This window comes from Lichenostomus cassidix, chromosome 1Aa (genome assembly GCF_008360975.1).
Source record: "Lichenostomus cassidix isolate B80296 chromosome 1Aa, HeHo_3.0, whole genome shotgun sequence".
NCBI lineage: Eukaryota > Metazoa > Chordata > Aves > Passeriformes > Meliphagidae > Lichenostomus > Lichenostomus cassidix.
In genome coordinates this window covers 36,100,062-36,170,491 of record NC_139480.1, presented here as the reverse complement: position 1 = coordinate 36,170,491, position 70,430 = coordinate 36,100,062, and the positions used below count along the sequence as shown (strand labels likewise).

General features: G+C 39.1%; 5 protein-coding genes across 6 annotated transcripts in view; 3 read left to right on the top strand and 2 right to left on the bottom strand.

The window, feature by feature from the left end:
• The window catches only part of KRR1 (KRR1 small subunit processome component), a 5,834-nt gene extending 3,819 nt beyond the window's left edge, over positions 1 to 2,015 (top strand). Inside the window, exon 10 of the mRNA XM_085045214.1 lies at positions 1,361 to 2,015. Within this exon, the coding sequence (XP_084901340.1) occupies positions 1,361 to 1,503 (143 nt within the window). The 3' untranslated portion in view covers positions 1,504 to 2,015. The remainder of the gene's footprint in view (positions 1 to 1,360) is intronic.
• LOC146443472 (glioma pathogenesis-related protein 1-like) lies at positions 1,611 to 15,382 on the bottom strand. The gene is made up of 7 exons (XM_085045225.1): positions 14,949 to 15,382; positions 10,651 to 10,896; positions 8,496 to 8,605; positions 6,639 to 6,721; positions 5,462 to 5,488; positions 3,710 to 5,377; positions 1,611 to 3,676 (listed from the first exon to the last, which is right to left on the bottom strand). The coding sequence occupies exons 1-6, from the start codon at positions 15,126 to 15,128 to the stop codon at positions 5,226 to 5,228; spliced, it is 798 nt and encodes a 265-aa protein (XP_084901351.1). The 5' UTR covers positions 15,129 to 15,382; the 3' UTR covers positions 1,611 to 3,676; positions 3,710 to 5,225.
• Positions 15,383 to 16,566: 1,184 nt separating this feature from the next.
• LOC146443471 (glioma pathogenesis-related protein 1-like) lies at positions 16,567 to 23,746 on the bottom strand. 2 transcript variants are annotated; one of them, XM_085045202.1, is made up of 6 exons: positions 23,440 to 23,561; positions 21,062 to 21,228; positions 20,485 to 20,597; positions 19,696 to 19,778; positions 17,936 to 17,962; positions 16,567 to 17,848 (listed from the first exon to the last, which is right to left on the bottom strand). In XM_085045202.1, the coding sequence occupies exons 2-6, from the start codon at positions 21,215 to 21,217 to the stop codon at positions 17,616 to 17,618; spliced, it is 612 nt and encodes a 203-aa protein (XP_084901328.1). In that variant the 5' UTR covers positions 21,218 to 21,228; positions 23,440 to 23,561; the 3' UTR covers positions 16,567 to 17,615. The 2 variants fall into 2 exon arrangements, with proteins under 2 accessions (XP_084901328.1, XP_084901322.1); XM_085045196.1 differs by having other exon boundaries at positions 16,571 to 17,848; positions 21,062 to 21,307; positions 23,440 to 23,746.
• A 5,622-nt stretch (positions 23,747 to 29,368) lies between these two features.
• Positions 29,369 to 37,702, top strand: LOC146443470 (uncharacterized). The gene is made up of 6 exons (XM_085045186.1): positions 29,369 to 29,582; positions 32,386 to 32,588; positions 33,752 to 33,818; positions 35,103 to 35,193; positions 36,317 to 36,426; positions 37,006 to 37,702. Exons 1-6 carry the CDS (start codon positions 29,414 to 29,416, stop codon positions 37,308 to 37,310), a joined length of 945 nt encoding a protein of 314 aa, XP_084901312.1. The 5' UTR covers positions 29,369 to 29,413; the 3' UTR covers positions 37,311 to 37,702.
• A 1,773-nt stretch (positions 37,703 to 39,475) lies between these two features.
• Positions 39,476 to 69,664, top strand: CAPS2 (calcyphosine 2). Its single transcript, XM_085049217.1, is given in 23 exon segments — positions 39,476 to 40,551; positions 40,844 to 40,854; positions 42,758 to 42,831; positions 44,396 to 44,441; positions 44,567 to 44,677; positions 45,490 to 45,522; positions 47,450 to 47,602; positions 49,987 to 50,064; positions 50,066 to 50,110; positions 54,525 to 54,592; positions 56,959 to 56,998; positions 57,000 to 57,076; positions 58,176 to 58,253; positions 59,790 to 59,885; positions 59,993 to 60,086; positions 61,343 to 61,458; positions 64,362 to 64,400; positions 64,402 to 64,436; positions 66,004 to 66,158; positions 66,702 to 66,708; positions 66,711 to 66,820; positions 67,861 to 67,957; positions 69,233 to 69,664. Coding segments are annotated over 23 exon segments (1,890 nt in total). The 5' UTR covers positions 39,476 to 40,400; the 3' UTR covers positions 69,409 to 69,664.
• The last annotated feature ends 766 nt before the right edge of the window (positions 69,665 to 70,430 follow it).

Below are 70,430 nucleotides of genomic sequence, written 5' to 3'. Positions count from 1 at the left end.
GAGTTGCCAGGGACAGTAGAAAGATCATCTGGCCAATACTTCTATACCTATAAAATGGCAATTCTCTGTTGAAGAGTCAATCTCAATTGGTTGTTCTGGATTCATTAAATTTTGCCTTTCAGTTTTACTGTGAAGTTGCCATAACTTCTACGTTCAAGTGGCTTTTGTAACAGAAACCAATGCTTACTTGAAAAACTTACATAACAACTTTGATACAAGATAAATAGCTTTTCTAAAAGTTAAACTACACTATGTGCAGAGTAAGAGCTTACATTCTCAGATGATCTATTGTTTTAATGCACTAGAGAAACAAATCTTCAGTTTTCACTAATTATCGTTCATATTCATTGTATTAGATAGAGTATTAGCTATACTACTATATTATTGCACTATATATTACACAATTTCTCATGAATGGAAGGTTTCTGTTTCTTAAAAAGCATGTGTTTTGCAGCATTGATTCAGTACTTTTTTTTTGTTGTGATAGCAGTAAATTGCCAATGATCCTGTTGTCTGCACTGTCTCTCAAATATGATGCTTTTCTAGCTGCTGTGTGTTTTGAGCTGAAATACTTCAATCTTGCAAGAATAGATGACAGGAGTAGTTTGTATGTAGAGAAGACCTGAAATCCAAAGAAGACAGCTGGTACCCACCATTAGATTTAGGAATTAACTATGTGAGATAGGAAAGTTAAATCCAAACTCATGATTTGAGCTCAAAAGAGAAAATGCCATCACCTCTGTGTACTTAAGAGTAGGTTATTCATGTTGCTTAGCACTAAGTATTTAGCTTCAGTATTCTGGCACTGCCTGTAGAAGTTTTTAATAAAGGTTTTCATGCAGGGGTAGAAGATCTGCATCATATTCCCCCAACCCACCCTTTTTCTGACAGCGGCCCATTAGGATGGCCACAGAGAAAGTATAAGGATGGGACAGGCATGTTTGGGATCTTACCACTTTAGTTACTTGCAGAAAGAGAAAATGCCATAAAAGTTTATCTGGATATAAGCATGCAACAGTTACTTTCTTTTCTTACGAGAGATTATTCAAGCCAATAGGCTTTTGTCATCTGTGTTCTGAGGAATGGGTGGTAATAGTTTGTATGTCTGTAAGGTATGGCATCTGTGTTCAAATGTTGTTTTATGGGACTTTTTTATGTAACTGTTCTTCAAATTCTGCTGGATAAGGTTTGTAGATAATACTAGTTTCAACAAAAATGATTATTACAATCTATAAAATCATTAGTGAACATGAGTCCTAACCAGTGCCACAGGATTCAGTATACTTCGTTTATATATAAAATCTTCTTGTATTAAGAAGTAAAACTCATGTCTATTACCTTTGTATTTCTTACTATCTAGCCTCCACTGAGAAAAAGATTGATATTGAAGCCATCAAAGAGAAGGTAAAGAATGCAAAGAAGAAGAAATTAGGAGCACTTCCTGAGGAAGAAGTAAAATTAAAAATGGCAGCAGATGAAAAGAAGAAAAAGAAGAAGAAGTAATTCACCACCCAAGATGTTTACTTGTCTCCTCCGATAATGAACATTTTTACACTCAAAAGATGGAAGATTTTTTTGCTGTCAGTATAATCTGGACAAGAAAAGACTAAGTAGAAAGATCATTCTCTTTTCCTAAGTGCAGTTTAATTAGTGGACTTACAATAGCTGTACAGACTTGGCAAGGTTGGTGAAGAAAATCTGTGCTGCTGTGTTGTTGGAGAAAGTAAGATAATGTATTCGTATAATACCCATCTGCCTAAAGGAATAATAGAATGTTTCATAATAGAAACATTTAGGAGTTTGATGTGGAGTGTTAAACATTAGGGTCAGAGAGCTCTGGGAGGTGAAAGTTCCAGGTAATCCAGTGAAAGACTACCAGACAATATGCAGCCTCTGTTGTGATGATAACTTTTGCTAAATGGGCAAGATTTATTACTATATTATGCTTTTATTTCTTTAAAAGCTGATTATTTTTATGTGTCTTGTCTTGATGTCAATAAACTATTTTAATACAATGTTCTTAAATCCTCAGTTAATTTACTCTACAACCTCCATTTTTTTGGCCAGGAAACAAACTCACAGCTTCATTTGAAAATCATACAAACCATAATCTTCATTGCATACCATTAATAAACTGTCATTTATTAGCATTATCCTGATGGGATATGGTGCAAAGTAAGTGTCTTTGCATATGGATTGTGCTGCAAGGAAAGCATAAAGTTGTGTTACTTACCTTTAAATATATTCTTAGTTTATTTCGTTCTTGCAAGAGTGTCTTAAAAAAGTGTTCCTCTTTTTTTTCTTTTGAGGCCCTTCCCCTACTTTAAAGGAAGTTTAGAGGTTTTTCAGTTTCCTGAAACTGTAAAATGTGATGAAATAAAGTGCACCACAAAGCAGCTGTTTCTTATTTCATACATCTGAGATCAAAGAAACAAATGTGTTGATTAGGAGGTAGAGCCACACTTAACTTCATGACTGTTGGAGTGCTTTTGCTAGGTTTTGGAATTCTGATGACCTTCACATGCAGTGGAAATGATTCTGCTAGAAGCATGCAGCTCAATGCCTTTTAGGTTAGTGATCTTTTATTTGAAACTAGTAGGTGAAAACACTGCCTTTTTTTTTTAATGTATATAAATAGAAATATAGAATATATATGGTTAGAGAGCCAGTACATGAACATGTGACATAGCTACAGTGCTTGCTCTCTAGGGTAGGGCAAAACATGAGCATAAGTGGGCCTTTCAATTATGTGAGCAGTTCTTGGCACTTAATTGTTAAGGAAAAAATAATCTTCTTAGAGACTGCATTGTTTGTAAGTGGCAGTTTCTTTTGGAATCAAAATCATTGTTGGTAGGACATTATTTACTCAGACTGGAAAATCAAGAAAGGTTACTCATATTCCTGTAGGCAAGTTAAGCCAAAGGATTTGTCTGCCCAAGAGTCTATATCTGAACAGAAAAGGCTGCATGGTCTCACTGCTGGTGCTTTGAGCGCCTGTTTTCTGAGAGTATTGCAGTACAGTTATAACACCTGTATAAAAAGTAAATAATAGAAAATAAAGTGGGCTTGGAAAAGTGAAGGGTTTTTTGGTATTTTCAGAACAGCTTTAACTGTTGCAAATTATGTTCTTAAAGGGATTTTAGAGTTTACAGACTTGAAAAAACGTACCTGAGGTCTGTATTTACATATCAGTGTTCTGCATTTATCATATGGAATTCATGGGCAGAGGCTGTGTGGACAATTCAAAGTGGTTTGATCATCCAGAGCTAAATACCTGGATTTTTTAATATCCTTAAAATTACAAAGCTACTTTTTTCCTCTTGACTTCCTGATTTTCAAGCTTTTTTTTTTTTTTGATTGAAAAATGCCACATGGTAAAGTTTGGGGTTTAGTTCCCCTAAGCCCCCAGTTTTTTAAAGGAAGGTTTTTGTATGGTACTTCCAAAGAGCTTCTTTAGTTAAATGAAAGTGTTAACATTTTGATATGGTCTCGGAGTTCCTTCTGTTTCTTTTCCTGGAGACAAAGAATCAATTAAACTAAGCAGGGGAGAATTCCTGCTGAGCTCATTTTAAGCTCCCTGGACACAGCAGTGTATGTGGTTCCTTTCCCTGCTTTCCTCTGCCCAGTAGCAGGATCTTATCCCACATGGCTTCTGTGGGGCAGACATGGTGCTGGGCTGAGCCCTGTGCAGGGAAAGTGCACACATGACATGTCTGCTGAGGAGCCCTGTGCAGGGAAAGTGCACACAGTAAGTCCTGCTACCCATGTGCCACTTGCCAGCCCATTTTTAGATGGGACATTGCAGTACATGGAGTTGCATTTTGAAAAAATTATTCATTCGGGGAATGCTGTGATGCTGAAATGATTCTAGCACAACCAGTACTAGCAGATAACTATCTGGAAGTGTAATGTGAGAAATGTTGGGTCCCAGTTCCAGTGTTTTCAGTTAAAATCCATGCCAGTAGGAAGAGCAGGAGTCAGGGTCAGGAGTGGGTTGCAGAAACACAGGTACTGTGGTGACAGCACTGCAGAAATAAAGGGGTGAGGGGAACTTCCCAGCTTCCTTTACAGCAGTGTGTGCAGAGGGACACGGTGCAGACACCGTGCAGAAGCTTCTAAAGGTGTAGACAGGGATTGCTGTGTTCCAGCTGTGAGTTTGTGCAGCTCTGCTGCTTCCAGACTCTGCTTGAGCTGAGTGACTGTGGTTGTTATAGGACATGCCCAGCTGAACACAGCAGCTGTCACTGCAGCTTTCTGCCTGGTCCAGATGTGCAGGTTCCAGGAGACTTGTTCTTTGGCAGCTGTTGAACCAAAGTCGAAACCATGGGCACAGTGTGATTTCATTTGGAGCTCTTTCTTTCCCAGCATTGTTTCTCATGTTGTGCAAGCTGGAGCTGAATGTGAGGTTATTTTGTGCACCAGTAGTTAAGCTTTAGCTCATGTTGCAAATTATGATTGACATACACAGGAAGCAGGAAATAACAATTTATTGTTTGAAACAGAAAGGGCTCAGGAAAAAAAAAAACCACAACAGGAAAGATTGCAGTGATACATAACCATGTCAACACAGGTGAAACTGTTTAGCCACAGATGCCACAAGTTTAAAAACAAATTCTAAACAAAGAAGTACCAATGACACAAATGCTCTGTGAGACTGGGAAATGCACTGCCTGCCATAAGATGCAAGTGCCAGAGCTCACAGGGATCCAAAAATTCCTTAAAAAATTTAAATGATACAGGCCACTCCACATCTTGCTGTAGTAGCACCCAAGGTAAGAGTGCAATAGGAGTGAGAGATGTGCATGCTCTGCCTGTGCCTTGGCTGTGGGCTGGGGCCTGGCTCCTGGCTGGACATTCTCCAACCCTTCCTAAATAAAGTGTGTTGGGCAGCTGCCTGCACCTTAGTGTGCTGCCTGGACAATGCGCTCCCCTACCCACCAGATCACATGCACACTGCTCCACTTTAAAAATACTTTAACTATTTAACCTTTAAAGCAATTTTAACATCTAAAGCCATTTTAACTTTTAACTTCTTAACTGCTTTTGAGCAATGAGAAAGATGCTTATCAGCACTCGTAACTATGACCTGCAATGAAGATCTTATTTCTGTACTTCTAAACCACCTACGGATGAAAACAATGTCTCTACCAATGTTTGTGCTGCCAGTAACTTATGTGAATGGAAGAGACGAGTTGAACCAAGTGCTCTGGTGGTCACCCACTGTGTCACCCACTGGTGGGTATTACAGACCAGTATTTTGGTAGGAGCCAGGTGGCCAGAATTGTCAGTACAAGGAGTAATGACCTTAAGGTAATAATGGAGACGCAGAACCCATCACATGGAGGTCTGTCCCACTCTGGATACCACCTGTAATCCTCTGTAAATAAAACAATTCACTTGTTTTCAAGTATAACTGCAACCAAGGGCAAAAAAAGGAAGCAGTAATTCTGGTGGTACTCACCAATGACTTTATCACGCTCTTTATTTCCTAGAGAGAGAAAAGAAGTAAACATAAGCACACTGATAAGCTAGAAACAATTTGACTCAAACCAAAATAGAATGAAATGTGAGCATCATAATGGGTTTATAAATACAGCTAAGGTGTTTCTTCTCAGGAAGAAGCAAAGACTCAATGACTCTGGGAATGCTCCGCAGTGACTCTCAGGACTCTGCTGAGGAGTGCTTGATTACACTTTTTTGACTTCTCACCCCATTGGTGGCTGGTGTAGAGAAGACTCACCCCCCCAGGTGTTCTTCCCAAATTCACCTTGGCTTTTGCCCTGTGCCTTGTGTTTTGAGATCCTCAGCCTGTAACTAACATTAAACAGCCCAGTGAATCCAGGACTCCCTCACATACCTGCAGTACTGGTGCTTTAATGCTATTTTCCCATTCCTTTTGTTCACTAATGGTTGAGTGCTGGGGAAAGGTGTGACCATACCCTCAGCTGCCCTCAGGCCAATGTCCACAGCACAGTGCCTTGTCTTTATGGAAATTTCACATCTCCTTCCCTCCTGACTCCAAGCAGCCATTACAAAGCCAAGTGCAGGCATATCAGGAAGGCTGCCAGACTTGGGTTGAAAACTGTATTCCCATGAAGGCTCTTGCATGTCAGCCTTGTTCTCTCCCAGTGCTTACGGGAAAGCAGATGGCCTGGCTGATGCTCACTAGAGCGAACAGCTTTGGCAGTGCCATGGTTGCTCTCCCCACCTGCAGTGGCATGGCAGGGGCAAAGCTTGCTTGGACCTGCACCAGCTCAAGCCACAGCTCACTCATCAGGTAATAACCTCGAGCCCCCATGATGGGACAGGTATCCCATTCTCTGCTTTCAATTTCTGCAAGCAGCAACTTCTGGCAGGGGTAGTAACACCTTAAACTGCAGCCACCATATCTGCTGTATCACACCCTCCAGAACCTGAAGAGCAGATCCCATCCCATCACTCCCCAGGGTAGAAAACAGGCTCTTTCCGCCCTCCTCCCCTCTCTTTGTGCATCACTACCCACTTGGCTTCTGACTGCAGTTTTTCGGCCTATATTTAGGAACAGGACAGTGCTGTGCCTGTCTCCTGTCAGTATCTTTTGTGTGCTCTTTCCCTTTCTGTATGTGCTTGGGGAGGATGTCTGGTTGTCTTCTACTTACGACACAGCTTGTTGTCACACTGCTCACCGCCGCACTCGCTGCACTCTGCTCCCGTCTTGTATGGGCGAATTGGCAAATTCCCACTGCGAAGGAAAATAACACTGCTCTCAAACAGCCCTTGGCAGAACATTTATACCTACTGCTAATTAGGTTTTAACCTGAGTTTTGCTTTACTTGTGTTGTTAAGAGTGATGTTTTTTTCAACAGTCCTGTCTCAGTGCCCTGTGCCCAGGACATGCAGTGAAGCAGAAGAGGTTAAGTGCAGTAAGAAACCCTATTGTTTAGGAACCTGAACACAGCAGTACTGCAAACCTGGAAATTAAAGCAGCCTCCAAGTTGGGTAATTTGTGTGTGTGGTGACTCTGGACTCTCATAGCTGGCTCTAGCCATGGAAACAAGAGCAGGTCCAGTTACTGTGTAGGTATGTGTATTCAGCCTTGAAGAGGAATGCTCTGGTATTGGAGAATCTCTCATAGGTGGTGATTTCATCCATTTGTTGGTTAATATTGTAAGAGTGATGTGGGTCTCTCTCCTGCTCCCTCCCTTTGCCAGTGGTGTGAGTGGGACCAACCACATCTGCCCAGGCTGATAGTGCACCAAACACAGCTCAGAGCTTCACTTTGCTCAAAGCATGGCCAAAGCAAGACTTACAGCATGCCTCAAGCTGCCCATGAACACTGAGAGGTATTTTGTAAGCATGCAATCTCAGAAAATGAGATGAAACTTCATGGTAAAACCTTATTACTTTCAGCAAGGTGAGGCTTTCATTGCTTGGTCTAAGCTGAAGAGTACATTCAATTTAGGAAATTGTGTATGCATCTTGCCTGGGCCCTTGGCAGAGTTGAAATAAAGGAATGAAGCTGCTGCTTCTCAAAATCAACAGCTAGATGTGACATTACTCCACTTGTTAGCATGCAACAGCCCATCTGCAGTGTCCTCACCCAGCAGGGAAGGACTCAGCTTTAAAGCCCTCTCTAGAGCCCCTTGCCTGTCCGAGAGAGCACCCTTCCTGCTTCGCTGGGTGCAGATAAGGGCACTACTCCTCTTCTCCATGCCAACACAGGGCAAGAAATCCAGTGTGATTTGGCCCTCTGCACAACACATTTGGGAGTGGGGCTTCTGGAGACAGCAGCAGCTGTGTAGTTTCAAGGTATCTAGTCAGGGGTACATATTCTTCCAAGGATAAGGCATGGGCAAAAGGAATGCCAAATTTGCTTGAGTTCAAGGGCTGGCCTGGTCTGGGCCCAACATGGTATGCATGTAATGCTTTTAAGGCTGAATTTATGCCATGGTGGCAATAATTAGCTGGAGAACAGAAAAATACATCCATCCTAGATGGATATCCTACTGACTATGCATATGAAGGACCAGGGGATCAAATTTTGCCTTGAGCAGCCCAGCCTCATATGCAGCCCTCAGCTGCTCAGTTTGCAGCCTGTCAGCATTGCACACTTCAATCAATGTTTATCCAAGCCACTGATTTAGGGACTTAATTCTGCAGGCACGTGTGGGAATATCTTCAGACTTTGGGTTTGCACCTTGGCAACCATCTGTGGCCGTCTTGGCACTCAGGAGCAAGGGATTAACTTTCAGATGATCACTTCAGTATTTTCATGTCAACACTTTATATTTAATCCTTTCTTCCAGTCCCACTGCTTTTTGGCTCCAATACATAGCCCTCATTAGCAAATAAAAAGAAAACTGGTTGGACAAAGGTGTACCTCTTTCTCTCTTTTGGGGATCATTTTCTCCCACAAAAAACATGACCAAATGGACTGATCTAATTAAATTTGCATGTTGTGGGAGGGAAAGGGTAGGACCCAAACCCTGTGAAATATTCATAATAAAAAACCTTACGGTGGCCCATAGTTGCAGAGGAAGTGTGCTGCGTTGCGTATGGAGGTGTACTGCACCTTGGGACAGTAGTGGACAGCACAGCCAACCTTGTAGCTTGTAGCCCAAACTACCTGCAAAGACAGACAGATGGATACACTGGTGACATAGGCTTTGTTTCAGCACTTGAAGAGTTAGAAGACCTGCCCTCCTCTGTTTTGTGACATACATGTGGGATGAGGAGGACTCCTTGAGCAGGCTTCACAGGGAAAATCAGCAGTGATCTGAAAATCACAGTTTGTTCTGAAAAAAGACTGATTGTTTTACCCAATTCACCATGTATTTGTTAGAACTATGCTGAAAGAAGAAATATCTGGCTGTAATAGATTCTTTTCCTTTCATGTAAAGGAGAAAGGCGAAGTTCATCTCCATAGTTTCAAGCTAATCCATTGGCTTTCTGACTTTCCTGCTGTGGAAGCTGAGTTCAAATCTGTGCAGAAAAGGCTGCATGATCTGCTACAGCTCCTATGAGGGCTGACTGCCCCTTTACTAAAACCTGTGGGAACATAAAGGCAAATTGCCAGAAGGCACTGGTGTTATGGGAGGAGCAGGGAGGAAGATTGTGTCTGGGCTGCAGTCCTGCACTTTTAACATCATGGCCGGGACTAAGATGAACTAGAGGCAAGGCCATTACTTCACTTACTGATCCTCTCTCTACCAGAGGCTTTTCTGTGGGACCCAGCATCCTATCAAAGAATAGAGTGCAGCCAAATGCTGCAGCCCTGGAAAAATAAGTCCCATGGCAGTGGCACAGGGAAGACAAAGGCACAGCAGTACTTGAGGGTGATACAACAGCAGCAATGACTGACTACATGAGCAATATGAAAGGATCCTGGCAGCCTAGGACATAAACACATTTGTGCCTCCACTGACTTAAAGGGGAGGTCTGGCCCTTTCTGTTTGTGCCTGTTTGGTGCCAGCTCTGGGAAGAGGGGATAATCCCCAGGCTCCTGAGGATGTTCTCAGTGTAGTGGCAGAGCAGAGTGGCAGAGCTCCTGGCACCAGCTATAAACAACTTCATTCCTCAGGACTGTGAGGGACTGAATCAAAGGACCTTCTCCATCCCAGGAGGCCACTGACTGAGGCATATGCTGGGAATGTGATTGGTGTTAACTGCAGCAATTGTGCCCAGGGAAAATTCTCTTTTCCACAGTTGGGAAGAAGAAGAGGAATTCCCCAACAGTAAAGACCCATGGATACCTCCAAGGCTGGCAGACACATCTCCTAGCTACAGTCACTATCACTGCTAACTCCAAGTAAGAAAATCTTATTTTTTCATTCTACCCCCATGAAACTGCATGGGCTGCTCCTCTACAAACAACATGGTCAACAGCACTGTGCCTTTGTGCCAAGTAAGGTGTGCTTCAGTGCAGTTTCCAGATGCTGACTCTTGTAATGCCTTTGTGAGCAAGCTCAAAAAGCAACACAGTCACCCCTCACAACCCCTGCATCCAAATATCTTCTCTTCACTCAAGTTCAGAAAGCCCTCCAGCTTCACTTCATCTACTTCAGTCCTAAATGCACATGTGTATCTCTGCAAAAAATATTACACAGCCTCAGGTCAAAATTTAACCCTAGAGCTGCTACTGCAAGCTGTCCTGTACTGCAAGCTTTTGTATAGCTGTGGGTAGTGATTACAGGGTTGCATGGCAGTGGCACTCCTTTTCCTCACTTTGCCCACTTTCTTCGGGAACAGCAGTTGGACAAAGTGTGCATATGATGTTTGCAGAACTGCAGATATCTCTTTTCATGATGGTATGTCTCGAGCCCTTGGCATTCGAAGTCTGCCTGACAGAGCTGGGACCTCATTCCACTCATGCACTGCAGCCTACAGCCATTGCCATTGCCTGTTGTTTGGCCACTGCTTGACTAACCCGAGTGCTTGACAGCTGCACTGTTTTCTTCCTAGAAAAAAACCCCAAACTGCCATATTTAAAGTAATCACACAGTGACTCTTTTCCTCCCATAAATGGGAACATAAGAACATCTTGTGCACACAGACATATAGGAAGACTACAGAACCTGGAAAAGTTCATTAAATCTTCAATAGAAATGCTGAGGTTTTGTACCAAAATGGCAAAGCTGTTTAATGGTCTAGACAGAGAAATGCAATGCCTACCTGTGTATAGTGGCCACATACTTTAGTGCACCTACGGGTGTCATAAGTGTAGAATTGGACCTCGTTGTACCAAGAGGTGATGGCTCCTGTCGCGGTAAAGGCAGAAATTGAGCCAGTCCAGAGGTTTTCTCCAGCAGAACGAAATCTGGGGTGAGTCTTCCCTGGCTCTTTGAGGTATATATTATGTTTAAACAGACATCTCTTTGCCCAAGCTTTTGCAGTCTTTGCCAAATCTGGATCCCAGCTCTGCAAAATGAAGACAATTAAAAATCACTCTGTTCTATAAGCAATGCAGTAATTCAGAGCAGCTTTCAAGAAAAGCTGGAGTTTAAGAGTGTAGATGCTTTTGATTAATTTGTTTATTGCTTCTGTTGAGGCTTACAGAGCTACTGGTAGATTGGCTTGCAGGTTCATTTCTGATTTGAACTTAAATTGCTGATTAAGCTTGATGAAATTTTTGGGGTGGTGTATGATCTTGGATGACTGGTTTTTTGGAACCAAGAGCTGTACATCAGTCATACAGTGTTTGTGGCACAATGTGCATTTGAAGGCTGTACTGGCCATGACAGACCATTAATGTAAATTAAACTGAATTTACATGAGATCTGTTATGAATGAGGGTTATGCTCATCATACCAATGATGCAAGAGTCTTCTGTAGCCTCATGTGTGCTTAAGGCCACAGTTTGCAGGTCAGTTCACAAGCGCACTGGGATTCGGGGACAGTTTAAACTCAACCCTTTGGTGAGCAAGCATCATTGTGTTTGGTGGCTTGAAACAGTAGTGCTGAATTCATATTTGTAGAATGACTCACTCACTTGCTATTCTATTTTACAGAAGTGGTTATTTAAGCAACTGACTTATATAAATGCCTTTTGTTTGCACTGGAGGTGGTGTCTGCTCTTGCTGGGTTTTCTCGTGCACACACCTTGATTAAGCGATTACAGCACTGTATCACCTATAGATACAGTACCACAAGTGTATGCTTGTAGTTCTAGTTACACTTTGTGTTAGGTAAATAAAGCTGTCCAGCACTGAACTATTTTGTATTGAAATTCTTTTTTAAAATAAACTTTTTATTTTTCCTCTTCTGAATTAATTAAAATATCTCACTTGCTTCTGCAAATGATGGAATCCCTAGAGAAACTGTTTCGTGTGCATCAGAAATGATGAAGGAAATGGTGCATTTTACAATCTACCTTTCTGTAGATTTTTTTGATAGAATCTAAAAAAGGTAGGTTGTTAGATTTTATGTCTATGTTTTACCTAAGTAACCTTTTCTTGTACCATAGCTAAGTCTGAGACAATGTGTATTGTTTACACTACCAATTAGTAATTAAAAATCACAAGATCACACCGAAATGCATCTACAGAGATTTGAAAATATTTTGTAACCTATATCTTCCATTTCTTCCTTCAGCTAATATTTGTGGAGGGTGTGTTTTCCCACTGTGGCTGGGTGGACGCTGGCCAGGCACCCACCCAAGCCACTCTATCACTGTTATCTCTGCCCTCCTCAGCTGGGCAGGAGAGAGCAAATGCAATCAAAGGCTCCTGGATTGAGATAAGGACAGGGAAAGATCATTCACCAGTTACTGTCATAGGCAAAACAGATTTAGCTTGGGGAAATTAACTGTATTTGTTACAATTTGAAATACCTTCCCCCTACCTCTCCCTTATTCCAGGACTTCCCTTCCTTGATTTTCCACTACCTCCTCCCCCCCAGCAGCACAAGAGGACACAAATTGGGGGTTATGCTCTGTTCATCAGACACTGTGTCGCCTACTCCCTCCTCCTCAGGGGGAGGTTTCCACACACTCTTCTCCTGCTCCACTATGGGGTCCCTTCCATAGGAGACAGTCCTTCAAAAACTTCTCAAATTTGAGTCCCTCTCATGGGGTATAGCTCATCACAAACTGCTCCAGCATGCTCTCTTCCACAGGATCCAGTCCTTCAGGAACACAGTGCTCCTGCATAAGTCCTCCATGGGGTCACAGGTCCTGCCAGCAAACCTGCTCAATGCAGGCTCCTCTCTCCACAGGGCCACAGGTCCTGCCAGGACCCTGCTCCAGCCTGGGCTTCCCACAGGGTCACAGCCTCCTTTAGGCCTCCACCTGCTCCAGAACGATGTACGACAGTGGGGGATACACCTTAGTGCTTCCTGGGCCTTTTGTTTTTCATATTCTGTTTTTTATGAGTCCATACATATTTTTTCCTTCATCCTACAGTAGCATTAAGTTTAAAGTTCCATAAAGGTATGCATAATACTAAGTTTAAGATTGCATCAGTAAGTTTAAATATACTTTCCATTTTGTGTGAATGCTTAAACTGGCTGACAGATGAAAAACCATGCACGGAAATGTTCACAATGATCTTTAGTTTAACTGCAGTTACAACTCCTTATTTGCTTACAATAGTGCACTTAGAAAGATTGGACTAAATAGAATGGGAAGAAAATCTACAGGACAGGGAGATTTGCATACAGATATCGCTGCTGTTTAAAGAAAAAAAATTACAGTTTTTTTCCCCTCATGAACTACTTCTCAGTTTTCATTTTATAACAAGTTGCTTGCTGATTTAAGGAGGAAAAATTGAATGTATAATATGTGAAAAGTGATGGAAGGCAGCACAAATTCAAAGGAGACTGTTGTGAAGCCCTGATGAAACTGGTGAGACTGTGCTATTTTTGAGGACTTTTAGAACAGAACTAAGCAGTGCTTTGAGTGGATGAGAAAGGGCTCACATTTGTCAGGTAAAAATATTTTAGATCAACATTCTCATTTTATAATACATGTATTACAAATATCTATGGTAGACTTATGTTACTTGCAATTAAAGGAGTTTCCATTTTGCATTTCCTTTTAAAAACAACTTTTCCGAAAGATGGGAATGCCCTGAATTCAGTCTCAATTTTTACATATCTAGGTGAACAGTTATTGCCAGCAAAAAAAAAATAAAAAAAATTCCCTATGAAATAAAGGTGCCATATTCTTTTCTGCCTTTTTGAAGTGCCAAAGGCCACTCAAAATACTGTTTTCAATTCCAATGCTTTTACTTTTGTAATAGATTTTATAATGTATTGTACTGCTTTCTCCACATTAAATAGTTCCTGGGCGAGGTCATATGTAAGACTGGGGGGGTTTGCAGTGCTTTGAAAGAAAGTTACTACTATTTAGTTTCTGTTTCAGATGTATCTTATGTGTCTCTTTCTTATGCTGCCTTTTTTTTTTTCAGATTTCAGTTCTTTACTTTTTCAAAAGGAGAAATTTGGCACAACTCAAAAATATGAACACTGCACTTTTAACACATACAAACAAGATTTTGTTCGTTTAGGGCCAGTAAAGAAATGTAGAAAATAAAGAGTCCAAAGCAACACGTACTGAAGGTCAGAATGTGCAGCTGAGGAGTGCTGAAGCAAAAGATTCATCTAGAAGAGAAACTAAATTGTTTCCTGTCATGTTTGCAACTCAAGTTTGATTAGTGCTCAGTTACCCCTCCTAAATGGGACATTTATCTTTTAGTGTTTGACAACCGGAAATGGAATATTAACTTTTTTTCCCTCTAACTTCAGCTGCGGTGTTGCTAATTACAGCTGTGGCTATGTCCTCTTCTGGTGGTGACCATGCAAGATAGTAAGAAAGCAAGGCAAAAAGAAAGAGCTCCAAATTAAGACAATGGTTGTGGTCTACTCGAAAGACAGACTGTGTTTTGCATGGTAGGTGCAGATATTGCTCCTGCTGTGTGTGGGAGGCAGAGCAGCGGCGGCCACGATGTCCCCAGCACTCGATCCCCCTGCACTTGTTGCTTTTTGGCCTTCCCTGCAGGCCCAGCCCCTCGGACTGCTGCTCTGCAAGCTCAGTCCGTGAGAGCCTTGCAGGGAATGCTCAGAGAGAGCTCAGAGAAAGCTGCATGGCGTTGTTTCGCAACAGGCTGTGCCCTCGCCAGCTCGAGCATGAAAGCTGTGCTGGGATGTGCACACAAAAGCACACCTCCGGCAGCCCGGTGCCTCGCAACAGCAGCCTTCTGAGCAACACAACTACAGCGCTCGGCTGAGGGCTCAAATCATGGGCTTCCGATGAGGAATTCAAGTCGGGGCAAAATTATAACCATACCCAATTGTATCAAGCCACTTTATAATTGCAGCCTGCTTTAAAAAGCAGTCAGGCTTATGACCCTGGGAAGTTGGCTTGCTTTCTTTTTTCCTGATTTTTTGGATTTGATCAGAAAAGCAGTCTTTGAGGATCTTAAACACCACCACAATGCTACACATTTGCATATATGCCATGGAGATTCCCTTACCATATAGAGCATGTTGCTGGCTGGTGGATCCACTTGGGAGCGGAATCTGTTATGTGCCTGCACACATTCCTCGATGAACTTTGGATCCCGAGGATCAGGCAATGTCGATGGTTCATAGGAGTCAGAGCAATGACAGAAGAGCAGTAAAGCCAGCACACAAGCACAAAATCTTCTTGTCATTGGGAAAGGGAGTAGAAGAAAGACGGTGCAAGCAGAAAGTCACCCCCGCGGATCCGGTGGCATCCCGCTGGGCACTCACTGTCCCGAGGCGGTGGTGCTGAAATCGCTGAGGCTGGCTCGCTGGGCTCCCTTTATAGCCGCTCCTCAGCACAGGGCGGGCTGGGCGCGGCCTGCCCTCACCAGGCGGCGCTGCTCTGGGGCAGGGCGCGGTGCCGGCACTGCGCACGCCCGGCGCTGAGGGGCGGCCGGGGCTCTGTGGGGGTGTGCAGGGCGAGCACCCCCAAACGGAGTGCCCTGTTAGAGACCCCGCTGGGGCCGCATGGGGCGAGCACCCCCAAACGGAGTGCCCTGTTAGAGACGCCCCTGGGGCCGCACGGGGCGAGCACCCCCAAATGGAGTGCCCTGTTAGAGATGCCCCTGGGGCCGCGCGGGGCGAGCACCCCCAAAACGGAGTGCCCTGTTAGAGACGCCGCTGGGGCCGCATGGGGCGAGCACCCCCAAAACGGAGTGCCCTGTTAGAGACGCCCCTGGGGCCGCACGGGGCGAGCACCCCAAACGGAGTGCCCTGTTAGAGACCCCGCTGCCTGTGCTGGTGCTCTTACTCCCTCGCTGTGTAACAAACCGCAGTGGAACGTCGCAGGGAAAAGTATCAGTGTAGCTCGTGCCCCCGCAGGGCCAGCGCTGACAGTGATCATTTCTGCGGTTTGTGCACAGGCACCAGGGAAGTTTTCTGCGACGAGTTCCGTCACCGAGCACTTGCTTAACGCATGCACTGCAAATGTCATTAGCCTTTTCCTTACAGCCATGTTTCTTAACATCTGGTCTTCCAGCTTTAAAATCTAAGTGCTTCAGCTGTACGAAGTGGTTTTAGCTCCACTAGCAGCGTTTTGCTTGGAAGACTCGTGGTGTGGACTCAACCTTAGCCATGGTAATTTAATACAACGTTAGTCACAGGAAACGAGTCATATTCCAAGAACACTGCTGTGAGAATAAGGAAGTTAAACTACAAGTTCACATTAGAGCTGTGGCAGCCTTGTCTCTGTTTTTTTCTTAGTTTTTTGGTTGTGGTGGGCAAGCTTCTCTCCTGTCCTTTAGGCATCTTCATTTTGGCCCCTGTAATCCTTTTCATAGCAATCACTACATGTTGCAGAAAAGTTTTGGGTAAATTTTCTTCTTTTGATGAAAATAGATGCTGTTAAGGCTATTGCTTTTTCTTTCTTTTCCTTATATGTTTCCTTCCTTTCTCAGACTGTGTCTGAGAAAAGGACTTTTTAATCAGGTTGAATAACTGCCTTTCACCTTGTTTTTTCCCCTTCCCCTGTGCCTTTGTTGAATTACAACCAAATTGTTCTAAAATAAAGCTGCCTTATTTATTTAATTATATACCAGTCATTCAGTATCCTTTCACTCTAAATCCACCCCAAGGGATCTATTAACATGAACCTCAGTTGAGGTTCATTTTTAGTGTGTTGGATGACATGTTGCAATGTGGCTCAGAATTTCAATCACCGTGTTCTTAAAATATTAGAACAAAGATAAAGGAGGAAAAATACCTTTAAATATTGATAGCACAGTTATGCATTGCTAACATCAGCCAGAATCTCCTGGCTTGAAAGATGGGTTTATTCCCCTTACTAATAAACATATATTGGAACAATGGGGGTCAGGTTGAGGGATAAATGTCTCCTAAAACAAACTGAATCCATCAGAGGTTTGGGCTTTTTAAATGAGGCTGAGATCTTTCATTTCTAAACCAGAATCTGTTCTGGGCTCATTTAATCTTCCGTTTCCTGCCACCTGAAAGCTCAGGATGGCTGTCATCTACTCTGCATTTTAGATATTTTCACTATCTCACATCCTAAAATGAAGATTTCCCCACTGACACCCCACCTTAATCCTTACTCTATCAACTTTCCCTGGTAGTCTTCTATTTACGGAGAACATGGATTAATTCTGAGAGAAGAACTGAATAGTATAACTGACAGTAGAATAACAGACACTGACACACATAGGCTAAATATAACAAAGGACAAGCTTTACTCCTGTTCATAAAAATATATACAGTTAAATCTTCATTATCTCAGGAAAATTGTGTCTGCAATAACTGAAGGTTAATGAAGATGAATTACTGCTTTTCTTGGATACAGTGTGCCACTTCAAGACATGTCTTTGTGATGCCCCACGTTTCCAGGAGGATTGTTAAGCACATGGAGTAATATCTAGTCTCTGTGGTCCCTCTAGCAATCTACCCCTAGAGCTAAGAGGCTCGTACAGACATGGGAGCATGTTGCACCTACTGCCAATAAATTATACTAACTATAAGCACAGCCTGTATCTTGCCTTGAATGAAGAAGCAGCCTTTCCTATGCTGGATAAACATCACAGGGATAGAAATTACCAAGTGGGTTTTTTTTTTTTTTTTTTAATGAGTGCAAATGTGTGAGAGTAATACAGCAGGAGGATCACTACCAGTATATTAACTGACCATTACCCATAAAAAAAAGTGTGTGGAAATTGCTGTTGTATTATAAGTACAGCACCAGCACTCAGTATGAGAAAAAGTGGCCTTAAAATTAAAACACTAAGGCAGTATTGGTCACAAGAGGGACGTGGATGCTCAGCAGGTGGGACATGTGGTGGCACAGGAGGCCTGGGGGGACCGGGCTGCGGTGGCTGGGGCTGGGGCTGGGTATCCCAATCTGGATACCAGTTGGCATAACCTGAAAGTCAGGGAAGAAACAGGTGTTAAGACTCATCAGACTTAGCCATACTTATAGGAATGCCACAAGGAACAATTTCATACGTACTTATCAGCTTCTCACGTTCTGGATTTTCTGCAAAGAGATCAGAAGAGGAAAGAAATGTGATTATGATTCAGTGGTGGTTCTTAATGTAAAGAGATAAGCCTTTGCTGGTGTCTGGCTCATTGCACTCTTGATGCCAGTTAATGCCTAAAAAATCCTGACAGGGGGAAGCAGGCCAGCAAGAGCAGGCTCCCAACTTGTGTGGAGCTCATATTTTTTACTGAATTGAAACAAGCAGAAAAAACCAGCAGGATCAGGAAAAATTTGTATCATGGGGATGAGGAAATAAAAAATACCAACAAACATGAAATTTATTTAAAATTGTTACACATACCAAATTTAAGTAGTCACAGACAGACAAATATAACTACTATTTTATCACAGAAGTACATCTTTACTAAAAGTTTTGATGCATTTGCAGGATTGCGTATGTGCATCCTGTTGAAATTCCTCATTTGCCCTACAGGAGAAAATGGTAAATGCGGGTGATAGGATTTAGCACTTAACTTTTAAATACTCTGTTTCTCCTGTCCCTCCCCCTAGTCTTTGAGATATTTCTAGTTTTCCTGTGATGCATCAGTCTGAGACTTTAAGATGAGTCAGCCAGGATATTACAGAAGGAAATGCTGTATCAAATGCTCAATAACTTCTGTAGCTGAAGCAGTCTAAAGACCATCCCCACTAAACCTCTGTATAAAATTTGTACTTGATTTCAGACATTGCTGCATGTCCTTTAATCTCTGTTTATTTAAAACATTGCCCCATTTGGGACTAGGTGTACTGACATAAAGGTCCACCCCTGCAAAATGCTGTTTGGAACAGACTCAGAGTTGCAGGGGATAGGCTGTGTGTTTCCCTGCTGTGCCCACACTGACACCAAACAGACAGACACAGCAAAGACTCACTCTGGCTCATTATAGGGGGGAGGGAGGAGCAGAGACCAGGCTGAGCCCCTCGCTATTGCCTGCTTCTCTCCCAGACCTGGCAGCACATTTGCAGGGAACACCACCCCAGAGAAGCTTTTACTCCTTTCACTGTTGGATCTTTGCAGGGCTTGGGAGTGATCTGTGCCAGCTCAGTCCCACACTGGGTCCCAGTACCAGGCAGGCATCCCAAGGCTGCCGCAAGCCTGCTCCAAAGGACTTACCAGTCCTTTATTAATTGCTTTTCAGGATTTGATTAAAATGTCCTCATCCCCCGAGTCTTTTGAGCTCTGTTACAACTGTTCATTTAATTATTTTACAGCAGCACTCTATAACACCGAGCATATAGGGAAGAGAGTTACAAGCAAGCTCTCACTGCTCTTTTTCAGAAAATTGTGGAAGTTAGAAATAACTGTGGTTTTCAGTGGAGTCTTATTATTGGTTTGGAAATATAGTTGTCTGGAAAATGTGTTAGGACATGCTAAACAAGCAAGAAAGCAGAAGATAAATCTCCTTTTCTAGTGGGAGAGAAGAACCAGACAGTGAGTATTTGCTGGGGCTAAAATTTTGGATTTGACTTCCTGACCAGATAAAAGGGAGAAAGTAGTCTGATACTTCCCTGCATCAGAAACTCTGGCTTCTACTTCTGAAAGCCTTCAACAGCAAAGTATTTCAATTATTTCCTTCTTATACTATGCCTCCCAGGGTTTGGTGCAGTTGCTGTGTGGTATGGTACAGACCCATGATGCACTTACTGCAAAATGACTTGTTGTATTTCCACTGCTGATTATGACACTTAAATTTCTATGCAATTTTCTTAGTTTATCACTTTGGTCTTACCACAGAGCTTGTCTACACACTTCTCATTATTGCATCTACTGCATGGCTGTCCTTCTTTATATGGTTTTCTTGGGTAATTCCCCCTGCAAAACAAGAACAGTATTTTGCTAGCTGTAACTGAAAAGCTATCGAGGGGAGGGAATCCCCTTACCAAAAAACTGGTCATTGCAATTGTTGGAAATTCCTTTTAGACCAGATTAAAGCTCTCACTGGCGCGGGGAGCAGTTGACTCTCACCAGTGGAAATTAATGAGACTTCTCAGGCAATACTGTATTATTGTAAGCATACAAGAATTGGCCTTTAGTCCCTCATTACCCACCTGGATTATAAAAAGCAAACCTGTAAAAAGTCAGTCAAAATATTGCAAGATACCAGATAAACTAGAGTACTCTTTTCCTTTTATTTGTTAAATTACAATGTCTTGTTTGAAATTTGAGTAGGGCCATAGAAAGGTGTAATCTTTGTGAAGGGGGAAGACTGCACCTTTTCCACTTTTCCTGCAGAGACTGAAGTCAAAACAGATTTTCTTCTACCATCTGTATTACAGTGAGTGCTCTCAGCTATGATCTGCTCTCCTGCATTTTTTAGACTGAGATTTTCTGCAGTTCCAGCTGTGTCCAGTGGGTTCTGCACCCAGTGGCCAGGGGAAGTTTCCCTTGGACAAGTGACACGAGGATGTAGTTTATTCTGAAATTTGTTACAACTCCACCCATCATTGTTGTCATCTGATACCAGATCAGTTAGGATATTTAGAAAAGAAAAAAACCCCAAATGCCATAATTAACTTACGCTGGCCCATAGTCACAAACAAAGTGTGCTGCATTGAACAGTCCAGGAAAATTTTCAACTCTATTGCAGAAGTGAACTGCACAGCCAACTTTGTAACTCTCTGCCCAAACGACCTGCAGGACATGAAAATATATAACGCACTGTTCAAATACTGCCAAAGCAACAGCATTAAGGGAGGAAGGAGAAGGGAAGTGTCTCAGGGAAGTTTAAATCAGCTGACACAGGAGCAACTTAAAGAACCCAAAGGGCATCTGGGACAAATGACTGATAGATAGCCATTTTTGCATTTATTATCTGGCTCCCCCGTAAATGTGAAATTGCCAGGGGATAATACCTTTCCACCATTACTGGAAGTAGAACTTCCACCATTACTTGGAGTAGAACTCAGTAGAATATTCCTGAGGCTTGTAATATTTATTTCCAATCTCATGTAACAATAAATTGGAGGGTGCAAAGCCCTGCTGTAATTCCTATTCCAAAGTAATCTGTTCCAAGCCTGTACTCATATTTTAATTGAAATTAGAATATATATATATATATATATTAGACTATAAAGAACTGGGCATGTAAGACTCACCTGAGTGTAGTGACCACACATGTCAGTACATGTATTGCTGCTGAAATCATAACTGCTGACTTCATTAAACCAGGCACTGAGAGCTGCATCCACAGAGAAGATGTGGGCTGTGCCAGTCCAGATGTTTTCTCCAACACGTGGGAAGGTGGGGTGCATTTTCCCTGGCACTTTAAGGTAGATATTGTGGTCAAACTTGCACTTTTTTGCCCATGCTTTGGCAGTCTTAGCTAAAGCAGCATCCCAGGACTGTAGGAAAGGAAGAAAACCTACTATAACCTGCACTGCAGTGACTTAGCTGAATTCAAATATTTTTAAACAGGAACTTGTAAGAGTTCTTTTCCCCTTTTCTGCTTCTCAGCCCTGCATTCAGTTTCTTCCTCTCACTTGACATTTCTACTCCCATAGCAAATTTTTGTCTGTCTCCCTTAGCTATTGCAGGACACGCAGTATCTACCCACTGTCCTGTTGTATCTGACTTGTAAATATGTTTAGAGCTGGAGTGCAATCTTTAAGCTGCTACACCTGAGAGAGGGTAACTGTGTGAGACTCCCAGCTGTACAGGGGCTTGGGGGACTTTGTGCCTAGGAGATACTGGCTGTCCAGGGATTTGCACTTTGCAGTTATTAGCAGACCACATAGGAATTGTGTTCTGCTGGCCAGGACAGAGGGGAGAGTCACAGCTGCTCCCTTCCTCAGCTCCTTCTGCCTCTTTCCTCCCTCCTCAGCAGATGGACCAAGCAAATAAAAGACTCACTCATCTCTGCTGGGCTGAGAAGGAAACACTCCCATCCAATGAGGCACAAGAGATAATTTGACAAACCAGTCTAGGAAACTTGCAGAAAATTTTTATGCTGACAGGTAAAGTTCAGTACAGGGAAATGCACGTTAAGGGATATGAGAACAAATTGAGTTTGTGTTCATAACAGGTTTGGAGATGGCTATTACCACTTGAAAGCAGTAGACTAAAAAGCAAATGAAGTATTAGAAATACTTTACAAATGAATGGAGAATAAAACAAAGTATATAATCATGCTTCTGCAGAAGTCTTGCTAAATGCAGCACAGCACCCCACCTCAAGAAAGGTACACTAGAACTAGAAAGGCCAGAGAGAATATGGAGTAGGATGATCATCCACAACTTCAGAGGGCTTTCATATAGCAACAGTGTGCTCTGCACCTTTGATCAAAGAGATCTGGAGATCTTGTGTGAAGTAGGTAAATAAGCAGCAATAACTTGCTTCTTCCATTACAAAGACCAGACACCATTAAATGAAGCATTAACAGGCCCAAATAAAACACAAGGAAATAGCTTCACACAACTGTGGTTGGACTATGCAGCTCTTTGCCACAAGATGCTAGGAATGATAAAAACTTGTATAACTTCAAGGCTGAAAAAACTATAAAAAATTCATTAAGAGTTTGTAAGTACCATGTAACACCTTTGATTCCAGAAGTTTAAATATATTTGTCCTGCTGTTATTCTATAATTGCTGGGTCTTTGGTCTGAGCAGGTAAGTTTGCTATTGTGCACTAGCTTTTTTAATTAAATATTGTTTTTAAGATGGCAAGAAATTAAAGTCACTGGTACTCTGAATCTCACCCCTTTACTGTGAGCTTCCACTTGAAATGATTCATACTCTGCATGTGGTTATGCATTAAACTTCCTTTCCAGCTATGCAGCACTGCTGGAGGACTTAGAGAAGTGACATGCACTGACTGGGGTTACCTCTCTCAGTTAGCTATACAGATTTTTCCTTATGTATTCCACTGAAAAATGTGTGACCCACTCATAGCCTGTTCTCATGTCCATTGTATTTGTAGGAAACTCTGCTTTTCAGCCTAGATATCACTATCTTTACATTTCAAACCCTGCTACAGCAAACGAAGATCAGGTATCTAAATGGATGTCCAGGTAAATCCCTTTATTCAACACATGTTTAAGATTATAAGAAACAACAGGAGATGATAGTTTTTCAACACACCCTGTTGTGCACATTGCCTACTCAGGAACTTTTAAAACCAAACAGCTTCCTTGTATGAAACCTGGCCTGATATAAAACAGATTACTATCTCTCTTAGAAAGAGGTAGATGGCATACTGAGAACTGAACACTATTCTTTGCAATACAGCTCTTTGCCCTGGCTGAAGTTGAGAGTAGCTAAATCTTATGCTAAAAAAGAAATTACCTTCAAATTATTAAAACTGAGCAATACTGTGAAAATAAATGTCTTTTTTATTTCTTACAAAGAACCAAGATAGATGTTACAGAAATCATTAACTGAAATGGAAAGAACAGCCCAATGCAAATGAAGAATAAGATGGGTTAAATCAGCACCCCAATCTATAATAATTTCAAACAGATCACAAACACCACCTTACCATGCGAAACATATTGCTGGCTGGTGGATTCACTTGGGATCGAAATGTGTTGTGAGCTCTCACACAATCTTCAATGAACTTTGCATCTTCTATGTTAGGCAAGGGATGTTGCAGATGAGCATGACAGCAAGTGAAAAAATCCAGTAAGAACAATGCTGCAAAGAAAAATGTGATTTTCATAATTCTTCAGAGTTTTTTTAGAGGTTTTAAAATGAAAAATCTCTTAGGTGGAGATGATACCAGCAAACGGTTTTTCAGAGATTGTCCTCTGGGTGTGGAAGCCCTTTGAAGTGTCAAACAGGAAGTGAAGTGCAATTCCTTAATGAGGTAACATTTATTTACATATTTGACATCATAGCTGGCAGTCAAAGGGTAAAGCATGAAACTGACATGCATATCAGCAAGGAGCAGCACTGGAAATATACCTGTCTTTTCTTTGAGTGTGCTCCACCTTGATTGACTGCCAAACCATTCTGTAATTGTAGGTCTTATCTGAAGAGATGTTGCAGAACAGCTTACTTAAAACCTGCATCAATCGTAAAAACTGTGGCTTTGACAAAATAGAAATGTGCTGTTCAGCTGATTTTCCAATAGTATTGCTTAGTCATACCAGCTTAGTTACAATTATGTTGTAGGACAGTGCTTCCATTTCAGAATTACTCAAGAAATAAGCAGAATTAGGAAATCTGCGCTTCAGCAGGAGGAAAAAAAAGGGGTTCCTGAGCAGCACCTTGCTGCAGAACAGACATTCTGGCCTGGCCTGGTTTGGTGTGTAACAAAAATAAAATCTGGAAATCCCAAGCTTGAGTACGTGTTGATTCTCTCCTTCCTTAGCTATTTGTTATTACCTGCTAGCCTGAAATCACTGGAGGAGTTTCCTGTGCTTCTGGAAAGCAGCTGCAGCATTAGCACTCCTGGTGCAACAGTCCAAGTCTGATCACTTCTTGGGACAGTAGGATGGCATGTGTTGGCATTTGTATTGTCTCCCCAACTGTTCTACAAGCTGGTTGCATTTGCTTTTTTTCAAATCAAAACCAAATCGTACAAATACGCAAGAGCCATCTCTTGCATAAGAAGAACCATATGTTTTAAGAGCTAAGGGCTTATAACCCAGTTTTAGGTAGGTTTACAGGGAAAATTTGTTGCAAATAGATTGTGAAATATGTTAATGGGTCTCATTCCCTGCTCAGTTTTGCAGGTCGGACTTAATGTAAAACCATGATTATCTCACAACTCCATGCAGTTTGCACAAAAAATACCATCACACTAAAATGGCACCATTAATTTAACAGTACAGTGATCTTGCACTTATATATGCATGGAGCTGAAATTCTGTGTTTGGAAAATGACTAAGATTTTATGCAGTACAAATTTTGATGGGACCAGGATAGTCCAGGTTATAAAATGTTTTTCTGCATTTCTGGCTCCATCTAGTGACTCTATCTCTACTTAAAGCAGAAGTCCATCTGCCCTCGAGCAGAGTGTTTTCCCAAGAGAAAGTTTTGGACTTTTACCAGCATTAAGCAGTGGATCTTGACAATTAAGTCTTGGGATTTGGATATCGCATTATATTTGTCTGGACAATACAAGCATTGCCTATCCTTGCACAGATCTCAAGCGAAATTTAGCACCATGAGCTGGGAGCTGGGTATGTGCCGGAAGCTTTACAGCCCCATGATTTTGAAAAATTCCCCATGTTTACAGCCCACTTTCTCACTTCTCACCTGCTTTCAGTTTAAAATGCCTGTAAAAACAAAACCTCAGACTCTTAGTTTCCCACTTATGTTCTGTTCAGTCAGAGCACTGAAAACTGGTGGATTACAGCCTATTAACAGATATCCACAATGCCAGGGAGGTCTGTAAAATTACATTAAATTTTGTCCTCAAATCATCAACTTCCCCACAGAGCATTGTTCCTTGTGTTGAGGACAGAAAGTCTGACCTTGACTTACCAGGTTCAGATGAACAAATGGGTGGATTTGCTGGGTTTTCTTATTCTGTCCACAGGATTAGGCAGCTGCAAGATCACTTGGCCTTCCAGACGTGTGAATAAACTAATATTCTGACATGCACTGCTGCTGCTATTACCAGTGTCACCTCAGGGCAGAAAACAGATTACATGAAACGACAGCAGTGGTATTAAATTTCCACAAGAATTATTCTGTAAGAAACTATTTTGTATGTATTAAGAGCTAAAGAGTCTGAAAATTATTTTGTAATACTTAGGCTGTAAACAGTTTCACAGCTAACAGAGGAGACCATTAGTATGTGACTGGACTGCAGAAAGTTTTACTGTAATTTTGAAGTGGTCTGGCTGATTCCCTCTGTGAACTTAAGTGTAAAAAGCTTTGGCACTCCATATATTTAGACTGATGATTACACAGTAAAAATACATAGGAAAGCACTGGGTCAGTGTTCATTGGTCTAAAGTTGAGCAAACTTCCAGTATTCAGTTTCTCATTGGATCTGAATCTCCTCGCCTCTGATGCTAATTAGATTCTTCATTCTTCAGTTTTTCTTATCAGTCCTTTTTCCGGGCCAGGATGTCTTCAGCCCTGCTGGAGGTGGTCTGGGGTAGCCGTTTGTGATAGCCATCATGTCTTGTTGATAACCACAATGTCCCGGAGGATGTTCTGTTAATAGTCTTTATCTTTCTGGTTATCTTCGGGGTCACTCCCAATCTGTTGATATGCTGAGTCCACCAGACTTCATCTGGAAGAACAATGCTGTGAAAGAAACCTAAAATTCCTTTTCCCAAGGTAAAGACAAACAAAGCTTTTGACTAAAGTTATATAAAATTTTTAACCTGATATATTTTCCAACAGTGTTACCTGAATACTGGGTTAAGGACCAAGCATTTCAGTGGCCTTTATGTAACAGCTTAACACAGGCTTTTAAGATTTCCACCATGTTGACATTCCAGTGTTGTGGCTCTCTTAGCAACTCTACATAGCCTATCCATTTATAGTCCATACATTTTACCCATTTTCAATTCCGTGTCCAAGCCTTCAAGAACGTGATTGCTCCTGGATCATGCATGATCTTCAAGTATCAATTCTGATGACATGGGTATTTTTACATGTTCATGGTGTTTAACCCACGTACCCTGCTTGTTTTTTCCAGTCATTAGATTCCTTTCAGACACCCTGAAAAGGGTGTCTGAAATGCATGAACATCTTGATATGACTTAACTATGATGTATGACAGGAAAGGAGCAAATAACCAAGGGAAAGAAAGTTTAGACATGAACATCACTCCAAGAGAAATGTGCAAAACCCTCCAGAATTCTACACAGACAAGGCTGAATTGCAATTATTAAAATATAAAAACTACCTTGCTAGGTAACTTTTCATAATTTATTGTGCCACAGAAAAAAAGAAAAATAATTTGCTAAGATGCTGTCTAGCTCTAGCCTTCTGAATATCTACTGCCAAATAAACAGCAAAACTTAAATCCTCCAGCCTCACTTTTAGTTTTGTCACAGGCAGAACCAGGGGCAGGAAAAAAGAATTAGCACTTGTGGAGAAACAGGTGAGAAAGGACATAAAAAAGCTGCAAGGAAAATGCTCCGTAAATTATTCTGATAACTTTTAGTATTTTTATTTCACAATCCAAAGTCTACTGGAAAAGAATCTCACAGCTACCGTTGTGTCTGGAAACAGTTTCTCCGTAAGTAAACTGCACAGTATTTTCATCTGTAATGTACACAGAGAGCAAACTAAGCATCTTTGAACACTGAGATAAGAAATTTAAGAGCTGCTTTTACTAGATAAGATCTACTTGACATTAAAATTATCATCTGTTTTACATCAGTGAAATATTATGTGTTTGCTCATAGATGAAATCAGTTCAACGGCAAAGCTTATTTCTTAAATGTGGGAATGAATAAATCAACTTAAAATATTAAATGTTCAAAAGAAACCTTTACTTTCTCAACAGCATTAAGTTTCTCAGAATTACCACTGAGAAATCAGAAATACATAATAAATTTTGTTGGTTTTTTTTCTTTTCTTTTTTATGAGATTTGTAAAGCATACCATTTACTTTGGCTGGATTTTCTCCTTTTGTCAACATTTTTACTAAGGAATACCCACAGACATTCTGCAATTACTGTGATTACTTCCAATAGCATCTCCAGACTTCTAAACTGCATGGCTTGGCAACTAGAGAACCGGAAATTATTATGTTATAAAGTTCATGTAGTACTGATGCAGAGAAATGAGAAGTGAGGCTTTCAGTGAGGTCAATATTGTGGACAACAAGAGCAAATTATTGTACAAGATACTGAGGTAAGCCAGTGCAGGCACAGTCATTGCTTGATATTACAAAAGACAGTGAGCTGCCAGTTGCTACCATCTGTGCAACCTCTGTATTATTTACAGCTGCTACTGATTTATCTGTAGGCACTAACCAGGACATTTCACCAAACATAACTCTTACTTGAATGTAATAACCACAAACCTTAATACAATTCTGCACTATGAAAATTAAGAATCTGATCTCACCATACCAGTTTAATGGCATAAGCAACATAAAATACTTCATTACTTCCATTCCAAATATTCTCTCCAATAGATGTGAAATTAGGATGGCACAAATGTTTCTTACTTAAGTATTTATTATGTTCAAAAATGCATTAATTTTTCTATGCCCTTGCAGTTTGTGCCAAAGCTGCTGCCAAAGCCTGAAGAACATGAAAGGTGAAATAGTTGTGCAATGTTAAGTTACATCAAAATCTTAAACAATCAGATAAAACCAGTCAGCAATAAAGCAGATAGATATCAAACACCAGAGTTTCATAAAGAAATACTTTTCCTTATTAAGGGAAGTACCTGTGTTTTATTTTAACTGACTTTTCCTATTGGAGCACAGAAATACAAACTAATTTTATTGGACAAGTTTTTCCTCCCTTCACTGTTGAAAATTAACTTTGTAAGAGCACTTGCTAGCAACTGAAAAGATGTTTGAAATGCAGTTTTGTCTTCAGGCATATTAAATTAAACATGAAACTTCTTGGGATTTTGTTGTTGAACAGGTCATTAAGGATTTCAATTTGATACATAAAAATTAATTCAAAGTAAAAATGCACAGATACCGTAGATTCAATGGTACAGATTTTTAAGTGTTTTTTAAGAGAGCGTCTGGAAACAAATATTCACTCCTTCTATGGTAAAGCTTTAAATGCACATCAGGGCATTTTACAAAGACAGCTTCATGAGGTCAACGTGCTAGTTCTTGGCCAGCAACTCATTCTACTACTTCTTACTCCTTTCCACCTGATTCCTGAACATGAACAATCTTCTGTAATTTGTCCTCCAGTCGTGACTGTTTTTCAGCAAGTTTACCATTGAAATACCTAATTTTATATTTCAATAGAAGATGGTTTATTGCCTAGGTTTACTGGTGTTCACAAGTTTCAGTTCACTCTTAGTTTCTGTGTGGACTTTAACGTCACTGGCTGCTGATACTCTTTCCTCCCTAATGCCTTTAGGTTTTTTCTAGCCATACTTTCAGTCATAACTTTTCCTGGTTTTCCTATTAGTATTTAAAACTGAGTGTGGTGTCTTTTGCAAACTTCAAAATCACACCCAGCCCCTTATCTGCCAATCCAGTTTAAAACCCACTCAAGCAAAGGACATTCTTTGCCGAAAACATGCACATTCCCAAGCGTGTTCAGATGCTCATCCTTTAGCTGCCCATTGCTAACATGTTCCCCTTGCGGCACAAAGCGGACTGAACACCAAACATCTGCTTTTTCTGCCTCTCCTTCATTTCTGTTTAGCCCTTTCCAGCAAAGCCTTTCATCGCCACAGCAAGGCGCTTCAGGCCTACAGGCGCAGCGCACCCGCTCGCTGTCCATGGCGGCCATGCTGCCGCTGCCGTGGGCGGGCCGGGCCGGGCCGTGCAGTGCCGCGGGGCGCCGCCGGGGGTCGCTGTGGCGGCTGCGCGGCGCGGCCGCGGGAAGGCAGCGGCCATGGCGCTGTCGGCCGCGCAGCAGGTGCTGGTCTCGGCCGTGCTGGTGCTCTGCGTCTTCGTCGTCATGCCCAGGATGTTCGGGGCTGGAGGCGGCGGGCGGGCCGGCCGGTCTCCGCGGGGCGGCAAGGCCGGGCCCGGCCATTACGATCCCCGTCCGCACGGCAGAGGTAGGAGTCGTGGGGATGCAGCGCCCGGCGTTCCGTGCGGGAGGCGCCCCGGGCTCGGGCGGGCTCGATGGGAACCGAGAGCCGGGAGCGATGTGCCCTCGTCCGGCGGAGGCGCCGGGTGCTGTACGGGGGCTGTGCAGGGGGAGGCCTGCTCACACCGCTCCGAGCTGGCCTGTGTGCCCTGAGCAGCCCCGACACCCCCCACCCCGGCGGGGTTCCGCTGCTCTGGCTCGCTAATGCTTTGGGTTTTGTTGTGTTGTCTTACCGAAGCGACTCTGTAAGTGCAGGAAACACGCGGTAATTGGCAGTGTGTGGCGTGGGGGCAGTGTGCCGAGCCGTGCCCGGAGGGGCACAGTCCAACAGATGAGGAGCTGGGAGGTGCCACAGGTTAAAACTCAAGTGCTTTACGGAAGGCAGGTGTTACTGTTAGTAAATATACACACAGCCTTACCAAATCTGTCCGCAAGTGTACTAAAAAGGAGTCCAAGATGTTTTTTAGAAAGGGTGTCAATGAATGGGCTACAGAGTTTACCACCTGGAGGAGCTCAAGTGGAATGTTAAGCCATGTCAGTGCCTGTCACGGTTTATCTCAAGGTCCAAAGGCCCACCTTTGTTTTGACAATCACAAAAAGCCTGCTTTTGTGAGGAAGTTCTGTGATTCATTAATGATGCCCTTCCAAGGCGTTTCAAACCAAAAGATAGCTAGTTGCTGTAGTCCTCCAGATGTGTCTGTGCTTTTTCCTGGCAGGCAGAAAAACTGAGGCTTGAGCTGCTACCATGTTCTTCCCAGGTGATGTCAAATTTACTGTGCTTCATAAATTCTTGCCTAGCCTGTTTTGCTTGATTATTTTTAATTTATACTGTAGGTATGTATTCCCTATAGATCAAATTGTTTTAAAACTAAATCCTAAACAAAAGGCATCACAAGGCTGTGATTCTACTGAAGTATTAGCCCAGCACTGAGTAAAATAAATTTCAGATCGATCTCCTATTCTCACCTCTCTGGGAGGTTCTTTTTGCCTGGTTGGCTAGTAGCTACCTTTGCTGTTTCTTGTGTAGGATAAACTTGGTGCCAGACACTGGACTCCACCAGGATTCAGTATTCCTCCTTTCTACCTAGAAGGTATTTCCCTTGCCACATTCTCATTTTTATGATTTGTATTTTAGTAAAACTTCTCATTTACATTAAAAACAAACGGACCTTAAAATAGGGGGAAAAGTGAGTGTAAATGTAAAACTAGGAATCAGTATGAAACATTCTGAAAGGAGGAAAAATACGTGTCAAATAAAATGTGATTTCCAGATTAGTTAGTAGTTTTAGTAAATCTAAACCCACTTGTTCTGAAAGGAGAATGCCTGCCTGAATTTGCACAGAATGGTGAAGGTAGCTTGAGTTCTGTTTGTATCAGCTGGGACATTAAGTTTTTGTGTAACTGTCCAGTTCTGTTTTGGGTTCCAGTGAGCAAACACAGAGGTTAAACATGCATGTTGCAAACTGATCAATTACATGTGGAAGAACTTTCAGTCATGCTGGCATGACTTCTCTTTAGATGTGATCGTAAAGGCTGCTACACTTAAGGTCATCCCTTGATGACCTTTTCGTCAGAAAAACTTTTCTGGCTAACTCCTCTTAGGCAATACTAAAACACTGTTTGAGATCTCTTATCACAAATTACCAGTTCAGATTGTCAGAATTAGAGTAATTTTTTTCTCTTGTAGTTGGCAGAAGCTGTAGCCAAATAGTTGTTTCCCAGGGAGGTGTAACTTACATCGGTTTTTTCTCTATCTGATTGTGGTTGTACTTTGCACACTTGAGTTATGGTACTGTGTGTTCCTGCAATGCCAGTGTTACAGTATTAATGGACAAGAAGTGATTTGCATAATGGTCTTTTGTTTGGGAGTTTTTATGGAATGTGAACCTTGTCAGACCCATACTCAGTTCTGATATTTTAAGTTTGAAATTGTAAATCTACACTGATGGTTGAGACATCAGTGTAAAACTTCACAATCCCCCAGGCACCTGCTGTCTGTCCCTGCAAGCATCCGCATTCTTTAGTTGATAGAACTGTTTCATATGTGCATGTCCCACAAACCCTTGATTTAACTACCAAATAACCTGTTTCCTAAGTTGAATAACAATGACAGTGGCTATTTTTTCATCTGCTTCCTTTTCTGGCAGACAAATTACATGCAAAACTATTTCTGACTTCCAGGGTTGCATCTTTTGGCTGTTGTGTAATTTTTTCTTGCTAAATATTTGATTTGCAGAGGTACAGTACTTCTAAGACTGTGAATGTCCACGTAAAATTGCATTTACTGTCAAAATCATGAAAGCAGCAACACAGCATGTGTATTTGAACAGAACCTTTTTTTCTGGGACCAGACAATTCAATCTGTAATTAACTCAGTTCTTTTGGTACAAAGGAAAAAATAGTAATTACTGTTTTCCACATTATCCATAGTTTCTCTGAGTCTGCTTTAATTTCAAGGTTTAAATTATTTCTTGTTATATCTATCTTTCTGTGGTTTGCTGAGGGTTTGCTAATGTTGCTGTGAAGGAAGAAGCTTAAAACTTTTACATTAAACAAACCAAGGTTGGTTTGAGAGATTTTGCTGCCTAGATTTAATAGTGCATCCTGTTAATATAAGAATAATTTTAAATGCTTTTATTGGATGCAGAGTTGCCCACACTGTCTTAGAAGAGTGATGAACAAAGATGATTATGCAAGAGAAAACAATTCCATTTGTGGACTCCTAATTTCATTTCTTAATCTGTTGTCTTTCCCTCAATTTAATTTTTAAGGTAGTCCTCAGACAATTCATCAATCCAGGAATCCAGGAAATTCTGACAGTAATACTTACCAGAGTATTCAACAGATGAGAAATGCAATGGAGAAAGAGATGAAAAGTGAGAGAACAAGAGGAAATGGTAGGGAGTTAGCATTCACCCTCATGCCATTGTATGCTCTTGGAGTGGGAATGTTTGCAGCATACAAACTTCTTAAGGTAAGCCATAGGAAAAGCATTAAATTATTGTAGTTAGGAGGAAATGTAACTGCTTGGTTTCTTTGTTTGATTTTCCAATTCTGAGCCCATGTATGTGGTTGTCCAAAGCCATTTATTGTTCTGTTTGCATGTGAAAATTTTAGCGTATCTAATTCTTCCTTATGATGGCATTCCTTCTGGATTATGTATTTTTAGACACTTGAAGAAGTGAGATTCTTACCCACCCTGCAGCCTCAAATGAGAATCTGAGAACCTAAACAGTGCTGCTACCTGAGTCTGTAACCTAAGTCTCATCAGCATTTCACTCCCTTTTCATTCTTCAGAATGAGATTGAGTATGGGAAGGAGGTGGACAATTCCTGCAGAGCAGTGGTCTTAGATTAGCAGTTAGAATAGTGAGTAGACTTGACATTTTATTTGGACTTCTCATTTTATCATGAAGCTGCAACATACAGGTGTGTTCATGTAATGGATACCTCTTCCACCATTTGTAAATTAAAAAAGGAGAACACATGATCAGTTGTTTTTTAAAAGGAATCAGTCTTGATATGAATTATTTATAGTAAGAGATACTGCAGGACTTGCAGTGCTGAGAGTGCACCTGGAATATTGTTGCTTGCTTTCAGGAGAAATAAAACTGAAAAGGAATAGAGGACTGGAGACAACATCCTCATTTTTCTGGTCAGTTCATGTTAATCTCATGTATGAGAAAAATACCACAGCTTAGCAAAATGAGCATAAAGGCTGCCTGGTTTAGTATAAGATTTAAAAATAATGAAAACCATATTTTGGGTGTTACAACTCTTTACACTTGGGCTTGTGGGATTGAAATGTAAATATTTTTATAACAATATCTTTATTACTTTAAGAAATAAATTCTGTCTCCTAATAAATGATAGGAGACTGGATCCAGTAACCTGGAAGGTTTCTTCTGTTCCTTTCTGAAATAGTAACTGCTTTCTTTTACAGCTTTTGCCAGTCATGTTGTCATTGCTTAAAATCAGAAGTGTTAGTTTAAGACAGGAAGGAGACATCAGAGAAGAAAAGTTTCATTAATGTAGCACATTTTCATGGTTGCTGTTTACTTCCACTAAAGTTCTAAATGCAGTTTTGATTTTAGTACACAAATAGTGATGAAGTTTAACTCAATTGTGTCTTTTAAAGATGAAGTCACATGAAGAAAGTCACTCCAAAAAGGATAAAAGTACAGAAGACAAGGCAAAGGAAACAGGTAAGATACCCATCCAGAATGCATATGTTCAACAAAAGCATATATCCTACTGGAACAAAGCTACATATTTTCATTAATACAATCTAGCTAAGTGAAAACAATCTTTTAAGTTATTAAGGGCAGTTAGGAATCTACAAAAACCCACTTTGTTATTCTGTATATTTGAAACACTTGTTTGAGGTTTGTTAAAAATTCTCCAGAGGTAATGCTCTTTAAAACAGCTGTAGTAAATGTAGTATGATTCTCTGACTTTTAAATGTCTGACGTTTTTCTGACTTAAAATCTGTTCAGCTTTCTTCAGTTTAAAATGGGGCATAATATCTTTACATAAAGTAGGGTATTTAAAGAGAATATAATGATCTGGTTTAGAATTGAACTGTATTGATTGTGGAACAGTATGGCTAAACAATTATAGAGACTGCTTATGGTTTCTAGGCCAAATGAGAAACCTGTCAAAAACATTAAATGTTTCTAAGAAGCGACAATAAATTTTACCATCTTTTTTTCATCATACAGAGTACTCTTGACTGACTGATTCAGTCTATTCTGCACGTGCAGAGAAAAAAACGTTATTTGGAGAAAAAGTTATCAGCATCTATATGAGCTATATGAGCTATATGAGCTATTTTCATACATTTTCCTCCCTTGTATAGACACATTTTTAGTGAATTAAACAACTAGCAGCATCTTTTGGTGTCTTTATACACCAGGTCTGTAATCAGGTTCAGCAGTGATTTACTACACAGCCTGCTCATCATCCTTGTGTGTTATATTCTTCTTTCTTCAAAGATTAATCATATTTTAGGAGTTACTACTCTTGATTCTAGTATATTCAGAATTAAATATGTTTGTATGCTGTGAGTAGACAAACACATAAAAGCATTTTAAGTATAAATATAGGACTTACATCTCAGGAAGTCCTGGAACTGCACAGTTTTTGAGACTGGGAAGGAGAGCTTCCCATTCTTGCTCAGTTTCTACAAAGATGTCCTCTGTTTTGGGCACTATTGGAGATAGGTTATTGGGTGGTAAGGACTGCTGTTCACACATAATAAGGCTTCTGTTCTTAGCCCCAGCACTCCCTTTTCATATTCATATAGAAGTTTATGGATGAAAGAAAGTTCCTGGTTTTGAATCTGCCCAACCAAAAATATAAATTAATATCCTAATTCCATTTGTAAAGACATTTCTTACAATGTTCTTTCTCTCCTGCTCCCCCTCTCCGCCCTACCTCCCTCTTGTTTTTTGTTTTGTTTTGGTTTTGTTTGTGTTTGATTTTGTTAGAACATCAACTTTTAGAACTGGAGCAACATCTAGCACATACAGAGAAAATGCTAAATTCTTTATTGACTCAGTTGGATCCACTTTCAAACTGGTGAGTGTTTTTAAAAATCTGAGTGTTGTTTCCTGTAAATTGAAATTCGCCAAAATGTTAACCAAGAGTTCTTAGAATGATCCTTATATACAGGTAAGTAACAGTTTCAGGAACTTTCTTTAATTACTATTGTTTCTGTAGCCTTTTGCAGGTAGTACCAGTTCTGCCCTTTGTGAACTTTTCCACAGACACCTCCCATCTCCTGTTCATCACACATAAATGGAAAAGGCTTATGGTCATGTTACTGTGGCTTAACGAGATGAACTTGAATATAGACCATGGAAACTAATACTGAAAATATGTTTAATATCAGTAGCATTTGAGAGCTCTTGTGGGAATTAGATTTTAGTAGCAGAGTGGGTTTCTTCCTTTACATGTAATTGGAAGAAAAAAATAGTTGTCAAGGTATAGCTGCTTTTGTGTTTTGAAATGAATCTGTGAAGTGTGTGTATTTCAGTGAAATAGAACTTTGGTATTTTAGTGTGACAAGGGAATCAGTAATGTAAAAAATCCTTGTACTTTTAGAGAAGTTCTGTTCTTAATAAGCTAGAACCTTAGTCATCTACTAGAAATAAAAATATCCATGCAGTTAATTTTGTAGACTGACATCCTTCATGAAACACAAGTTAAAACATGCAGAATTTCCTGATTGTTTATGTAGTGTACTTCTGAACTTGATATCTGCTGAAACTATTAAGCCGCAAATTCACTGGCCAGTTTGTCTAACAAATTTCTAGTAGTGATGGGGAGGAAGGTAAAAAAACCCTGAATTATATGAGAAAAGCCTTTAAACTCTAAAGTTCTGTATTAGGCATTGTTGTACTATTAATAACAGTACTTTGGATAATTGTAACTTTCAGTAGTTATTACTCTACCTTGGCAATTGGGACCCCAGTGTTATAGTTCAGTGACATGAATGTCACTATTTGTGTCACTATTGAAATAGTTGTGTGATGTGATGGGCTCCCCATTTCTCAAGAAACAGTTCTCAAAGGAAAGCTTGACCTAAACATTTCACAAACTTAACTATGGTATGCACAGTAAGAAATATTGCAGTAAGTGTATTACTATCAAGCACTCCCAATAATCTTTCAGCTGTTAACGTTTGTCTTTTTTTTTCTAGTGTCAATGCTTTAGCTTGTGAACAGAAAGATGAAATAATGACACAACTCCAATCAATTAGGCGACTGATGAAAGAAAGTGGATTGGATAAATCAGAAAACAAGACGAAAGGTATTTTGATTTTCGGACAGATAGATAACTAAGTAGTTTACATTTTAAAAGAATAAATTCATCTCACTATAATAATGTTCAGCTTCTGCACCTTAGGTACTTTGTGTGGAATTAGTTTTATTCTGGAGGAATACCATTCTTCCTGTTTGAGATGTATCCAATATAAAATTTTTGATACATCATCATTTACTTAAGAATAGGAGCTAAAGACATTGAACTGGGATGGACCACAGTCACATTCTGCTTTGACAAAACAGGCTTTTGGAATGTCAGTTCCTAAGCAGTGTCTTAGTAGTGGACTAACTCTAGGCTAAGGATTTCCACATGGGGATCTCTGAGGCTGTGACTAGTGCTTTCATAAAACACTAAAGAGCAAATTGTGTATTTATTTCAAATGGAGACTTCCAAGAGCTGCATAGTAGCCCAAGAGGAATCTTGAATGTTTAGAATGGTTCATTAGAGATTTTGGGAATTTTTGCATTATTTGAGTCTAAATAAAAGAGAAAAAAAACCAAAAAAAGTTCTACTTCTAAACTGACCAGTAAACTTTCATTTTTATTATTTTTTGTGAATTTTAAGATCTTGGACACATATGTAATGAGAAACTTGAAGATCTCATTCAATCATTTGCTGAACATTCTCAAGAGAAAGAAATGGACAACAGAGAAGATGACTGTAGCGAAGATTTACTTGAGGATATTGATAATGATTACAAAATAGAAGAGCATGAATTACATGATGAATGTGAAATACATCAGTTGGAGCCAGATGAAATACATTGGTTGGAGCCAGAAGATGAAGAAATGATAAGCAAAGATGCCATTGAATCAGTAGAGATGGGACTGCGGAGACGCAATAGATATGAACGGAATCTTCATATGTAAAATGCCCAAAAGCTTATGAATTCTTTCCTATAATGTTGTATGCACTTTAAACTGTTTGAAATGAAGTTATGTGCACTGCTATATGCTTTAAAAAGAGGGGTGGAATACTGCCTTTGCTCGTATCTATGACAATTCTGTAACTGACTTCAGTGGCAGCAGAATTTTACTCAGGATGTTTACAAAATTTTTCTATTTATTTTTCCCTATAAAAATATTTCTGTACTCTGTATATAATGCACTGTAATTATATCTGATGCTTCACAGAAATATTAGAATATCTTCTAATTGAAACTATGAAGTATAAGTGTTTCAAAAATGTTTTGTAACTAGTAAGCATTATGCCACTTGAACTGTGACTTTCTTGAGTTCATTAAAGAGCATGCACTGATGAATTCAGGTCTTTGTGGAAAAATTTTCTCTTTGGGAGTGTGAAAAGCAGTATGGGTTAAGTCTTTGAGATTCATTCATAGTTAAGTTTCTTTATTTGAAGAGAGAAGTTTAGCCATGGACACTATATGAAAATAATTATGTCTGACTGTGCAGTCTCCTGAGTAATGATGTATAATTTTGTAGGTCAGCTTAATCCCTAATGTATTTCTTCCCCACTTGTCACTAATTAAACTCAGCAGCTGTCTAATAACTGATTGATACCTATTAGTACTGTATCTCTGTTTCACTTTTCTTTTAATACAGTAGAATCTGGCCTTTTGATTCATTGTAATACACTTTTTTGCTATCAGAATTAACAGATGTATTGCCACGTACCATTCAAGGACTGTGGCACATGGGATCTTTTTTCAATACATTATGCCAACTTGATAGTGGCCTCTTTAGGTCAGTATTAGGAAAAGCATTTATTTTCCTTTTCCAGAATAATTTTTGTCCATACTTTAATTTTTTTACTCATTTTTTTGTTCATTTAACGCAAACACCTATTATATTGCCGGCCTTTAATGAGAGGAATTGCCTTAGAGGTAACTCCAACAGTACTGCACTGTTAAATTTTCTGTTTTGTAATTGCACAGCTTTTAAGTAGGCCAGTTATGATGCCTGAACTCTTCTGCCATCCTTCTTCTTACAGGAAAATAGCATGTGAATTTGTTTTTATGGAGGAAATGTACTGTACTTAAAGGGACTAAATTTATTATCGTGTCACTCACTGAAATGGAATGAATTGTTCATTCTGGTGTGGAAACATGGTATGTGTTTGGTTCTAAAACTGGATCACAGAGGCTTGGAAGTAGCAGCATCCAGAAATACATCCGTAGCGTCAGTGTGTTAGTAGTTTTGCACTAAGTGAGATTGTGCCTAACTTTGAAAAACTGATTGACTACAGAGCCAGGGTTTCTCAAGAGGTGACAGATTTTTTCCCCCAAGACAGAACGGATGAATCAGAACTGGTACTTGGATACAATTTGATTTTTAAAAATACCTTATGTTGTTCTGGTCATTCAGGACAACTGGAACTGTTTGAAAAAAAATCATAATTGCACCGAGGTTTTTCTCTGAAATACCTAATAAGTGAACTGAAACTAATTCAAAGCCATTGATCAGGGGGAACGATGGAGTGAGAGCCGGGCGTGCTGTGCTGCCGAGGTGTTTGCAGGGTGCAGGTCAGTCCTGCTGCCCTCCGGATGGCACACTGATGGCAGTGTCCTTTGTCGCAGCGTTATCCCCGCCTGGAGCAGTGTTTGAATCATCACTGCTGTGCCTTTCACCTCCACGAGTCTGCGGATGCTGCCGACGCTTGAAGCCTTCGTCCGGAAGGCTCTGAGCTGTCCTGGGCTGATGGCTGTATTTCTCACCCAGGACTACAAACGCGCACCTGAGCGCTCTCGCCGCAGAGTGGAAGTCTCGGATTCCGGCTGCCGGGGTTTGCCGAGGGCAGACTCCGTGCCGTGTGTGAGCGCCCGGCTGTCCCGGCGGGGCTGCGAGGGCCGCAGGGCGGGACGGCCGGGCCCCGGCAGGGTATTTCCGCAGGAGCAATGGGGAATTCCGCTCCCCAGCTCCGCCGAGCGCACCTTGCGAGGCTGCGGTGCGAGGCCTGGCTGGGCTTGGCCCCTCCGCGCTGCTGTAGGCGGCAAGCCCGGCCCGGGCAGCGCGGAGAGGTGCGGGGCCGGGCCGGGAGCCGTGCGACAGCGCTGCGAGCGCTCCGGTGAGACACAGCCCTGCCGCCCGGCCGCCCGCGCCTCTCCGGGGAGAATGCATCGTTTCCCTGGAGCTGCTGAGCTCACCATGTTTATTTAGCCTCTTACAGCGTGGCTGTTTGATAAAAGTAATCGCAGCGTGTGGACCATTACGTAGCACAACGCTTCGTCCCCTGTGTGTCCTCAGGTGGGAGGGAGGGAGGATGCTCCGCTCCGGCAGAGCCCTGCGGCCGTGCGCGGACATTCTCCGTGCCCCGGGCAGGGCTGGGGCGGGAGGGCAGTGCGGGTGGCGAGGGCTGTGTGCCCATCTCCGAGCCGGCCCTGCAGCCCTGCTCCTGCTCGGGAGAGGAAAGCGTGCTTGGCAGTGGAAACTGCTCAGGGCGATCGGCCTGTGGTTTGAAAACGGAGTGTCTTCATTGCTGGGAACTGTATGACGGGCTTTTGGTTCAAAACTGAGCGGGTGGAAGGAGAAGCCCGCGGAGCAGGACATAGCATAGTTGGAATGTCACCCTGGAGCTCCCGGCGCCTGGCAGTGTGCCCGCAGGGCCAGTGCTTCCTGAAAGTACCTGTTCCCAGGGACTGAGCGATGCAGAGCCAAGCAGCAGCTCTGAGTACAAAAGGTCTGATGTTGCAAAGGGGTAGCAAATGAGTCATACTGGAATGAGAAGGTATCGATAAGTGTAAGGGAAAGGAGGAGTTTAGCTTGAGGCAAAAACATACATTTGAATAGGAATCTGGTTAAGCATTAGTAATGAAAGACTGAAATTAAGAGGCAGTGAAAAAGAGAAACCAGCAGCATTTCATAGCTTGCTGAAAACTACCAAAATTGTTTATAATGCAGTAACTTTTTTTTTTTTCCAGAAGTACTTAGATACAAATACATGCTTTTCTCAATAGTGTTTTCTGTTTTTCAGTTTGTTCTGAAAGCTGTCATTGCATTTGCATGGATTTGGAAGTTAAAGGAGTTGCTGCATCCCCTCAAAAGAAGGCTGAGTTGTCATTGAGGGGGAAGAAATGTCAGGTAGACAATAGAAGGCTTGTGATTGTTTTCCTTACTTTGACATTTTACATATATTTTAATCATATTTCAGAAGGTTCTTAGTTTGAGATTAGAATCCATTCTATAGAGAAGACAACTTTTAAAGAAATTATTTTTGGCAGAAAGGGATAGTTTAGTATGACAGCTTCTCAAATGATTGCAGGAAATTCCAATATAAACAGCTATCCTAAAATAACTGCTTCTCTGAATACTTAATTGGAATGGGGGGAATTTAAGAATGAACTCGTACTTGCAATTAAGAGCAATAGAGGCTTGAACCTGTACTATGTGCTGTCTCAGGCTGTTGGTGAAACTGCTAACAGGTGTGTCTGTTTTTGTTTTTCAAGACAGCAGTAACGTAAAGCAGTGTCCAAAATATAATTTGAAAAGGCATGATTTTAGATTGACATGGCAAATGAATCTCAGCACTCTGTGTTCAGTATGAAGGGGAGTTTTGTTTTCCAGGTATTCCTAATAGTCTATGCTTTGAGGTGAGGTAGGTGTGCAATCCTCACAGGATCACTACAGCAGAAAATTTAGGGCTAACTTTTGAAAGTCCCTACAAATACGATCTTGGATTCTGAGATCCATTATTTTTTGTACTGCTATAGTAAATATCAATATTGTTAGTAGCAGTTGATTTTTCTCACAGATACTGTATACTTTATGCCCATGAACTAAAGTTAATTGCTAATCCTCCCTCAGGCCCCAACCACCCATTTAACTTCCTTATTTGTTGCATGACTCCATTAGGAATTCTTGGAGTTTGGCTGCCAAGTTACTGTTCTTCTTTTCAGTTTGATTTGGAATGAAAAAATGACCTTTTGTAAATGATAACACATCAGTGTTATAATGTTACTGTTAATGTTTTAACCAGGTTTTTGAAAACTAAATACTTGTGCACCACAAGAACATTTAGGGCATTTAGCGTAGGTTTTAAAAGAAAAGAAATGTCACTTTTTCTCTAATCTCTTATTCCCCTTTTATTTTCTTTCTTGTGCAACTGACTTTCCAAATTCAGACTCCCTAGTCCACATGATTCTTGGTAGTTTGCAGAAATAAATCTTAAATTAAAATTTGGTTGAAATCATGTACTTCACCCCAGTATTCACTATGTTTTTTGTTTGCTTTCTTCCTGATTTGTTGACTTCTAGAAAAGGAATTCTGTTAAGGCTAACGTGTAGAATTAGGTCTGTTCTTTACCTCACCACAATTGAAATGGTACAGAAAAACGGTAAATGTGAGATTTAATGCATTGTTTCTGATGCCTTGACTGTTTCACGTCCGTGACCACATGGTGGCAGTGCCTATTACACGAGGAGAACTCCTAACCTGGATACCCGGGCTGTGTGCTGAAGGCACTAGAGGGTAGTGTTGCCGAACTTCTGTGTCGGGAGCAGCTACCGGGTGCATGGCAAGAAAGGAGTTACAGTTTTGTGGTTGCTCTCAGATCGTGAGAGATGTTCGGGCACTGCTGGAAATAGGATTCTGCTCAGTTCAGGCTGTGATGCTGAGATTTGGGAGCTGAAAAGTGTGAAAACAAAAATGTTCCTGACCGATCCCAAACCACTTTTTTTTTTTTCAGATTGGGAAGCCAGTTTGGTGAATTGCTACTTTGTGCTTGCCCCAAGCAGCCTTCCCTACGGATTTGCTGCTGGCTGTTTCCAGAAAGCTATAGCAGGGTAGATGAAGCTTTGGCTCGAGTCTTTTTTTTTCTTGCCATGTTCTTGCCCACTTGAATTTGGAGATCTGTGTGGTATTGTAGCCTTGCAAAATAAATAAAGTGAACTGGCTAGTCATCATCACAACTGCTATACTACAGCTGAGATGAAGCAGTTACACCAAATAACAGAGGTTCCTTAGAGTCTGAGCTAGCTCCTTGTGAGCCAGCTGGCTGTCAGTCTTGTGGTTTTGGTTTAAGGGTTGGTTCCCAACCAGCAAGGACAATGTGACCTAAAGCCTTGTGAGCAGTGACGGTACAAAGCCTCAGGAACATAGATTATTTTTGATGTATTATTAATAGCTGATGTGGATGCTTTCTAGATTCTTAATGGCTGGAAAAAATTCTGTCATGACGAATATTCAGTCTTTTAGTCTCATGATGTGTAATAACTAACTTTCAATGAGAAGTTTTTGGTTTTTTTCCCATTGTTAGTAGCATCTTAGTCACGTATGTTGGACAGATACTTTGAACCACTAATTTTAAATATTTCAGGGGAAATTGAAAGAGACAACTATGTATTTTGATCCAGATCTTCTAGGTATGTAATAATGTGTCATTCTTTTGGGGCTGGAGACCAAATAGACAGGCAACTCACAGTGCTTGCCCACCAGAGTAAGTCTGCTTCTATTTCTGATCAGCTTGTTTAATGGTGTGCATTATTAACACAATGCATTTGCATTTGTAGTGACGTTCAACCTAGTGTTCCATGAAATTTACCATCATAGGTTTGTTTTCTGTCGTTTATATTTGGAGTGGAATATTTGATGCATTATTTGCATTGGAATTAAGTTGATTTACATTTGGCTGAGTGGAGGTGTAATAGCAGAATGGGTAAAGATGGAAGAGACCCCACAGTGGGTCCAACCCACTGGTCCATGTGGTCCAACCTCCCTACTCAAGCAGTGTCATCCCAGAGCACATTGCACAGGATTGTGTTCAGATGGTTCTTGAATATTTGCAGTGAGGGAGACTCCACAACTTCTCTGGGCAATCTGTTCTAGTGCTCAGTCACCTGTACAGTAAAGAAGTTCTTTTTCATATTCAGGTGAAACTTACTGTGCATCAGTTTCTGCCTGTTGCCTCTTGTCCTATTGCTTGGCACCACTGAAAAGAACCTGGCTTCATCCTCTTGACATCCTCTTCAGAGGGTGTCACTCAGAGCTTTCATACTTATACATTGTTTTTGACTATTTTTAATGTGTCTGCAAAAGAAGAAAAACCGTATTTTAACTACTGACCACTTTTACAGGTATTACAGTAAAAAATACAGAGAAACTGTTGTGAAGGATTTTTATGACAATGGGAAATTTTGTTTGTGCTTTTAAAATTTAAAACCTTATAGTGGCTTTGGCAGATAAAGAACGTCTACTCTGCCAAGGTCCATGATTGATAGTTTAGGCAGTTTTGTTTACTGAGAAGCCTTAAAGCCAGTGTAACTTTCTGCATTATTTTATACATGTGTGACCATGACCTTTGATTGTTCATACCAAAGTAAAAAAAATTCAATTTCTCTGTACTATCTCTGTGTACTGTCGGTTATATATATTTTAAAAAGACTGTAAAGTAAGGAGCTCTCTTATTCCAAGAAGCTAGAATAGAGTTGCTTATTGGTGGTAAAATATAAAAAATACTTATTCATGGTGCTCTGCAATATATGTGGAGTAAAGGCAGAAGGGACAGAGATGCTTTGATGATTTAGAGATGTCTTCATTTCTTTAAGCAGAACAAAAAACTGAGGTATGGCTGTCTTGCACTGTATTAATCTCTTACAAAAAGTTCAGGAGATTTGCATCCCAAGTAGAAATTGCTTGGCTGTTTCTTCTCTGTTGATTATAGAAAAATGTTGACATGGACCTGCTGTGGAAGACAAGAGTAAGGTATCCTTGATTTATGATCTTGTTGCAGTAACTCCTTTTGGGGAGTGAAGAGAAGCCAACGCAGGAATAAAGGAGGGTCGTTTTCAGCTGCCAAGGTACTCTGCTACTGAGGAGGAGATGCTCAGTGGCCATTTGCTGAGCTGAAGCAAGAGGGGCTAATAGAGGTTTGCTGATTAGGCCATATCAAGTTGCAGGAAAATTTTTGTGAAGGACCTAATAGTAACTAATAGGCAGTGCTTTTGTTGTAGCTAAAAAATAAGGGAATGTATTGCTGTTAAAATTGTTTTAACTCCCTGCAGGGTGCCATGCCTAGATCTAGGGATGCTGAGAGATTCTGATGAAGAGGTAAATGTAAATTAATTCTTTCTCAAATAATTTTTAGAATTCACATGTTTCAGGAGTTTATAAAAGTATCACTCTGAATATGAAACCAAGTATGATTGGTTGTAGTTTTTTTCCTGTGATTTTAGGATGGAGACTCTTATGTACTGTACACTGGAAGTTGTTCTCATAGGTGCCAACTAGATTCATCTTCAGATTGGAGAACGTCATTACAAGCTCCATATGCACAGCATCAACATGTCAGTCTGTCACTACAAATATCTTTATAATATACCCCTTTAGCAGTAATTTAGAAAAGCATACATAGCTTTTCTTATGTAAGTTCTTTTTTTTTTCCTGGTAAAGCTCATATCTCCAAGTGCTGTTGGTCCAAAATATTTTTAGCAAAGTACTTTTACTGAGATTTGTTAGAATATATAGAAAAACCTTTTTTTTTTAGCTCTTTGTTGATTGATACACTAACCCTTTTGTTGCACTTATTTTTTAAGAAATATATTAATAGTAGTACTAATAAAGGTTAGTAGTACTAAGTGTATGATTGAAGACAAAACCCATGTTTACAAACATTAAGTATTATTTCTATAGAAGAATAGTTCCTTCTGGTGAAAAGAAAACTTTTCGAATTACTTGCAGCCATTTCATAGTTTTTTTTCTTAGGGCTGTTGACTTTGAAACAGAGCTGTGACATAAACTTTGGAATTATGTCTAATTTGTCGGAGCTCTATTATTGTTACAATTTCCTCATTATGTTAGCAATTTTTCCCCTGGATGACTAAGAAACTTAATCACCACTGATCTTGGGTGCTTTGTAAGCAAAATCAGTAGCCCAGATGCCAACATTCTGGTTTACAGTACAGTTCAGCATTGTTTGGGATCAATATCCTCTATAACAGTTTTAAGAGTTAATTTATTTATTCAGTTATTACAGTTCCCTGAATGCAGGAAGAGAACTCTTTTGAGCTCTTAAATCTGAATGAAAAGTGAACAAAATGAACGTGACAATTTTTCATTTCATCATGATCCATCTTAATTCCTGTTTTCCTTTAAACAGGTGTCTAGAAAATTTTGTCAGGACAAAATGCAGGTAAAGTAGCTGCAAAAATATAGATTGAGAAAGTGTTATCAGTTCAGTACTATGGTATATGGTCTGAAAATGTACTATGTTTTTACTTCTTTTATGTGACAGGAACTAGCTTATTGAAGAAACTAGTAAGAAATAACCTGTATAAAAATCCATTTTTTCAAAAATATTTAACTTATGTAATCTAAGAAATGTTCAAATGAAAGTTTAAAAAAACCCCCTGAGTTTTAACTAGAGGGAAAACCATTTTAAAATTAATTTGTACATAACCTGTGCCCCTTGAAATAAATAATATAGTAACTTGAAGGGCAGAAGTCCAGATTGGCTGGAGTTCAAGGTGACTCTGCCAAGATCACTATTTTGTATATTTCCCTATATAACCAAATGGTTTCTCTACTTGAAAAAACAATTTCATGTCAGTAAAAACTGAAATGGTGTTTTGTTTTTTTTTTTTTTCCATTTTAAAATAATGTACTAAGGATGCACTGGTTTTTAGAATATGTACCCAACGTAGGTATTTATACACATCTTAGGATGTAACTGTAAACATGTAACTACAGATAGGTTGTTTTGCTTTCTACTGCCTTGTAAATGTGAAGTGCAAACATACTTGAGTTACTGTGGCCTTTTTGGATCAGGATGCTTGTGATTTCACTGCTTGCTTTACCTTTTTTTTTAAACAAAGTTTGTATGTATAATTCCGTCAAGCTGCAGGAGTGCTAATAGAAGGTTGGTGTGGCCTTGTTTGTTTCTCAGGGTCTTTCTCCCTTTCTTCACTGCTTTCCTTTATCTCCTGTTGCTTCATTTCTGCCTTCATTATGTCTTAAATACTGAATGTTCAATGTTCTGGAATGTATCTTCTGTTTACTTACCCTTTTTTGCTTTCTCTCCCTCTCTCTCTCTCTCTCTCTCTCTCCCCCCCTCTCCTTGTTCCTTTTTTTGCCTGACTTACTCCCCATCTTTTTTTTTTGTTGAGAAGATTTTCAAGCTGTTTTAAATTATTTTAATGTATTCCTCTGAGCGGCTTTTATTTCTGCATTTCTTGCTTCTGGGGCCCTGACCAAGCTTTCCTTTAGCAAGATAGATTCCAGCTTCTTCAGTAACTGTGTGAGTAAATCTTACTAAAATAGGTCACTTTTGGAAGAAAAATTTAAATATACTCTCATAATTCAGGAATTAACCAGTGAAGGCATGTGAATCCTCTTTTGAAAGAGAAAGTTGGCTGTTCAGAAATATAAATCTTTTTGGGTTTTGAGAAATGGTTTTCTAGAGCAGGACTGTAACACTGTTGTTTCAAGATGAGTTGCAGCTGTTGAGTAGAGATGCTAAACAAGGCTACCTTACTTTTGTTAGCACTGAAGGAATATAACTTAAATATTGACGGTGTTAGTTATTCAGGGAGACAGAAAAGAATGCAATCTTGGACTTCTGTGATTGCTGCTCTTCCTACTGATCCCAGCCTCTGTTGTGTGGAGCCCTGAAATGGGTGTAAGGTTAGAAAGGTACTCAGCTGTGCAGCTGGTGTTCGAGGGAGCAGTGTCCCAGTACTCATCTGCTGTACAAGAATATTAGAACTGACTGAAAAACATCCATCCACCCATTTTCAGCCATTCAAAATCAAATGTCAGAATTTCCATTTTAGTGATGTTATAAGGCAGAACCACTGAATCTGACTTTTTCTTTAAAAGTGATGTAAAACCATTTGTCTGTATACTTTTAGATTTAAAAATGTTAGAATTTGAAGAACTCAATGAAAATTAAGCTTGAATATGCAGTCCTGTTTGCATTTTTTCTTGATTTGAAGCATCATGTCAAAAAGTTTCAGACACTATACTGGATAGGAATTAAAGTAATGCTATTCTCATTCAATAGACCAGCCAGAGGCTTTTATATTGATTACTCATTGCTTTAACATTCTGTTTTTGAGCAGACAAGACCAGAAAACCTGCCATCCCCCACAGACAGACACGAACTGAAGAATGGTCAGTATGATGCAGATACAAAGGAAGAATATGAGCAGCATCCTCGGAGAATTGCAGAAGAGAAAAAAGACCACCTCCAGTGTCCAGACACTTCAATAAAGGTAGCTGGCAAAGTAGAAAATGCATTTTTGAATAGCAAATGTGTATCACTATTTAATTACACTGTTCAGAAACGTTTGCATGTGTGTAGTTAATTTCATGTTCTTATGGTGAAGAAATAAAACCATGTAATTTCAGCATCTAATGTTGAGGAGGAATTAAATATAGGAATCTTGTTTCAGTTGTTGTAGAGCAAGAAACTGAGGTGCTTTGAGAATTTATATATGGCTGTGTTCTCTGGTAAGGAAAGTAACATTGGCCTTCACAGTGCACCTCTAGCCTGAGCATGAAGATTAGCATGATTGATAAGGAAGAACTTACAGCCTATAAGAAGAGGTGAGACAGCAGGAAAATCTTGGTAAAATGTTATTTCCAAAACCAGAAATTAATTCAAGCTTTTTTATTTTTTAAATGTAGAAATATTTTAAATATTATTCTTTTAAATTGTGACTTCATACAGGACTTAAAAAAGGAAAAATGAAAGATTTAATCTCCTTAGAGAACTATTAACATTGAAAATGCATTATCTGTTATTATTTTATTATCTGTTATTATTATATTACCTGTTATTATCTGCTATATATATTATTTTGTTTTGATGTTGTATGAGATTCAGTATAGTTGGACTGCAAGCTTATTCTGTATTAATTCTGCCAGGTTTCTTTTGTGTTTTTAAATTAAAACTAAGATGCAAAAAAGAGAAGATCATTGGAGAGAAACTGGAAAACAAAGGGGTGAAAAAACCCAACTTTAATCATGTTCTGGAAGAGGTAGCAGAGGAGGGTGGTTGAACAGGGAAAGATGCATCATCGTAGGTGTTGGGAAGCAGGAAACCTAAGTAAGCAACAGCTGTGAGGACTGGTTGAATGCTAGATTCTGCTGAGGGTAGATGACCATTTAAGAATCTTAATGGAAAGTTAAGTATGCAGATGTTGATGGAAAATATTGTGCTCATTGCTTTTCAGAGAAAAGGTTTGTGATGAATAACAATGAGTTTACCAATTTTACTTTCTTAACATTCAGTAGAATGGAAAGTACACGTAAGACATAAGATTGTTTCACATATTGTTGATAGTTACATAAGACAAATATTGTTTCACATATTCATGGCTTTAAAAGAGCTTTCTCCTCTTAGCGTTGTGCTTCTAATGATCAGATAAGGGACAACCTGAAAAAACCTATTAGTACACATTCTGTGAATAAGAGGTGAATGAAAAAAGTTATTTTGTGGTTCAGTTTTATGTTTGGCAACAGATAAGATTGTCTGGTTTTGGAGATTTGTTGTAGTTTGTTTTGTTTTTTTCTTTTAATGATTCCACTCTAATGTAGCAGTCTGACAGTATCATATCATCTCTTTTTCAAGGAGTGACTCCTTTATATGCTCTACTGCAAGCCCATCAAAATGGCATTTACAGGAGCAGCCAAGTTAATCTGAAAATGATGAAATAGATGGCAAGTGTATACTGGGAGAGCAAAGTCAGGACTGGCTTTTTTCTGGTGATTTTGGGTTCCAGAAAGATATGTGCTAAGCACTAGGAAGCATGTGTGTCAGTTCTTCTCACAAATTTGAATAAATGTCTATCAGGAAAATATTTTGGTGCTAGATATTATTACTACCTTATTAGATGAATAAATCAAAATATTTCAATACACTTGTTTTACTTTATTAGTGGAACTTGTAACAGCTTTTGTTTTCTGGAAAGAAGCTCCTTATGGAGGAGATTGCCAACAAAACCTACTGTTTTGATTTCTTTCCTATGTTACCGCCCTCCTGAGTTCTGTAAAAACCTCCTGTATCCTTTTTTATGTCTTCCATGTAGGAAATATTTCCATACACTGGGACTGGTTTACAAGTCTGTTAGAACCAGTTTAGCAGCATGCCTGTCTAGACTGTATTTAACTTTTTCACTGGTCACAAAGCAGTATCTCTGCAGTGAACTTTGAGCTTTATACCTAACAGCAAATCCTCTGCCTCCTCTTGGCTGTTCTAGAGGAGAGTAGGAAAAGGATGAGTTCTTGTCTTCTCCTCAGAGATACTACAGTCTGCCTTCTCTGACTTGCTGCTGTTTTTTCACACAGTTTGTAGGAATACAGTATTTTTGAGATTTTTTAATTTATTATGTATTTCAGTATGAATGAAAACTGGTATGTATTCAAAGGACATAAATCTTGCTCTCTAGTCTTTCCTTATAAGTTCAGTTTCTGTAGAAAGCTAGACTTAAAAAATTCTCCTTTAATTAGCATGAAGTGAAAGAAGTAGACACTTTAAAAAAGAAAGAAAGATAATTACTTTTAAATAAATCGTTGAAAAGGTGTGTGGGTTTTTTAGTTGGTTTTTATTACAATTCATTAAATTTGATTTATGAAAAGAATGTATTTTGTGTAGGGTACACAGCTTGAAGATGGACGTTATGATGCCCTTGTAACTCTTGACAAGAAAGCCCTCCTGCAACAATGCCACACAAAAAAAGCCTTATAATGTGCAGCACAATATAAGGAAATCAAAAGCTGTAAGTATTTTGACTGGTATTATGCTGCTAAGCACCTAGATGTGGAGAATGGCTTCCCAGATGTTCAACAGGAGTTATGCCTTTGGGGATTTGGGTCTAGTATGTAATTGCACACATTGAAATTATGTGAGTTGAAACATTTCTTTCAATGGGAGCTGAACTGAGCATTCCAGTGAGCATTCTTTAAATCTTATCAGCAATGCTTGTATTTTATGCAGTGATGTAAATAAATGAGAATGCAAATTATGGGTAATATATACAGATATATTTGTACAACTAAGAATAACTGAGGGAGTTGAGTGAACCTTAACATACTGTCACATTCAGAGCCAGGAGCTGGACTTTGATGATCCCCGTGAGTCTCTTCTGATTCAGGATAGTCTATGATTTCCTCTGATGTGTAGCTTTTAGCTGAGCCTGTATTCCATGGTCCATGGATTCTATGATTCTATCAGCTGTTAGTATCAGACTGAGTCAGCAACAACTTTGGCCAAGTTTTCATACTCCAGGGATGGAGCTTCTACAGCCTCTCTAGGCAACATCTTCATGTGATGTGCTGCTCTCTGTGTGAAGAAGTGCTTCCTATTGGCCACACCAGTCCTCCCAAGGCTGACTGTGTAACCCTCACCTCTTCACTGTTGGCTGCTGTCAGAAAAGTTTGATTGTCTTTTCTTTGTAACTTCTGTTCAGAATGCCTCATAACTGCTGGTTCTGAAAACTGGATAAAACCAAGCTCTCTTAGCCTCTCCTTTCAGTTGCTTTGGCTCTGATCCTCTGTCAGATCCTTTCTGAGGGAAGAAGGGAGCCCTGAAGACTGGAAAATAGTATGGACTCACTAGCATGCAGAGAGGGAAATTAAAATTTTCCTTACTGGGTACTGGATGTACCCAGTATGCTTCTTTAATTTCTTACACAGACTTGAATTTTACTCTTTTGGGGGCTGAACAATAGGAGTCTTGCCCATCTGAGGCCAGGCCTTGAATTTAGGATCATTTACAATGATCCAGGACCTTGACTTGATACTGCATGATTCAGTGTTTGCATGTGCATAGTGGTGGCTTTTGTAACTGGTTTTTGAAGGTATTGTTGAAAAGGGTTATGCATTCTAATGTTCTCATGGAATATTAAGCCATGAGAAATATAATGATTTTTTAAAGTAAATAATAATTTTAACTCATTTTATTTGCTCATCACTATGCACTGAATCTTGCATCATTGTAAGCATTTATTTGATTTCTAATCTTGTTGAAGTGATTGCAGATGTTGCGCTACTGAGGTCACTATTAATTTTCATTATAAAATCTTTTGAAAAAGTACTTAAGCTTCTATTTTTAGAATAAAGTAAAAAATCTATACTATAGCCTGACGATAATGGAAAAAAGCCTTGAAATATCCATAGAGTAACTACTTAATGCTAAAGCAAATACAGTGAAAGCACTGAGAAAGGGAGCAGTGCAGAACCACAAAACAGAAGGTATTCTGTAGCTGGCATGCTTTAAAGTAAAGCCAGCAGCTGCCTGAGCAAGTTGTTACTGGGACCTTCAGAAGCCTTTTTGTTATTGATTATCATTCATGGTTACACAGGCTGACTCCGTCTTTTGAGGACCATTTCAGGCTCTTCTAGGTTCAAGCTTCTGATAGTGGTAGGAATACTGGAAAAAATTGGCAGTAGTATGTGCATGTATCCATTGTGTTATGTTGCCTTGATTGTTGGCATTTGATTTTAAGGTGCTTTAAAATTTTGCTTAAGAATATACAATGTAAACATGTCCTTTTACTGGAGTCATTACCAAAAAGGCAAATGTTAGAGTAGAATTTCTCATGATTTTTCTACAGTTTGGGATGAAAGTTCATTAGTGGGGTTCTGCAGGGCTCCATCTTAGGCCCTGTGCTCTTCAATATCTTCATAAATGATGTGGGAACAGGACTGAAAGGGATACTGAGCAAGTTCCCAGATGATGCAAAACTGGGAGGAGCTCTTGACTCCCTTGAATGCAGGGAGACCCTGCAGAGAGAACCTCTCTACAGATCAGAGGGCTTGGCAATCACCAACCTCATGAAATTCAGCAAGGGGAAGTGCTGGATTCTGCACCTGGGATGGGACAACCCTGGATGTGTGCACAGACTGGGGAATGGGATCCTGGAGAGCAGTGCCAAGGGAAAGGCACCTGGGGATCCTGGCTGGGGGAAAGTTGCACATGAGTCAGCAGTGCCCTGGCAGCCAGGAGGGCCAACCCTGTCCTGGGGGCATCAGGCACAGCATTGCCAGCTGGGCAAGGGAGGGGATTGTCCTGCCCTGCTCTGTGCTGGGGTGGCCTCACCTCGAGTGCTGGGGGCTATTTAATAAAGATATAAAGCTATTAGGAGTGTGTATAAAGAAAGGCAACAAGGATGGTGAAGGTTCTTGAGGGGAAGCCTTGTGAGGAGCAGATGAAATTACCTGGTCTGTTTAGCCTGGAATAGGCTGAGGGGAGACCTCATGGTGGTCTTCAACATCCCCATGAAGCGAAGAAGAGTGGCAGGTACCAATCTTTTCACTCTTGTGACCAGTGACAGGACCCAAGGGAATGACCTGAAGTTGTGTCAGGAGAGGTTTAGGTTGGATATCAGGAAAAGGTTTTTCACCCAGAGGGTGGTTGGGCACTGGAATAGGGAAGTGGTCACAACACCAAACCTGTCTGAGTTGAAGTGTTTGGGCAATACTCTCAGGCACATGGTGTGACTCAAGGATGGTCCTGTGTGGTGCCAGGAGTTGGATTAGATGTTCTTTGTAGGTCCCTTCCAGTTCAGCTTGTGCCATGATTTTGTGACTCATGGTCCATGTGTAATTGCCAATAGATGTCATGTAACATCTGAACAAGGGTAGTTTTCTCTGAATGGTCATATTTAGAGAACAACAGTGAGAGCTGCTGCAAGTTCGGTGTTTGCCTTTGCCCTCCACATTTTTGTAAACTCGTAAGTAGAGCTTTTGTCCAAGAGCATAATGGAAGATGATCCATGGAAGATTACATTTGTTGACCTGATATTCAACAGCAATTTAAGGTGTAAGGTTTCTTTTGCTTGATTTTTTTTTTTTAATCAGATTCTTTTCAGCATGCTAACTGGTTTGGGTCTATAAACCAGGGTCCATGGAATATGTTGTTTTAACAAACACTGCTCTGTATTGTCACTGTGTCCTCCTTTACATCACACTTTTTAATATATCTGTTGCAACAGTTAACGGGCAAAGAATCAATAACTCAGAGTAAAGCATACTGTAGTTATGATAGGTGCAAAAATGAAACATGAAAGCAAACTAAAAAGCCCCCTATCTCTTAGAAATCAGAAATCTTCTAAGGCTTAAAATCAGTTTGGAATAACGAACAGCTGGTCTAGTGTTGCATTAGTTATTTGTGTTTTCTTGATTTGGCTTTTTTTTTTTGGCTAGTGCCAATCAGCATTTATTTGCAGATTGTGAATTCTACCCATAACATCTCTCTGGAATTAGGAATAATCTCTTACAGGTACATGGGAACCTTTCAGTTCTTCTTCACCCATGCTTCAGCTCTCTAGAATTTAGCTTGCACACGAGACCAATTAGAAAAATATCTAAATTCTGTAGTTTCAGAATATCTAAAAAAATAAAAGTTTGCATAAACCCCCTCAGTAACAATAATCTATTTTCTCATATATGATTTTTTTTTTAAATGCGAATTTAAATGCAGTGAAAAAGTTCAGAAATCTGGAAGATAGAGGTGCTGAGGCCTGGTTATTGCTGGTGGCCTCTTGGGGCATCCTCTTGTGCTTTAGTTTCTCTCTGTGTAACAGGTCGTGATCAACGCCTGCACACTTTACAGTGAATGGCACAAGGTTATGGTTCAGTGTTACGCTAATAAAAATAATAAGCAGATTGTGTTAAATCCCCTTTCCTCTTTAGGGTGATATTTCCTGAAAGGTTTTTCAGGTTGGCCTATCTCAGCAGAAAATTATTGTGGCATGCAGGAAAGAAAAATCTTACAACTGAGACTATGTCTTAAAAGAATTTTTTGACTAAATATTTCTGGAGGTAAAGTTTCCTTCTCTTAGTTGGAATCTGTGTCAACCGTATAATCTGGAATAATATGAGTTTCCTCAGGCTCTATTGTACTTACAGAATGAATTGGAAACAATACAGAAATAAGGATTTTGTCTGTCAACTTAAATACTAGAATTCTCATATTTATTACAACTAATATGCATAGAAAAATCGAGTGTGTAGCAGAGAATATTATATGTCTGTTTTTTATGCAAATAGAACTCTATTAAAAATATAAAAAATATAAATTGTGAAATTGGTAAGTTGGTGACCTCTGAATGCTGTCTTAAAGGGTAATTTATGATTTGAAGTGCCTGCTTTTAAATATTTCATTTGTTCTCAGTCAGTTTTTCATTGCAGGAGGATGTTGCTGCAGAGAGGAGAAAACAGGCTGTTGTAGAACAAGTTATGGTGGATCAGTTATGTAAGTAAATGGATTTATAATGTAAAATTTCAGTTTTCCCTACAGAAGAATTTAGATCTGTGAGTGTGTGGCTTTTCTTGCTTAAGAGGTGTTCTGGTCATCTTTTTCTAAGTCTTATGAAATTTTACGTAGTACTATTATTTGCAAAAACTCTTTAAATGAAAAGTCTTTTTAATGGAACTTAAAATATCAGTTTAAAGTGCCATGTGTATGTTAATTCTCTTCTGAAAATAATTTTTAATTTTGTACTTGAACCTATTTTAAGGGCTTTACAATAGCACTAGCTCTCAAAAATAACCCTCTTGCACCTCAAGAAAATATATGGATGCCTGGTGTTATAAATTACACTTCTTCAATATTTATTGCCTTTTCTGAAAATCTTAGCTTTATTAATATTTATTAATAATTTATTAATGCTTTTTTAATACTGACACAGCACCTTTCAGGCATAAAGGACTATTATACCAATGCTAGGCATGTAGGGAACAAAGGCCCTATTATAAATCGAGTTGATCCAGGTTGTACAGATCTCCTGCCTTCATAGCTATCACTTTAGCTTCCAGAAAGCATCGCTTCTGTGCAGAAAGATCCCTCTATTTTAAGCATGCTTTAATAATTCAGGGCTTTATGCAAGCTGTCTGGTTATGACAATATAGGAAGACGCAAGCTAGTTTAATATAGTTTCATGTTACTTTACACTTACTAAAAATTATCTGTGGGTATGTCTAGATTAGTTTGCATTTTGTTCATAGTTTACAGTCTCTGGAGTCATCTGCATCGGTGTTCCAGCCCAGCAGATCCAAGCTTTTGAGGTTGAAATGTTATTGCACTTCACCGTTTTAGTTTTTTGTTGTTTCTGTTACAATGGCAGTTTAAATAGACTTTATTTAAAAGTCTGTTAATGCTTTTACCCTATTTTAAAAGCTGAGGCAACAAGAAGGTTGCCTGAGGGAAACAGGATTGTCATGAAACACAATGTTTAATTCCAAGCATCATTTATCAGGATTAAAATTTTGTGGAACTATAAAAGTATTAGAAATCCCCAGTTTTCAAATAAGTTCTTGGCCTGTGTCATATCTCTTTAAAGATTCTTAGAGTTGATCTTAAAAATACCCTGTTTGTGTTGAAGTGTTTCAGTCCTACTGGTGTTGCATTAAATGTGCAGCTTTGTGCACCTTGAATCATGGATGCCCATTCTGTGTTTAACCTCCTTCTACTGCTTTGCCTTGTTTTCTCTATATATTCCTTCTCCTACTCTGAACCCTTCTGTTGGTAATGTCAAAATACTATTCAGTAGTGCTGCAGCTGCACCAGGATGAAGTTCTAATTTAAAAAATCTGTTTATGTTCCAAATATAACTCTGCCAGTACTTCCAAACAAATTGTTATCAGATATCAGGATGTTAATTGGAAAAGATTACTTCAAAACTGTTGCATGAAAAAAACTATTAAAGGAAACAGAAAGGTGTTTTGGATATATTTCTTTAGTAGAGCAAGTCTTGCAGTTAAGTCAGTGTAACTGATGTGTACAAAGATGGATTTGTATAGATCAGAGAGCAAGTTTTGAAAACATTAATAGCCATGCAAAATTATTTTTTCCTTCTGATAAGAAACCATTTCAATAGCATAACATGCATCTCATTTATTTTTAAAGGGTCTCTTCTTTGTTTACTTGTTGAACTGATACAGAGAATATCAAAATGTTCAAAAACCAGTTAATCTATTTATTTTCTGCTTGTTGGGACTTTGAGATCCTCTCAGCTGTGTAGTCAGTTCTGTGAGGGAGGAAGTGCCAATGTTTTTGTTGGATGACAGATTGGATGGGGCTCTGAGCAACCTGATCTAGGGAAAGGTGTTCCTGCCCACAGCATGGAGGTTGGAACTAGATGATCTTTAAGGTCTCTTCCAACCCAGGCTATTCTGTAATTCTGTGATGGTGTCACTGGCTAATACTAGTAACTGAAATCACTGATGTTGGAGGGAGCCAGGGTTAAAGAATATAATTTATGGAATAGGTACAGAAATAGTGGAAATGATGAAAAACCCCACAAACCTTCATAATACCAAGATTTATTTTATATAAAGATATATAAAATATACTTTAAATAATACATATCTACATGTAATATTACTGCATAGTAGTGCACTGCCAGAATATTATTACATATGTTTGATTTTGGGAAATAGACTTAAGAATTTGTAAAAACAAATGAAAAATTAGGCCCACAAATTTATGCAAGCTTAATGGATAACTCCAGAGTTGTATTACTGTATTATTCTTGGGTGTTTTCTTTCCTGAGTAAGGTTATGTAAGACCTGAAATTCGGCCACACTAATAGTCAGAGGTCTTCTCCCTGTTCTTTGTGGTCAGAGCTGCTGTAAGTGATCCAGAACAGTCCACACGTTCTGATGCTTGCTAAGGGAGCTCAAGGACTTCTGGGAACTGGGACAGCACCAATGCACTTTAGAAAAAGGACACTCCATGAAACAAAGTAAGTTTATAGAAATACATTTTCTGCTGTATTTTCCTTTTTTTTTTAGCTCTGTGAAGTCTGTTTGCCTTCCCAGATGTTTTATTTTTGGCTTGGATCCACCAGCTTCATGTGAGGCCTTTTTTGTAGCCTTCCTGTGCTTATTATTGCCTAGTGAGATAACAGGGACCTTTTTATGTGGTTTCTCTGTGTGTTATGATTGATTCATAGAGTTTATAAAATCTGGGAGAACATTGTTAAGCTTATATTGCTATTATTCATCACAAGGTTTTGTCAGCCTTTTCCAAGCTGTTGGATGCTTGCAATCCTGTCATACCCTTTTAGAGATTCCTATCCTGAGGTGCATAAATTGCATAAATATGCATCTGTAAATGCTAATGTACATCTTCACAATATAATCATACTTTCATGTTTTGATTTCTGCTGCAATAATTAACCCTATTGGCATTTAAATGACTTTCCTGGACTGTCAGCATTGAAATGGTAGCTCCAAGGACTTAAAAAACCCTGAGCAAACATTGTGATCCAGAAAATGAAATTAATCTGCAGGTCTGAGTTTAGTTCTGCTAATTTTTCCCAACATTCAGGCAAGCATCTCTGCTTTGTGCATTTTAACATCCTGCTCTAAAGTCTTTCTCATCAAATGTTATCTCTGTATTCTTAAAGAAAGAAAAAGACAACAAAACTAGTCTCAATTTCTTATATCCATCACATAGACAAATGTCCATTTCTGTAACTAGTAGTAGCACCAATTTAAAATATTTAGGTGGGTAAAAAAGCCCCAGCCTGGATGTTTTTGCCAGAGAACATAATGATTCTTGCAATTATGGTGAGTGGTAGAGGTTTAATTCTTTATATAAGCGTATGTAAACAAAATTTCCCATTCATATCTATGCTGATGGTGAATGTACTCTCATATTATATAATACCAGAACACTTTGCAACTGAGTTGCTTTCCTATTCAACTACAAGGGATCATCTCTTCAGCCAGTTGCCAAGGATACCGTATTTCATGTGTTTTGCTGTTTGGAAACGGTTTTTATGTAACATTTATCTGTGAGCATATAGGTTTTATTAACATGCTGCATTATTTTCACAAAATAAGGACCAAATCAGGGCTAACTGAGAACATGTTCTCCAACAAGCTACGCTTTGATAGTAGGATTATATCGAGGTAACCACAAATTTTGTGAACCTTTTCAATTCAGTGAATTTGTGAATGATGATATTTACTCTCTTGAACTAATTAATTCCACTGGATGTTTCTGCACCCTGTGTTGATGAAAACAAGTAGTTGTGGGTGTACATGTATAGTACAAATTTTGACATGGCTGACGGATAGTTGCTTCGCAGTCCCACTGTACAGTGTTAAGGTCTGTAAGTAATGTTATGTGACCATCATACCCATAGCTCTGTTCAGGACAGTTAACACAGGGGCTGTGTAAAATACTGCTTTTAGCTGTTGCATCTCAGTTGATTAAAATTATTTTTGCCTTATTTTAGATGTGGCAACTACTATAAATGGAAAGAATGCCTTTGCAACTTGTTCATAGCTCTTTATGTATTAAATTTTAGAACAGCTTTGAAACTGTTGTGATTTGAGTAGTGGTAGCAACAAACATATTTTTCAGTTCTGAAAGTGATGCTTTTCTGCAGCTGTGAGCTGGATACTTGTTAGACATAGCTGAGTATTCAGCAACATACTTTCATGTACCTCAATGAATGCAGTAGTCTTGGTGTATGTAATCCTTTACTTAATGAGTGAAAATTGTATTGGTATACTAAAACATAATGCTAAAAACACCTCTTGAGGCTTCATGGAGAATGGAATATTGAATTAAAATATGTGACCAAATCCACAAATTGAATTTCATGGTGGCTTAGAGAAAGCATTCAAATAGCTCTTTAAAGAAATAAATTGTACAGCATGCAACATTGGAAATAAAATGGATACTGAGAGCAGCCTTGAAGAGAAGAACTTGAAGGTGCTGGTGGGTGAGAAGCTCAGCATAATCCAGCAGTGTGTGCTTACAGAAAACCAACCATGTCCTGGGCTGCACCAAAAGAAACATGGCCAGCAGGGCAAGGGAGGGGATTCTGCCCCTCTGCTTCTCTCCGCTGAGACCCCACCTGGAGTGCTGCATCCAGATCTGGGGTCACCAACAGGGAAAGGACCTGTTGGAGTGAGTACAGAAGGTCACAAAGATGATCAGAGAGATGGAGCACCTCACTTATGAAGACAGGCTGAGAGAGTTGGAATTGTCCAGTCAGGAGAAGGGAAGGCTCCAGAGAGACCCTCTTGCAGCCCTCCAGTGCCTACAGGAGGGCTGCCGGAAAGCTGGAGAGGGACTTTTTATAAGGGCATGTAATGATAGGACAAGGGGGAATGGCTTTAAACTAAAAGAGGGCAGATTTAAATTAGATATTAGGAATAAATTCTTTACTGTTAGGGTGGTGAGGCACTGGAACAGGTTGCAAAGAGGATGCCTCATCCTTGGAATTTTTCAAGGCCAGGCTGGATGGGGCTCTGAGCAGCCTGGTCTAGTGGAAGGTGTTCCTGCCCATGCCAGGGGTTTTGGAACTAGATCATATTTAAAGTCCCTTCCAACTCAAACCACTCTTGATTCCAAAATAAATGTTACTTATGTTTGGGTTGAATTGGATTTATATAGATGAAAAACATAAAGGTGCTTTTTAATTTTCCTTCTAGAAATGGTCACGATGCTTGTAGAGAGTTGATTGGATTTGTTTTTGCATGTGACAAATCCCTTACCGTGTATGAATTTCGACAGTTTGGAAAAAACAGGTAGGATAAGTTACTTTTAAAAAATGTTTTAGAAAACATCTTTCACTGTACATAAGAAGCTTAAATAAATGTAATTGTTTTAATACCAGTTTTGAATTATTTCACAGAACAATTGCCCTGCCTTTCATTCAGAAGGGAATTTATCAACATCAGCGTGGACAAAGAAAGGGAAAATTTTATGATCTTAGTGACTTCTACATTGTAAGCATTCTTCTGCTGAATGTAAAACAAAATTTTTTGAAGTAATATTTGGATATTTGAATTGAAAATTGTGATCTAGATTTCTGGAAAGACCAAAAGTCTTCCCCTTAAGTAAAATTTTTGAATTAAAGTTTTTCAGAAGTCTGGATTATTTTGCTGTCCCACGTTTTAGAGATTCCAATTTAGGCTTCAGATTAAGATGTATTTTGCAATTTTCCCCCTAGAGGGCACAAGACTGTAGACAGTGTATAACTTTTGTTGGCAAAATGATCCACTCGGGAAGGAGAATCCTGAGGAGGAAGTAGACCAAAGTACTTGCTAAAAGTAAATAATCTTTGCAATGTCTGCTGGCATTTTTAACTCGAAGCAATGATTAAATATTTTTTAAACATGAAGAAATTTCAGGTTAATTTTTTTTTAACCTGCAATTTGAAACATGCACCAACGGCTGTTTAGAGCAAATGTATGAAACATTGTTAAGCTTTGTCTACCAGCTAATCTGATGACTGATTACAAATCATATTGCACCTTCCGTACTGCTGTACTTCTGTACTGGGTTAAGTGTTCATGGTTTATAAATACTTGACAAGTTTTCAAGTACAGACTGTTTTCACCAAATTCTTCACATACTCCTGGAAATCTGAAGTTTAGAGCAAAACCCGTGTTTGCATGAAGTGTTGAAAGTAAAAGAAGCCGACATTAGTTTTTAGTGTGTTTTGTCTAATCACATGCCTATCCTAACTGCTTACATGACCGTCTAAGAATTTCCAAGATGAAACAGATGACTTTATGATATGGAGGATGAAGCTACTTGCTAGGGATTTTCATAATTTATTGTCACATGTATTTGTGCAGCCTGCAGATGAAAATGTGTTCTGAATAAAGATGCATGATAAAGACATCCAGAAAATGTACTGCACTGAGTTCAGTAGCTCTTTGGAATGGTGTTGTATCTGTGAATCTCCATATTTGCAATCATACTTTCTGGACTAACGTTAAAATACGCAGATCTCTCACAAAGTCCAAGTGGTTGAGACACTTGCACAATAGCCGTGTCTCTGTCTTCTCCTTCCAAATTCATGAGTTTTGGAGACTTTATAAACCAAGCCTACACAGATATTGCAGTTAGAGCTACTAATTTTTTTATTCTTCTCAGCATTCTTTGCTTTTATTTTGCTGCTTTGCTTTCTTTCCCCTTCCCTACTCTTTATGAAATACATGACCTATTTTTAAATCATTGTGTGCTTTACCAACAGGGAGCTAATCTAACTTTCCGAGGTGTTGATCATAACCTTCCGGAAAGTGTTAAGCAGAATCCCATCTTCACCCTTCGTGTGATAAGTATTGATGAGGCAGCTATGGATTATCTAAAGTAAGTGCTGCTAACTGCTTTTCTAATTACCTTTCCTTCCTTAAGCAAAAAAAAAGAAATTTTTTTTAGCTCCTAATACCTTATTACTTATCCTGCTAAAAACAGAATCCATATTTAGGCTGTTGTTAGGAGAAATTAGTAATAGATGTTAGTGGATTTTGTGTAGTTCGGTAACTTCTTAGAATGTTAAGGAGTAATTTTAAAGTAAGAATTTAATTATGAAGCTGTTCTATTTGCTTTGTTGGAAGCCAGATGCTTTTATATACAAATCATATACTGAAAATTTTATTATGTAATGAATGAAAATACTACATTTGGGGAATTTTTTTTATGCTCAACATTATTATTGTTGAATCTTTTGTGATGCATATGTTTGAAGCTTGTATCAGTCATTATAATGCAAGTGTTTTGAATAAATGCAGAAGAATCAGAGGTTTATCTCTCTGTTTTTTCTTTTCTATTTTCTTTTTCCTTCCTCTCTCCTCATTCTTCCAGATATTGCTACTTGTTGAAGGCTTCAGGCATTGGGACAGGATTTCTGCATTTACTCTTTCAATATAGTTTTTACTAAATTATATTGTCACAGAGCCTGAAAGATGAGAATATTTTAGAACCTTTTCAAATTATTAGGTAAATGGTTAATTTTGAGTATGTGTCTCATACCAATATCTGTTGTAATCTGTTTTGGGAATTAAGCATCTTGCTCTGTGGTTTCTGGCTTTTATTGTGATTATACTGCTTCTTAGCATAAATAAAATCCTGGTATTAAATTTATCACAGTGCTGTGCCTGCCTGAACACAGAAGTTATTTAACAGAGATGGAAATACCTTCAGGGTAATATTGCTCAAATTTTGTGTTAGCTGATAGCAGATGTTACAAAGTAGAGATTTTCATAAAACCATGGAGTCATAGAAAGGTGCCTCAGGAGGATCTCTAGTCCATCCCCCCTGCTCAGAACAGGGTTCACTACAGCAGATTGCTCAACGCTGCATCCAGTTGGGTTTTTACATACCTCCAATGAGGAGGACTCTGCAACCTCTCTGGGCAACCTGTCCCAGTGTTCAGTCACCCTCACAGGAAAAAAGTGTTCCCTAATTGTTCAGAGGGAACCTCCTGTGTCTCAGTTTGTGCCCATTGCCTCTTGTCTTGTCATCAGGCACCACTGAGCAGAGCCTGTCTCAGTTTTCTTTACTCCTTTCTGTCAGATATTCATACAGACTTGAGGGTAAGATCCCTCAAGCCTTTTCTGGGCTAAACAGTTCCAGCTCTCCCAGCCTCTCCTCATATATCACATGCTTTGAAGCCTTCCTGATTAGGAAGAGCAATAATTTTAATCTCAATTAAATGTTCTCAGTATCTAAAGTCTACTTTGTTAGTAGAACTTTGTTATTTTTCTTTCTGTAAGTGTTTAGCCACGTGAAGCTTGTTCTCAGTTACGGTAATATTCACTTAAAGTCCCTGTACACTGAAAGCTTTGCAAAGGAGCCATAGTGAACTAACAGCGCATAGAACAGTAAATCCAAATTTAATTGGTTCTAGAAATATATAGTTGTATGATTCTTAGTGCTAATTGTTCCCTCTCTGCAAGGTTTCAGTGAAATAAAACACAATATAGTTTAATTTCAGATAGTTTACGTAAGATATTTTATGTCTTATGTAAACTATCACTCAAGTAAACAGCTTTTTCTTTCATTTGTTGCTAATCTTATACCTATGAAATTTTTCATTGTACCAATGTTATCTCTGAATAGAAGAACCAGAATGAAGACCTACTCAATAGGTTGTAATTTTGGATTTTCTGCTACTTGTGGATGGAATAGATTTACTTTTTCTATACTCTCTCTGTTCTTTCCATTAGTGACTAAATTTCAGTCTGTCTTTTACTTCTGTTTGAGGATGTTGCTGAGCTCACTATTCTCTGGTGCAAAACTCTTGAATTGAGTCCTCTTACCTCTATTACTCTACTGACAGGAAATCCTGTTCAGCTACAGTCCAAAAGGTCTATTGCAGGTTCCTAGGAGCAGCTGTGCCCTGCTGTCACAAACAATGAATCTTTTGGTTTACATGTGTTCTGGAGGGAGTACATTGTCATCTGTAGGTGGTTGTTGACTTTCCAGTTTATGTGATTTGATGTAGGCAGGCTTTTAGGGACTTCATAATGGGAGGTACCCAAGTGGAGATTGAAAGTCGTACTAGATAGAAAAGAGATAAATCTTTGGCCTCAGAAAGCAGGAGGAGGAGTATGCCATGGGAGAGCACTGGTGAGCAAGCAGCTCAGAGCTGACAGTAGTGCTTTTTCATTTGTTTTGATATTCTGATTAAAATAATTATAGGACTTTGTTGGTTTGTGTTGGTTTTTTTTTCTTCCGTTAGGTTCTTCCACAATATTTTTTATCAACATTTATAATAATTTCTGATGAAGGTTTATGGGAAGCCCTTCTCAGAAGGGAACTTACCAGAAAAAAACCCCCACAAAATTTAACCATAATTCCTACATATACTTTTGGTCTACACTCTTGCTATTTGTCTTCTGAAGAGAGATTTGAAAAGTATTTCATGTCATTTTCTTGCTGGTGATTAAATGTAGTTGCTTTAACAAGAGATTAGGATTGTCTTGAAATAAACTTCTGGAGATTTTATGCAAGGGAGGAATTATCCATGATTAATGAATTAGTAGAGGAGGTGCCAGTGTCATATTGTTGGACAGCAATTTCTGCATATCTGCAGCTGCTCAGCAAGGACTTTCATGAGGTCCTCTCAAACTCAAGCAATTGGATATTGTGCTTATAAGGGTGGTGTAGGAATTAAAGTTCAATATGTTGAGGGTTTTACTACAGCTCGTTTTGAATATAGTCATTATACATGTAATTTCACCAATCAACAGTAATGTTGATTTCTTTAGAGCTTCTTCTGTGGAATTCAAGCAGGAGTGTTCCAGGCAAGGTTGATGACAGTGAAATTTTCAAGAAGATTCAAGGTTTGTGTCTACCAGAACCCATTTAATTTTAATTTCCCTATCTCTGTCTTTAAAGCTCAGTGCAATGAACAATAGTGATGTTATGAAGACTTTATTTGTGTAAATGAAATTAAACAAATGTTAGATATTTATGAGAATATTATTAGAATCTTAATACCAGCACAAATCAGTCATAAGAATGCTTTCTTCTATCTCTTCGAATGAATAGTCTGGGTAAAGATCATGCAGAATGTACAGAGTAATTGTCAGTGTAATCAATAAAATGTTAATCTCTGTGTTGGCATAATCTCTGAAGAAATTCTGAATCATAATGCTGATGCGATGTCAAACTGGCATTAAATCTGTTATTGGCCAAGTGTACAAGCACCATCTCATTTCTTCCATTGATTTTTTGCTAGATACTTATTTTGGCCATTATTTCTATACATCAGTAAGTTGCATTTTGATATTCTCTATTACTACGCTCTTAAAAAATCATGAGTATAATAGAGTAGTATACTTTGGAATATGTAAATAAATTCTGCCATGTTCCTATCTCCAGTCTTTGGACAAAGGCATAGCTTTTTGTTGAAAATTATGGAAAGATGTTTATACAATGCTGTGTATTAGTTTTGTAACCTTGTTGTCAACAAAAACGGTTGATTTGAGCAGCTCAAAGCTTGCATAATCCCCCCTGTTTACTGTCATTAACTAAGGCTGTTCTAAGTAGGTATTCTTCAGTCACTAGAATCTGCTTGGACATTTACAAAAAAAATGTTGGAATAGTAATTAGGGTTATTTTTTAATCTTCTAGTTATTCCATTTTCTCCCCCTGCATAATAGATGCAAGCTGACTTTTCAATTATTTGACTACATCTAAGGTTTGCTGGTGTGGCCTGGAAGAATATTATGTGTGTATACTTTAAGGCACCTTTTAACATATGTCTGAGTTTCAGCTTCATTGGAAGAAACTTCCTTCCTTCACCTTGCCCCTATTTGTCTTTCAAATTGTAGATACAAGTAATTTGAAGGTAATAGCAGGTGAGTTGTGTTAACAGAGTATGCTGAGAAACTCAGACATGCCTAAGTAAATATGCTAGCTGAAGGCTTCTATAAGTCTTACCATAGAAATTGGTTCTTGTTTCTTGTTTCCACATGTACTTAACAAGTTTGTACAATAAAGAAGCAAGTCTGTCTTATAATGGATTATTTGCATTGTTTTGAAATCGTTGTTCCAAAGTTACTTTGTATGTTGAATCATGGCATGTAATCAGTTCTCGCAGAAGTAGACAGTTTTATGATCTGAGCAGATAAAGGTCAATAACCATTTTTTCTTTCCTTTAGAGAGCAGTTTGCTAAATATTGCTTATTAGATGTGCTTTATATGATTTCCACTCAAATGTTAAATAACTGATGGTTTCCCCTTGGACTGGCATTCTCTCATCAAAGATGAGGGACCTCGAATGCATGGGTCTTTTTAACCAGCACCATCATATGTAGACATGGTGTTCTTTACTTCTGTATTGTCTCCATAGCAAGTGGACAACTTCAGGTAAATGCTGTGTCCTTTATTCTTCTAAATCCTCAGGTACATTCAGAGAAACACTAAGTAAAAGAGGAGTTCGGGTTATAACAGGCTTAGGAAAGTATTTCCGACAAATAGACAAGAATAGAAATGGTTTTCTCTCTCGGGCAGCCTTTAAAGAAGCTCTAAAAGTATTCCATTTGGAAATGCCTGAAGGGGTAAGTCTAGCTGAAACTGTAAGTGTGGGTATTATCTTTCTTAATTTATGGAATTGCTTCTTTGCTTAAATCTATAGTTGAATATTCGGGTTTTGCATGTTTTTCTTTGGTGGTGGTTTTTTTCCCCTTGTTGTATATTGGCATTTCTGCATTTAGTGCTTTGTGATGTTCTTGAAGATAAAAAATAATATGTTTAAAAACATGCAATCTTTTTAAAACATGACAGGAAGAAGCAAGTGTGATTACAATCCATTTTTTTCTCTTTTACCTTTAAAAAATAATTTAGTTCATGCTCTTAGTTTTTTTCTTTGTTTTATAAATTAACTTTGTAAAAACAGCTCACAGCTATCAGAACTGTGAATAATGTGAATTGTGGTCATCAGTGAGCGCTGATGACATGCATTGTTTTTAAATATCTTTGAGTGAGCTTGGATTTAGAAGTTTGAGGGATTTTGTGAGAATACCACCACAATTTTTCAATATAGCAATTGTTTTATTCTAGGATATAGTGTAGAACTTTGGCAAAATATTTTTAAATTGCAGGACTTTGAATGTTATGGCTTATTCTTGATGATAGCAAGAGTGATAAAGTCAACTATGGAGAATTTACTCATGCCATATTTGGAGAAATGAACGAAAATAGGAAAGCATTTGTAAGAAAAGTAAGTTTTATTGCAGATATTCTAAGTGTAAATATTTTGCAGTCTAACTTCAGAGTTAGTTACTCATCATACTCTATTTGCTGGGCTTTGTTGTTGTTTTTCTGAAGTTCTGTACCTGAAAATTTACTTCTTAAAGTTTCAGATCAGTTTGTCAAAATAAAAGTAAATTTGAGGACTGCATGCTGTTCCATTGTTAAATTAGTTCATTTTAAATTCTAGGATTAATTCCTTTATTATTTTGAGTCTTCATGCATATGTGCTATTCTTGTAGTTTAGTCCAGTGTATAAAGCATCTGGCATCCTGAAAAAATCTCTTCCAGAAGTCTGTTTCCTTATTTTGGCAAATAACTCAATATGTGTAGACTTCTTTCCTGCAGTGTCTGAAATAGGAGGCAGTAATACTTGTCTCCTTTGAGACCTACAGTAAGAGTCATTATATTTGTGAGACATATTCTATTTGACACTTATTATTTGTCTGTAATATAATGTGGAGCTGTTTGCAGTGTCAAACACTGATCACAAACCAGCCAAGTGAGTAGCAACTGGATATCAAGATCAAGCAAAATGACATAGACTTTCCTGCTTCCAATCATGGAGGATCTGACTCTCCTAGCCTTACATATCAAGCATGTGTATTTGAGTAAACTGAAATGAAAATGAAGCTGCTGTTAGCAGTGCTGAAGAGGCTGTGTGGAGGCTTCTGTCAGAATGACATGGAATATTAATAATTGGAGGAGTCAGAAGTGAAGCAGCTTAACTTCTCAGGGCGAGCTAGACATTATAGAGGGAAGACATTTTGAGTTGACATGAGGACACATATTTGATGTGAAAACTGTTGAGGTAAAATAATCATGAAACTGCATAATCTAGAATAATTTTCGGATATCCGACACCTGACATAAAATAGGTAAACTGATGTAATCCATTGCACAAGATCTAAAAGTATGTGCTAGGTAATTAAGCATATTTGCTTTTTCCATCTTTCCACTCTTTTTTCCCCCCTTTGATGCTTATATGAAACTCTTTTTCTTCCCCTTTAGGCTTATATGAAACTAGATTTCAACAGAACTGGGAGTGTGCCTGTGGTAGATGTCAGAAAATGTTACTACGCAAAGAAACATCCTCTAGTATTGGCAGGTAATTCACTTAAACAAAGAAAGAAACAAACAAAAATCTGTAACTACTGAAGTCATCTTGTTAGCAGAGATGCCAAATCCAGAAACTGGTTGCAATTTGTTTTCATATTGGCTTAAATGTGAGCCATTAAAGGGGAACTTTTTTAGTCTGAGGACTTAAAATGAGTCTCTCAAGAACATGACTATAAATAATAATGGAGTTCATATACACGATTTGAATACTTGCTCTTTATCAAGCTGCAGACACTGCCTGTATGCAGAGTAGTTATTTTCCCTACCTCTGTAAGCTGTTATTTCTCAGCTTTCATCTGGAAGTTATCAGTGGCAAATATTATATTAATAATTTTCACTTAGTAGGATACTCTTCATTTTCATATTACTGTTTTCCATCAAAATATGCAAGGATTCCAACTGACATGGAATGTACTCAGCACTTAAATAATTTATTTGGAAGGAACTTAATTTATTTCTGGGACAGGTTTGTCATCCTTTACAGAGAAAATGCTGGTTTCCTCATTATTTTTTCAGGATTCTCAAAAATGTTTAAAGTCTGCCACTGAAAAAATAAGAGTTTAAATATTTGTATGTCAGTTTCTAAAACAGTATCTCCATGAACCAAACTAGTCACTGGGAAAGTCTCCATGGTGTCATGACCCTTTCTTCTTCATCTGTAGAACAGAGGATTTTTTTTTTATATTGCCAGTGATTTTAATGGTAACACTTGAAGTCACATGGTGGAAAATGTATACAATATGTGATTTTTTTTCCCCCCAGTGCTGTAGTACTGTATTTTTGAACTTTTTTTCTCAATGCTGTGAAATCACCTTGAGTATTATCGTTATAAAATTGCTAGGACACAGATGTAAATTTCGGAACACTTTTCAAATGCCAATTTCCATCTTAAAGTTTTCCTAGAACTTTGAAGTTTTATTACAGTAAACACATACTTAGAACTTCAAAATTTTAGTTTACAAATCCATTATGAAGCTTTTGCAGTCATTTGAAGGAAAAAAATCTTCCTGATCTTGTAATTCATTGCAATTGGCTGACCCCATGTTTTCTGTTGATACTTAATTCTATCACGCTATTAAAGTAAGGTAATTTCTACTGATGGTATTAAGTGAGCCAGTGACTTAATTCTGAAATCAGATATTGAATTTGTTCATGAAAAAAAATCTACAAGCTAAAATTTGAAAGTTTCTTGCCTGAAGTATATTAAATGCAATATATCCACTCTTCTTCAAAATGTGTTTAATGGAAAAATATAATTTCGTAGGCAAAGCTTCAGAAGAAGAAATTAAATCATCATTTCTAGAAGCATTAAGAGAGTCGTGCAGCAACCCCAATGAAGTGTCCTATTCTGAGTTTGAAGATTACTATGAAGGATTAAGTTTTGGAATTGTGGGTGATGATGATTTTGTTAATATCTTAAGGAATTCATGGGGAATTTAGAGTGGAAGATGACAAAAAAGAAGGGACATTTTCCAAACAAGGAGTGACTAAATAAGAGATGATTTAGTCTTGATGTGCATTACTTTATAATTAGTGTCTTAAACTGATTTTAGGGATTGAAAACTTCATATGCTTTCAGAATAATACATTGTACATTTCATGGCGTATCAGTTGAGTTATGCTAGCCAGTCTTGTAATGAAAATGCTGTTCATGTCTTTTTGTTGGAAATAATAAAGTCTGTTTCCCATACCAAAAGCTATAACTTGTTTATATTAGAATAAAGTGGCTTATTTTAAAATAAGAGGGAATTGGAATACTAAAATGCTTGAAGGGGTACATGCAAGAGAAAATTTTGTTTTATGATGCATTGTGAAAAGCTTCAGGTTTGACTGCAAAAATATCAGTGGTAGCTTTTCTTCAGAAATTTTCTTATAACATTCTTTGTCTTGCTTATTTTTTCTTCTGCTGGTACTTAGCTTGAAAGAGTAGGTCATCCTTTTCCAGTTTTGAGTACTGAAAGTGCAGAGATGCCTGCAGTACTAAAAGTGCAGAAATGTTCACAGCATTTAGGCCCTTGGCCTGTGCACTATCTTGACTGATCTTTGTCATTTTGGTCAGGCATCTGAAGCTGAGCGTTGAATCTCAAAGGTTTTAGTAATCACACGTGTATTTTGTAATGCATATCTTCCTCTCCTGTATTTTGCTAAGTGGTTTTCAAGACAAATAATTTGTATTTAAATATCTGTTTTCTTTATATTGCTGGGATTTTTTAAACGAAAACTTAGGAATTATATATTTTTTCAAGCTGATATATAGCATTTCCTATCTACTTTGAAAGTATAAAACAGAAAAGTGTTTAAAAAAAAGCCCAAAACGACCACCTCTGCCACCACAAAAATTGAATCATAAATTAAAATATTCCCTGCTTCAGATGTTCTGACTGATACTCTTTTCAATGTAATACCTCTTGTTAATTCTGTAAATTCTTTGTGTTAAGGAATAAAAACGTACAGTTAATGAG

Bases quoted from the DNA above. Each gene is read 5' to 3' on its own strand.
- LOC146443472 (XM_085045225.1), bottom strand. From the start codon at position 15,128: ATGACAAGAAGATTTTGTGCTTGTGTGCTGGCTTTACTGCTCTTCTGT. The intron at 5,489-6,638 runs GTAAGTAGAAGA...TTCTCTCTCTAG, and splicing joins GTGTGACAACAAGCTGTGTC to GAAATAAAGAGCGTGATAAA. The intron at 5,378-5,461 runs GTGAGTACCACC...TTTTATTTACAG, and splicing joins AGAGCGTGATAAAGTCATTG to AGGATTACAGGTGGTATCCA.
- LOC146443470 (XM_085045186.1), top strand. From the start codon at position 29,414: ATGGCGCTGTCGGCCGCGCAGCAGGTGCTGGTCTCGGCCGTGCTGGTG. The intron at 29,583-32,385 runs GTAGGAGTCGTG...TTAATTTTTAAG, and splicing joins TCCCCGTCCGCACGGCAGAG to GTAGTCCTCAGACAATTCAT. The intron at 32,589-33,751 runs GTAAGCCATAGG...TGTCTTTTAAAG, and splicing joins CAGCATACAAACTTCTTAAG to ATGAAGTCACATGAAGAAAG.
- LOC146443471 (XM_085045196.1), bottom strand. From the start codon at position 23,619: ATGAAAATCACATTTTTCTTTGCAGCATTGTTCTTACTGGATTTTTTC. The intron at 21,308-23,439 runs GTAAGGTGGTGT...CCTTTCCTACAG, and splicing joins CCAGCAATATGTTTCGCATG to TCCTGGGATGCTGCTTTAGC. The intron at 17,963-19,695 runs GTAAGACCAAAG...ATCTCTTTGCAG, and splicing joins GTGTGTAGACAAGCTCTGTG to AAAATCCAGAACGTGAGAAG.